Source organism: Bos mutus, chromosome 21, assembly GCF_027580195.1.
Source record: "Bos mutus isolate GX-2022 chromosome 21, NWIPB_WYAK_1.1, whole genome shotgun sequence".
In the NCBI taxonomy this organism is placed as follows: Eukaryota; Metazoa; Chordata; class Mammalia; order Artiodactyla; family Bovidae; genus Bos; species Bos mutus.
This window is the reverse complement of record NC_091637.1, coordinates 60,023,203-60,084,150: the sequence shown is the minus strand read 5'-3', so window position 1 is coordinate 60,084,150 and position 60,948 is coordinate 60,023,203. Positions and strand designations below refer to the sequence as shown.

Here is a 60,948-nt window from a genome sequence, read left to right as displayed (position 1 = left end):
TCGTCAAATGGAAATCAAATGGAAGACACCTAATAGATACATATCACACGCGCAAAGGAATTGCTGTCATCCTTATGATTTGTGAGAGCCCATGGACTGTAGCCCGCCAGACTCCTCTGTCCATGGAATTCTCCAGACAAGAACACTGGAGTGGATGACCATTCCCTTCTTCAGGGGATCTTCCCGACGCAGGGATTGAACCCGTGTCTCCTGCATTGCAGGCAGATTCTTTACCATCTGAACCACCTGGGGAATTTCATGAACAGAGGACCCTGGCGGGCAACAGTCTATGAGGTTGCAAAGACTCAGACATGACTGAGCGACTAATACTTTCACTTTTTCACTTTTACTTATGATTCTAGGACCTCATGGGGCCTCATGGGCACCTGATGGGAACTTATTGAGTCACCAATGTGGGATGGGAGAAAATATTCAAGCACTCAAAATTTCTTAAATTTCTACTTGGGTATGTTTAAGAGTGTACATTTTAATACCTGTTAATAAGTGTACATATTGGGTAAAAATCATCAAAATTTTTTTACTTATACGGATATGCAATTACAATGGTTTGGACACCACTAATTTATAGCACAGAGCCTTTAAGTAGGTTGAGTGGAAATAAATGGAACCCATGCACCCAAGACTTCTAACTGCCTATGGCAGTGTCTGTGACAAGATTCAGAGTTTTGGGAGTTGTAACAAATGAAAGAACTACACAAAAATGCCTCATCCCTTTATTATTTTGGACAGAAAAGGCACATTTACACTATTCACCCATTTCTCCTCATTTGTGAAATAATCCCTCTTTATAATGTGATAGCCCTTTGGGTCTTTCACAGGACAGATGTTCTTTATCACAGTATCAACACAACCCACAGGGCAGCTCCCCTCCCATAGACAAATTACTCCTCTGCCCACGGGTGGACCCTAAATGGCCATTAGGAGCCCAGGACTCTGCTGGCAGGAGACCCTCAGACCATACACACCCACTGATGAATGAGTTCCTCACACCCCAAAGCCCAGCCTAGCTTCCTTTTGTGAAACTCCACTCTCATTATTCATATGGTTTGTGAGTAAAAGTTGCTCAGTCATGACTGACTCTTTGCGACCCCATGGACTGAACAGTCCATGGAATTCTCCAGGCCAGAATACTGGAGTGGGTAGCCTTTCCCTTCTCCAGGGGATCTTCCCAACCCAGGGATTGAACCCAGGTCTCCCGTATTGTGGGCAGATGCTTTATCACCTGAGCCACAAGGGAAGCCCAAGAATACTGGAGTGGGTAGCCTATCCCTTCTCCAGGAATGGAATCGGAGTCTCCTGCATTGCAGGCAGATTCTTTACCAACATATGCCCACACATGATTTCACTTCATTCTAATATGAAATGGTTTGTATTTCTTATTTCACCTGTTTTCTTTCTCCAGCTATGAGTGCATATGTTTATTTGGGCAGAGGGGCTTGCATGGCAGAAAACAAAGTCTGGGATAGGGAGTAAATCTTTTCTTTTAAAGTCCAGAGCTGGACTGGTCAGGATTTATGGGCTCTTTGCCATCCCAATCCTGCTGGCCCTGGGGAAGATAAGAGCCCGGTAACGAATCACCCATCTACTGATCCGGTGAGTGCTTCCAGGGCGCTGCCTACATTACCAGAAGCTCCTGAGCACCCATCCCTGTCTTGACTCTCAGAGCTTGATGTCAGCATCTGTTCTCCCAGAGGGCCAGCCTCAGGAGGCAGACTATAAAACGTGTAGAAAAAGAAGAAAGGAATTCCCCCTGGAGGACCTGGGGCTTGGGGCCAGGCGCCTGTCCATTAAGGGCCAAGGATGCTGGTCCATTTTCCTCCAGCCAGACACCTGGTACCCGCCCTCCGCCCCGCCCATCGCTGCCCACCACGCCCTTCGCCACGTGGTCCCGCCCGCAGGAGGCAGGGCCGCGGCTCCTCTGCAGTTGCTTCTTCAGGTAAATGATCCGGTGGAGGTGGGATAGGGAGGGTGTTCTCACGCCTCCATGGAAGGGGTGACCTTTTCTGAAAATGCTTGTGCGTGTGTGTGTGTATGTGTGTGTGTGCACGCGTGCACGCGTGCAAATTGATGGGAAGGGCAGGTGGTGGAAGGGAGCTTAACATACAGAGCACTTAGTTATGTGTCAGACACTAATGCGTATTTTCCACAACCGTTAGGTTCAATACCGAGTCTCTTCTACAGACCTTTTGCTGAGCTTGTCTTTCTCCTTAGAATAAATTTATTCCCATTCTGCGGGCATAATAATGCCTCATATTTACATAGCACCTTTCATTTGTCAAAGTACTTCTGTGCCTGTTACCTCCTTTAATCCCCACAACAGCCTCCTGTTACCGGGAGGAAACCGAGGCGGGGACGCGGCCACGTGCAGCCAGTTATCCTCTGAGCTGGGGCGCCCGACTCCTCCGCCCTGCCCTGTCCACAGTGCCTAGCTTGACCGCGTTTAGAATAGCCTTGAGGTGATTGCTGAATCATCGCGAGTCTGCAAGTTCCTTCAGGACAGATTATTTTCTTTTTTCTTGTCCACGCTGCGTGTACAGCAAATGCTGGGTAAGTACTTATTGGGTTCGTCTTTGGCACAGACCACTTGTCTTTCTGCAAGGGGAACGAGAGTCCTGGTCTCTGGGCTCTCACTGTGGATGGCTCAGAGTTTAACTATCATTGACCTGAGGAATCATCCTCCAAAGTCCCAGCTGAGCGGATTCAAGAAACCCAAGACTACACGTCAGCCAGTGCGTGAGGCCCTCTCAGCGGCTGCCTCAAAGCTGGGCGGCATTTCTGGAGATCTGAGCTGTCCTGCTCCGGCAGAGTGACACGCCACGTGGGAGGGGAGTTCGGCCACTCCTGTCCCTGTCCCAAGGCTCCTCTGCTCCTCGGGAAGCAACAGACTGGCCCAGGGGTGGCAGCCAGTAAGAAGGATAATACTGTCGTATTTCTGGGGCCCTTGGCTGTGCACCTTCCAACCTCGCAGCCCTGTTCACCGCAGCTCGGGCAGGGCAGGAATTTACTGGAGACACCGACTCACTGCCCAAGGTCACAACTGGGATGCCTTCCTTCCTCCTGGGGGCGCGTCCCGAGAGCCGCCGTCCATCCGTCATCACACGCATCGGTAGCCCCAGGTGCCATCTGCTCGCTGGCTGCTCCCCACCCGCTACTGCAGTTTGTGAATGTTGCGCTCCACAGAGATGGAGGTCCGCAGCGTGCCCATGGAGTTCTCCGTTTGGCTGGGCTCCGCCGACCCGCAGCCCCCTGGCCGGCACAGCCGCGCGTACACCTCCTGCGACTTCTTGCGGAAGCGCTTGCCCACGATCACGTACACCAGCGGGTTGAGGCAGCTGTTGCTGTAAGCCACAAAGGACGCGATCTGTGTGAAGATGTCGATCACGTACTCGTCCCAGCAGCCCGAGAGGACGTGGAGGCGCAGCAGCGTGTCCAGGAAGGTGCTGATCTGGAAGGGCAGCCAGCAGACCACGAACAGCAGCAGGACGGCCAGGACCAGCAGCGTGGCCTTCCTCTCCGTCTGGATCTCCTTGAACTTCTGCATCTCATTGTTACGCAGCACCTGCATGATCTGCACGGTGCAGAAGGTGATGACGCTCAGGGGCAGCAGGAAGCCCACAGAGTTCAGGAGGATGTTGGTGAAGACCTCCCAGCTGTGGGATGGGTATTTGATGATGCAGGCGGTGACGTTGTGGCCCTCGGCGTTGTACTCCTGCATGGTGCGGAAGGCCAGCATGGGCGAGCTCAGAAGCAGCGCGCAACCCCAGATCACCAGGCTGTAGATCTTGGCCCAGCGCACCCCGCGCATCCGGCCCATGGACATGGTCTTCACCAGGGCCAGGTAGCGGTCGATGCTCACCAGCATGAGGAAGTAGATGCTGCTGTAGAGGTTCATGTAGAGCATGGTGTTCACCACGCGGCAGAGGGCTTCCCCGAAGAGCCAGTCGAAGTTGTTGGCAATGGTGATGGCCCAGAAGGGCAGCCCGCAGGCCAGGATCAGGTCTGCCACGGCCAGGTTGCCCAGGTAGATCTCCGCCACCGTGCAGCTGCTCTTGTGCAGGCAGAAGACACTGAGGACAAAGGTGTTCTCCAGGGCGGCGAGCAGGAAGAGGATCCAGAGGAAGGGGGGCTGGATGGTGTTGAGCCAGTTCCACAAGTCGGACTGGAAGCAGCTGCTGCCGTCGGGCAGGGTCCCGTTGAGAGCAGGTTCAAGGACCTGGGAGGTGAGGTTGAACATTTCGGCGCTGCAAGAAAGTGGAAAAGAGGCAGTTACACCTCGGGGTGACGGGAGGAAGGAGTAGCAACTGCTGCAGAGGGCGAGGGCGTGCGTCCAGTCAGGGGTGGAACTCAGGCCCTTGCTGTGCCGTGTTCATAGACAGTCTGGGTGCACCTGAGTCCCCAGGGGTCTTGGAAAGCTGCCTGTGCTCCTTGCACTTAAACTGAGAGCTTGTGTTCTTGGCCTCCAGGCTCCGCTGGGAGGTTTCCTTGGCCAGCATCCGTCACCCATATGAACAAGCGTGAGTCTTAGATGCTGGTCCTCCTGGAAGCTTCCATGGTGGGAGGACCCACAGCACATTCCTTCCTTATCACAGGGACTCCTCCTAAGGGCGCTGGTCTCTTTCAGCTTCTTGTGGCCTGGCTGTGAGTGAGCCATTAATTAGAAGAGAAAAGTGGTATCATGCCAGACAGGGGGATTCCAGCCTGGCTCCGAGACCACAGCCCATCTGCCCACGCCCTGTCTCTTCCTGGCAGAGGGTAGCTGTCGAGCTTCTCTACCTTCCATCAGCATAGCATTGATGATGAACTGAGGTTGCCTGACGGAAAGGGAGCGTGGGGGCTTTGGCGTCAGAGAGTCCTCTGGGTTCAGTCCTGACTCATTCATTAGCTGTATGACCTTGAGTAAGTTAACTAACCTCTCTGTACCATAATGGTCTACTTCGTAAACTAGGAATAACAAAATCTTCTTGGCATTGTGCATTGTGGTGAGGATCCGAGATAAAGTACAGAAAGTCCCAAGCACTGCACTCTGTTCAATAAACAAGAATAATTACCTTTGTGTGTGTGTGTGTGTGTGTGAACTTATTAAAATAAACAGTGTCAAACTCGAGTACCACTCTTGGTTCTTTGTCTTTTTTTAAGATTTTTTTTGATGTGGACTATTTTTAAAGTCTTTATTGAATTTGTTACAACATTGCTTCGGGTTTAGGTTTTGGTTTTTGGCCCCGAGGCATGTGGGATGTTAGCTCCCCAACCAGGGATTGAACCCGTACCCTCTGCTTTGGGAGACAAAATCTTAACCGCTGGACCACCAGGGAAGTCTCAGTTCTTATTCTCACATTGCTGATTTTATCATTAACCCGCTGGCTTCTCTTTCATTCTGGGGTGAGACTCGGACCAGAGGGCAGTTCACTTTCTGCAAGTGTTTCTCTAAGGCTAGTTCCTTTCTGCCTTCAGCAAAGAGGCATGGGGCTTGGACAGACATGGGCTCCAATCCTAGCTGTGTGGTCTTGGGTAAATTACGTCTGAGCTTCCGCTTTGTTTTCTTTGGAGTAGAGTATTACTCTCTCGTTGATTTGCCTTGCGTGACTATTGCAAGGTTCAAATCAAAGAGTAGGTGTAAAGACATACCGAAAAGCTAAAAGCATAATGCAGAGGGCAGGACTAACTGAACGTGTTCCAAGTGCTCTTTTGGGTGGATGTGGGAAAAGTGGAGGTGGAGGGACTCTTCCTGGGCAGTTTGATTGTTGGGTAGGCTTGGAGGAGAGGAGCTGAGCAATAGATTATGGAAAAGAATCTGCTGATCGATTCTGGGATTTCCCAGGAAAAGCCCCTATACATCCTGGAGCAGCTGACTGGCTTGGAGGGGCCAGACTGGGGACCTGTGATGAACTCACTCATCGACGCAATTTATCCTTACATGTTTCTTGAGCATCTCCTCTGTGTTGAGCTCCATTTTGACAGAGGGACCCAGAAAGGGACACCACACATCCCTGCCCTGCTGGAGCTCCTGACACCTCAGACCCAGTGTGGGAACGAGGCACGTGAGGCCTCGGGGTGGCAGGAGGGTCAAGGGACCCAGGTGGGAGGAGGCAGGGGAGGTCGGAGGTGACTCTGGAGCTGGGGTTCAGAGGATGAAGAGCGTGCCAACGGGGGCCGAGAGGGAGGGAGGGCAGATCAGGCAGAAGGAGTAGCCTGAGCAGAGCCCAGAGTGGGGAAGCCACTGGCAGGTTCTGGCGGGTGGACGAGATGTTGGCAAGTGGCAAGGGATGAGGCTGAAGTAGAGAAAAAAAGGACAGTCTTCACTGGCTGCTTAGAAAGTGAGGCTTTGTCCCTCAGTGCTTCAAGGAGCAAGTGATGGAACTGGAAATACTCTTCTCATGGAGGGTGGTTTTAATATGTCCACAAATTGTTTGATAAACCTCCTTGCAAAGGGTGGAGTCTAATTCCTCTTCCAGTGAATGTGGCCAGACTGAGTGACTCGTTTTCCACCCAGGGTGGCAGTGCCAGCGTGTGACTTCCAAGACTAAGGCGTGAGCGGGTTTGCAGCTTCCTTCTGGGCCTCTTGGGTTTCTTGCTCAGGAAGAGGCTGGCTGCCACGTTGTGAGGATGCTCAAGCAGCCACATGGAGAGGCTCCATGAAGAGGCCCCGACTTGCCGCCCAGGACGTGGATCCTGTGGCCCCAGTGAAGCCTCTGGCTGATTCTGGTCCCCTAGCCTGTGCGTCTTCCAAGTGAGGCCCCAGACATCACGGAACAGAGACAAGCCCTAAAGTCCGGACCCGTGGACACTGGCAGTCTTCTCTGTGGAGCCTCTGAAGGTAAGACCTGCCCTGCGTGCTCCCCTTGGTCCAGCCTTTGGCCCCATTTCTGCAGGAACAGAAGCCCTGTTTCCCCAGAGCCTCAGACTTGGAGTGCTGTCTCTTGTGGTCTGGCTCTCTAGAGATCAGAGTGTCCCAACTGATGTTACTTGTTAATTTTCCAGCAAGGTAGTTTTCCCAACAGGATGGCATCTGGCTTCGAGAAGCCACAGGGTCGTTAGAAGGTGGTCTGGGGAGGGCTTCATTGGGAGTGATTGGGCCCATGTTCCATGGCCTCTACTGAGACGACCATTGGTGATCTCCATAGCAGGCCACACCTGCCATAGGACTGAGAGCTCCAGCTGGGCCCCACTGCCCACTCTCCCTGACACTGCCCCCTCAGGACTGACCCTCCCTTTCCTCTGCTTCCACTCAAGACCCATTCCCCCAACATTCTCTCCTTAGAGTGTCCAGACCTTCCTCAGATGTCGGCCATGTGTTGGAGACATCCTGTCTCCATGGAGACCTGGCTCAGCCTCTGTCTGATTTCTTGCATTGCCTTCAGAGTTTCCATCTCCTTTTTCACATCCCCCCTCAACCCCATGTGGTTCACATGAAACCCCCCGTACGGTGTGTCCCTCCTCCTGCAACACCCAGCCCAAAAGCAGAACAGTCCTCTCCCTTCTGCCCCTGACAGGCCCTGGGGGATTTGAACACCAGCCCTTGAGGACTTTTGACTCAGGATTTAACGTTGCCTGTTGTTTCCAGTGGGCTTCCATTATCGTCCCAGAGAGGAGGGGCATGTTTTCCTAGGTGTTCCCCAGAGTGCCCGCACCCCTGTCCCAGAAATAGTAAATCAAGAAGCCCCTCTGACTCACCCGAAGGAGGCAGTGGTAGGCACAGTGTCCTCATGGATGGATGGGAACATTGGTCTCCTCCAGGCCGAGAACATTGGGACTCAGAGGGGGAGGTGAGTGAGGGCCTCCCTGGAGGAGAAATGATGGAGACGGTTAGATGGTGGGACTGCATTCTCCCCTAGGGAGAGAAACGGGGGCCTTCACTTAAATATTTATTAAGTACCCATCACACACCCGGTGCTGGGACACGATGTGGGGACAGGCACAGTGTCCGTCCTCCAGGGGCTCATGGTCTCACGGAGAAGCCAGACATGACCCTCAGCGCTGGAGACTTGGTGGGGCAGGGTAGAGCTGAGCTCCCCTCCCCGTGGGGTTCCCTGTCCAGGCGAGGGCCATCAGCCTGCTTGCCAAGGTCACCATTTCCATCGAGACAGTGACAGCCACCCAGGTAACCAGGGCCTCCCAGCTCTGTCACCCTGGGGGAGTGATGTCCCCCACCCCCTCCGCCCACATCCGCGCCCCCCCCCCATGCCCTCTGGTACGGGTCTGCTTGGTTAGGCGTCCCAGATCTGGCAGAGTCAGCCCATCGGGATCCTAATTATTTGTTACTGTCTGTCAACATTGCTCCCCTGTTCAAAACAAAGTGGGGGGCTTTTCTGTCTCCCGTGTCCAGAGAACAGGCAGTTTGAGGACCAGGGGGAAGTCTGGGACAACTCTAATTTCCCTGCATCTGCTTCGGATGCGCCGTGTGTGGGAGCATCATCGTTCCTGCTTCTCCCTGGCCCTGCCCCAGGATGCGGGGACCACACCAGGAGGGGCTGCAGTCCGGCTTCTGTGGGGATTGGCCCCAGGGCAGCAGCAGGAGGCTGCGGGAGGGAGGGGAAGGAGGAGGGGATCTGGCTCCTAGCTTCCTCCCTTGAGGACCTCCAGGGACTGCCTGGGCCCAGCCCCGGTGCACAGCTCCCATTGGGGCCTTTCCAACTCCAGTGATTCTGACAACTGCCGTCTCTTCTCGTGGTTCAGGCCTCGGGTTGGGAGGAAAGGGTCGTCTGCAGAGGTTACCCCCACATGCTGTCTACACTCTGAAAGTAGACCCTCTTTAAACTCCTCTGCATATTAGGCAGCTTGATTGTTGCCTCTCAATCTCCTACTGGACCCGAACTGATACGTCTGGGGATTACAGACTCAGATGTCAGGGATGCATCTGAGGGCCTGGGGGGTGGGGAGCTGGCTGTGGTGGGCACCTGGGTACACAGCGGGTGGCAATGGTCGGTGTGCGACCCTCTGGGTGCTATTTGAGGGAGTCCCTTAGCCCTCCCTGGACCTCAGTTTTCTCATTGACACAGCTGGGGGTGGGAGGGATGGACCCATGCTCCCCCCAGACTTTGATCCTCGTGTCTGCGTGGGGGTGACAGGGTGTGACTCTACAGTAGGGATTTTCCCTTGTTTTTCAAACAGATGTTTTAGAAAAAAACATCCAACATCCTGATTCACTTGTTCTCTATCGCCCTCGGAATTTGATCCAAGAAGACTTAACTTTAAAAGTATTTCCTTCTGTCAAATCACATAAACACTGGCTCTTGGTTCTGCTGAGAGTCATTTCCACTTTTTTTTTGGCTGCACCACCCGCAGCCTGTGGGGTCTTAGTTCCCTGATCAGGAATTGAACCTGCAAGCCCCTGAATTGGAAACGCGTGAGTCTTAACCACTGGACCACCAGGGAAATTCTTCATTTCTGCTTCAGTGCCAGACAGAGTCTATTTTGGTTCCCCAAGAATCCACGTCCGAAGGCCTGTGAGGCTGTGGCCGCCCCAGGACACACACCATCACTTTCACCAGGGCCAGGGTTTGCCTTATGGAACCCTTACTGAGTAATCAACTGTGCCCAGTGTTTCGTGGGTGTGTATTGAAGCCGGGAGATAGTTCCCAAAGCGAGGGTTGTGGATTGGATGGTAGATAACCCCCAATCATTGACCCACTCCTCTCAGTGTGGTTAGTAACCACATTGACTCCAGGTGAACCCTGGAGAAAAGTGTCAGGTTGGGGCTGTGTGTATTCAGCATCCCTCTGGTGGTTTGTAACTCCCCTTTCAACAAAACCAGCAGGCCTGGGCTGGACACCCAAATCTAACCAGACTTTAACAGGCTTACTTATAGTCCATTGTATTTATTTCAACAGGGCATTTTTGGTGACAAATGATACTCATTTTCCATTTAAGTTGGTGATACACAGTTAACAGTTCAGAAGTGAGTCGCTATTAAAGAAATAGTTGTGGGATTTCCCTGATGGTCGGGTGGTAAAGACTCCCTGCTCCCAACGCAGGGGGCACGGGTTTGATTCCTGGTTGGGGAACTAAGATCCCACATGCTGCAGAGTGTGGCCAGAAAAGAAAAGAAAAAGTGAAATCTGAAAAAGAAAAGTAGTTGTACAGGTGATGGAGATGATGTCAGAGCTTGTGTGTAGAATGACAGAAAGAGGGAAACACAGCCCCAGGCTTCCAGCCGAAAACCCAGGTCACAAACAAGAGGCCCAGCCCGGTGGTCAGGCTCAGGCTTACCCGCTCCGGAGGCAGACCTGGAATTTGGTCCCCCTCCATCGGGTTGCTCTTTAACCTCATGGTGCCTCTCTTTTCTCAACTGTCAGATGCTGGCTGTGAGGAGCAGACAAGGCTATCCGTGTCAACCGCACAAAGCACGTGGTAAATGTGTTCAGAACGGGAACCACCCAGGGAGGCACCCGGGTTGGGGGGGCCGTCTACTGCAAGAGCACCCTCATGGCACAGCCCCAGCGATGCTTTACAGACACAGTTCCACAGCTGCACGGAGAGATGAGCAGGTCGCTGGGACATCACCAGCCCACCTAATCCAGGGGAGCCCGTGAGACCACACAGTTCTCTTCTCTGTCCAAGGGGTGGGCTTGTCAACTTTTGCCTTTTGCATCCGGTCTCGCTGCGACAGCCTTGTGTGGGCATGTGCAACTGGCCTATAACACCTGCCTGGCTCATCTCCCCACCCTCCGCCGCGCCTGTACCGCCGTGTTTCGCACATCTCAGTCTCTTGGAAAACCTTTGCTCCATAAATAAGTAAAATCTCTCAGACCACTCAGGTTGGAGTCGAGGCCAGAGCTAGAAAGAAGCAAGGTCTCCCAAATCCAGCTCAGAGCCCTTTCCCGGACACCTCCCTGGAATAAATGGTTTCTTCTAAAATCTGTTTCACGTAATCACTCAGGAAGGATGTTGTTTATAGACAGTTACCGAGGTAAACTGCAGACCACTGTCAGTACCGGGGCAGGGAAGGCTGTGGGGCCGCACGCACAGTAACGGCCTTGATACCAGGGAGAAGTGGCCTGAGCCCAGTTTCCAAGGGGCTTTTTCTCCTTTTCCCTGAGAAACGGCCAGAGCTGTCTGTGGGGGGATGGACGGGGTTCTGGGAATTCAACGTCTGTTCCAGGAACAACTAGAGAGCTGAATCAGATCCATTCAGTCCGACGTGCATGTGGACCCTTCTGGCATTTGGACGCTTTATGGGCCTGGAATGTTTTGGAAACACATGTGGAGGTGGGGTGGGGTGGCGGGAAGTGGGGGAGCCGGGTGAAGCAGAGCTCCCCACCACACTGACCCTGCTTTCTGCAGCGATGACAGGGCATGCCTCCCGGACTCTTGTCTTCACAGAGTCTGGGGCTCCTGCTGGTCTTATCTGTTTCCACTTGCTTAGAATTAGCTTATTCTGTTTCTTTCCCAGACATTGAGCTTTGTTGTTTTAATGGATGAATGAGCAATTCTAGCTGATAGCCTAACACCAATCTTTCCCCTTAAAAAAATAAACCTCTCCCCTTTTAAAAAAAAGGTAATATGACCACAGTAGAGCATTTAAAAATGCTAAAATCTCCCAGAATTCTATACCCAAACAACTCTTTTCATACACCTTCAACCAGCCTTTCGTCTCCTGTGGTTTTACATAGACCATCAGACCAAGAAAAATTTTCCATGCTGTTCTATAGCATCATAAGGATGCCTTTAAGAGAATGCACTGTGTTGGTTTATTGTTATTTATTAAACCATTCCTCGATTTCTATCCCTTTGTATTAATGTATTTCCATGGGACTCCAGTCATGATGATCCACATCTGCTTCCCAAGGCTCTTTCTTACCTTCCCACCCCCTCTGCGTTTTCCAGGGCTGCCCCCGATGCCTGAATCCCCTTCTCCACTTTCTACCTTTTGAAGTTGAGACCTGCTCAGTTACCAACCCTTCCATGGAGCCTCCCAAAGTGCCCTGTGATGATTAGTTTTATGTGTCGACGTGTCTAGGCTACAGCCCCCCCCATTATTCAATCTAATATGGATCCAGATGTTGCTGTAAAGGCATTTTGAAGGTGTTATTGAAATCCCTTATCAGATGTTAAGTAAAGGAAATCATCCTGAGTATCTAGGTGGGCCTGGCTTAATCAGTTGACAGGTCCTAAGAGCAGAAGCAGGGTTTCCCAGAAGAAGTTCCACTTATGGACAGGCCATGCCTGAGAGTTCAGGTCGCCTCTCCTGATCACCTTACTGATGGATTCTGGGCTTGCCTGGTCAGCCTTACAATCATGTAAGCCAATTCCTTGCAATAAATTTGTTAGTACCTGTCTCCCATTGTCAAGCTTCCCTGGTGGCTCAGATAAAGAATTTACCTGCTAATGTAGGAGGCCTGGGTTCAATCCCTGGGTCAGGAAGATCCCCGGGAGAAGGGAATGGCTACCCACTCCCGTATTCTTGCCTGGAGAATCCCCATAGACAGAGGAGCCTGGGGGTTAACTAGTCCATGGGGTCGCAGAGTCAGACGCGACCAAGCACATGCCTCAAGCCCCGCACTCCAGTCTCTTTTTCGCTGGCTCTTTTTCTCAGTTGAACACCTTCGAGCAGCGGCGTTCTCTTCCCTCCTCTCCCCCTCGTCCTTCTCCACCACGTTGTTTAGTGCAGGTCTGTCAGAAATGCTTGTGTTGTGTCTTCCTTCCTCTGACTCCTACTAGGTGCTCAATAAATGACTGTTCACTGACAGATAGAAGGCAGGGTGATCCTTACTTTTCTCTTCCTCCCCAGCAGACACATCTTCAGAGTAGAGGCAAAGGGAAGTGGAAGAACCTACTGTGTGCTCTGCCTGCTACATCCTAAAGACCACACTGTGTGGTTGATGTATATTCCCATATACCCATATACCATACATGGTATATACCATACATGGTATATGGGTATATACCCATATATGGTATATTCCCATATATGGTATGTATATGGGAATATAAATATATGGTATATTCCCATATACCAGACAGGAAGGCAGAGACTTAGCTAAATAACCTGAGATGGTTCAGGATCACACAGCTAGCCACAGGCAGAGCCAGGATTCAAATCCAGGTCTACCTGAGTCCAAATGCCAAGGCATTTTTCTTGCCTGGGAAGGCCTCATGCCCTCCTTAAAGTTCCTGATGCAAGGCACCCCCTGTGAATAGTTGAGGGGTCATATGGGCTTTCAGGCCTGGCTGCCCCTGGTTTGAAGGGGGCACTGTGACTTCATTCTTCAAGGGAAGAAGGTCTGTACAGGTGGCTGTAGGTGGACAATTCAAACCAGGGCTCTGCTGGCCGCGTGAGCATGGCTAGGAGATCAGCACAGGCTGGAAACTGGTAGCCCATGGGCCCTGGGTCTTGGGACCTGTTGGTGATGATGCCAAGCAGGCCCCTGTGGGCCTCCCAGGCCCTGCTCAGCATCAGTGATGTGGGTTTTGGGGGGACAGGAAACCTCAATGTCTCAATCTCATCAGTCACTTGTGGTTTAGACCTTGAGAGGAGCTGCAGAGGGCAAACCTCAGTGTGTGTGTGTGTGTGTGTGTGTGCGGGAGAGCATGGGCTGGGTGCCGGGGGATGTCCCCAGTGGGTTGGAAAGTCAGGGGCCTGGACTTTCACTACTGAGATCCAATCACCTCAGAATCCCAACTCCAACACTTACTAGCTGTGGATAACCAACCCCCTCAGGACCTCAGCGTCTCCATCTGTCAAATGGAGAGCTAACAGCACCCACCCTGCAGGGTTGCTGTCAGGAGAGACAGGGTCATGAACATAAAGTGCTTAGGACAACGGTTAACACACTTTAAAGGAGCTGTATGTGTCAGGGTTTCCTTCCTCTCTGCTCTATGTTAGGTTTCTGCAAACAATTTTTTTGGAGAAAGGAGTTCTACTTAAAAAGAAAATGTTCAACTTACCACCAGGTCCTCATGACACAGGGGAAAACAGGCTCAGAGAGGTGAGATGTCAAAAGTCACATAGCGAGTAAACGCCGGTGTTCAGGCAGAGCCACGGCCCGGCCCGTCTCCTGCTGGGGTGACCTGTCAGGGGTCTGTCCAGGCCAGAGGTGACCAGGCACTGGGATGTGCTCACAGGTCTGGGGCCAGTGGGAACAGAGCCCGAGGGGCCATCTTATTGGAAAGCTGGGTTCCTGTACCCGGCATGTTCTTCCTTCTTCCCTCTGCTCCAGGATAATTCCAGAATCCCGGGTTAGCCTGACAGGATTCTGGAATACTAGGGTGGGAAGGGCTCCTGGACACTCTTTCATCAGACCCCTTCGTGTTACAGAAGTGGACACAGAGGGCGGAGACAGCAGACGTTCTCCCAGGACACACAGCCGCTTAGCGCCAGAGCACAACACTGAACCCCGGTCCTGGAATCATGGTACCTAAGCCCCCTGTTTGTTTTGCTTTTTCTAAGTCATCCCACAACTGCCCTCATCCAGTGCAGAAGACAGGGCTGTGTGCTAAGGCCTGACTGTGTACATGTTCAAAAACCCAAGCCTCACACTCCCAGCCCCTGCAAAGGTGTGCTGGGGACACGCACCGAAACTATAAGAGCAGCTGCCTTTGCGTCATTAGAAAGATGTTCTTCTGGAAGAAGATATTTGCAAAACGATTCAACCCACAAGGGCTGAATTTCCAAAATGTACAAACAGCTCACACAACTCAACAACCAAAAAACCCCAACAACCCAATCAAAAAATGGACAGAGGACCTTAAATATACATCTCTCCAAAGAGGACATACAGATGGCCGACAAGCATGTGAAAAGATGCTCACTGTCACTAATCATTAGAGGAATACAAATCAAAGCTACATTGAGGTATCACCTCACACCCGTTGGAATGACTATTATAAAAATGTGGGTGTGGAGGAAAGAGAACCTTTCTCCACTGTTGGTGGGAATGTAAGTTGGTGTAGCCACTATGGATGACAGTATGGAGGTTCCTCAAAACATGAAGAATAGAGCTACCATATGATCCTACAACAGAGAAGGCAATGGCACCCCACTCCAGTACTCTTGCCTGGAAAATCCCATGGACGGAGGAGCCTGGTAGGCTGCAGTCCATGGGGTCGCGGAGAGTTGGACATGACTGAGTGACTTCCTTTTCACTTTTCACTTTCATGCGTTGGAGAAGGAAATGGCAACCCACTCCAGTGTTCTTGCCTGGAGAATCCCAGTGACGGGGGAGCCTCGTGGGCTGCCATATGGGGTCGCACAGAGTCGGACACGACTGAAGTGACTTAGCAGCAGCAGCAGCAGCATGATCCTGCAAGGGCTTCCCAGGTGGTGCTAGTGATAAGGAACCCGTCTGCCAGTGCAGGAGATGTAACAGATGTGGGTTTGACCCCTGGGTCAGGAAGATTTCCTGGAGCAGGGCGTGGCAACCCATTCCAGTATTCTTGCCTGGAGAATCTCATGGACAGAGGAGCCTGGAGGGCTGCAGTTCATAGGGTCGCAAAGAGTTGGACATGACTGAAGTGACTTAGCAAGCATATATGAATATATATGTATATATGTGTGTGTATATATATGTGTGTGTGTATATATATATACACACACATACACACACACACACCCCATATGTATCATTTTGCTATATACCAGAAACTAACACAATATTGTAAATCAACTATACTTCAATAAAAAGATTTTTTAAAAAGAAAGATGTCTGTTTTTCACTTTCCTGTATGTTCTGGGGTTTTTCATCACGAGCATGTAAATAATTTATAAAGGGAGGAAATAGAAATCTTTGCAAAAGAATAAAAGCCAAAACTATGTAAGGTCCAGAGGGAGTGTGTTTTCCAGAAAAGCCTTTGTTCAGGAACTGCTCAGACTTGGTGATCTGGAGATCCTCATTTTCCAGTAGACGCCCCAGCTCCCTGAAGGTCCTGGTGGCCCCAGGGGTGGCCCTGGCCTTGCTGGGGCAGGAGGAGGGGACAGCTGGCCTGGGGCTTCAGCCACATGCAAGTTTGTGTGTCGTGACCAGTCTTCCCATCCAGCCCGGTTTATAAAACACGTGGGAGGAAAATACTGTGGAGTCTGGGCCAACCGCAGAGAAAAAACAACCTTTCGTGGCACGAAGAGGTTTGGGTCCTGCCCAAGAATGAGTGGTGGACGCCAAACGTGAGCCAGGTGGTGTTTCATCCCTTTCTGCACAGGGTCTCTGCCAGATGCCCTTGGCTGTGAAGGGACCCACACCCATTTACCTCCTGGGAGTGGCCTTTCTGCCCATTTATTCATTCATTCAACAAACTTTTATTCCTCATGTTTGCTGCGCTCAGTGTGCGATACAGTGGGAAAGGCACAGGCTTTCTGGGCAGGCAAAAAGAATGTGGACATCAAGCCACATCCCAGTGCCCTTCTTCAAGGACCACTGAATGTCACCTCCTCTGAGAGGCCTTCCTTGACCTCTCAGCTATCAGGGCTCCCTCCCTTGTCTGAGACTCTATAGCAAAGAGGTAGAAGGGTCCAGGGCTTTGGGCATCGAGCCTGGGTTCTTGTCCTGCCTCCATCACTGGGTACCAGGGGTGACCTTGACAACTCTGGGACTTCATTTTCTCATTGGGAGAATGAGAGCTTGTACTACATGGTTCTGGAGACATCTGTAGAATCACGTCCCTAGAGGGGAAATGAGCTGCTGTGGGGGAGCAGTGAGCTCCCCGTTCTGAGAAGCATGCAAGCAGAGGCAATAGGGTCAGTGCACTGCTTTTTCAGGGTCCATCTCCTTACTCACTGGCATCCAAAAACTCTTATAGAGATGGGCAGAATGAGTCAGTCTTAGCAAGTTGCCCTTCGCTGGGCATGGTGAAGCAGAAGTATCTTCCTGCCAGGCTCCCTGAAGCCTCCAAGCTTCCCAGGTTCAGGGTACCTGCCCCACCCCATCAGGCCTGCCCAAGTCAAAGCCACAGTCAGGTCAACTACAGGGGTATTGCCTTATGCCAGTCAGAATGGCCGTCATTCATTAAGGAGTCTGCAAGTAACAAATGCTGAGGAAGGTGTGGAGAAAAGTGAACCCTCCTACACTGTTGGTGGAAATGTAAGTTGGTGTAGCCACTATGAAGAACAGTATGGAGTTTCCTCAGAAAACTAAAAAATAAAATTATCATGTGATCCAGCAATCCCACTCCAGGGCACATATCTGGAAAAAACTATAATTCAAAAAATCGATGCACCCCATGTTCATGAAGTAGCATTATGCACAATAACCAAGACATGGAAGCAACCTAAATGTCCATCAACAGACGAATGGATAAAGAAGATGTGGTGCATATACACAATGGAATATTACTCAGTCATGAAAAAGAATGAAATGATGCCATTTGCAGTCCATGGATGGACCTGGAGATTATCATACTAAGTGAATGAACTAAGAAAGAGAAAGACAAAATACCAGATGATATCACTTATATGTAGAACCTGAAACATGACTCAAACGAATTTATCTTTGAAACAGACTCACAGTCATAGAATAGACTTGTGGTTGCCAAGGGGGAATGGAGCTGGGGAATGGATGGAGTGAGAGTTTGGGATTAACAGATGCAAACCGGTACATATAGAATGGATAAATAACAAGGTCCTACTGTATAGCATAGGGAACTGTATTCAAAATCCTGTGATAAAAACACAGTGGAGACAAAACAACTTCTGAATGCCGGCAGAGGACATCAGGCACCCAGAAAAACAACCCAAGTCTTCGAAAGGAGGTAGGAAAAGATATAAAAGACAAAAAAAGAGACAAAAGAGGGAGGGATGGAGTTCCGTCCCGGGAAGGGAGTCTTAAAAAGAGAGAAGTTTCCAAACACCAGGAAACCTTCTCACTGCCAAATCTGTGCCGAGCTTTGGAAGCACAGAGAGCAACATAACAGGGAGAAAAAATAAATAAACAATTAAAACCCGCAGATTGCGAGCCCTACGGTAACTCCCCCAGCGGAGAAGCAGCGCAGATGCCTGCACACGCCATTAGCAAGCGGGGGCTGGGCACGGAGGCGCGGCATGGGCTGCATTGCTTAGAGTAAGGACCTGGCCTGAATACCCTGAGCGCTATCTGAGTGAAATAATTTGGGCTAGCAAACCAGACTGTGGAATATCTACCACGCGAAAAGCCAGCACTAACCTAAGACACCGCCAGGCCCGCGCACGGAACAAAGGACTGAACAGAGATAGCCGGCTGCAGACCTTCCCCCTCCGGTGACAGGCAGCCAGAGCCGGAAGGGGGCAACTGCAGCCCCAGAGAGACATTATCTATAAAACTGTAAGCAGGCTTCTTTGCTAACTAAAACATCTTGGGGGTCTGGACGGTCAACATCTGCCTGAGAAGGTGCACCGGTTGTACACCTAGATAACGGAGCGGTGGGGAGGCAATAAGTCGCAGCAATTGCGCTCGCCAAACACCTCATCACCTGAGCTGCTGGGACCTGGGAAGGGCACAAAACGCAGGCCCAATCAAGTCTGCGCCTCTGAGGACTACCCGAGTGCCTGAACCTGAGTGGCTTGGACCTGGGAGGTGCAGGCAGCCCAGGGCCAGCCACGGATGGTTCCCGGCAGAGCAACCTAGAGCCTGAGCAGTGTGGGCAGGGAGGCTACACGCGCCGTGAGCGGGGGCAGACCCAGTGTGGCTGAGGCACTGCGAGCACACGCCAGTGTTACTTGTTTGCAGCATCCCTCCCTCCCTCCCTGAACAAGTGAGCCAAAAAAAAAAAAAGTGTCCTCCACCATCCCCTTTGTGTCAGGGCAGAAAGCAGACACTGAAGAGACCAACAAACAGAAGAAGCTATAACAGAGGGAACCGCCTTGGAAGCTACAGACAATAGATTAAAACCCTGTGGTTACTACCAACTACATAGAAAGCGGCCTATGGATCTTGAGAAATATAAGTCGGACCAAGGAACTAGCCAAAAATGAACTGAATACACAATACTCACAACAAAACCAGAGAAAGTCCTAGATATATTTTTACTACTTTTACGATCATTCTTTCTTTCTTTCTTCTTTTTTTTTTTTAATTAAAAAAAAATTTTAAGTCCTCTGTTATTCCTTTAATTTTCACTTTTATAACCTATTACTTTGCAAAAAAAAAAAAACAACCCTATTTTTTTTTCAGCAAACTTCGTATATGTATTTTTTATAATTTTTTGACCTTTTTTTCCTTCTTTTCTTTAACATTGTATTTTTGAAATTCCAAACTCTACTCTAGATTTTTAATTTTAGCTTTTTGGTATTTGTTATCAATTTTGTACCTATAGTTTTTTTTATAATTTCTGTGACTTTTTTTTTCTTCTCTGTTTCTTGCTCTTCTTCTTTTATATAACATTGTATATCTGAAATTCCAAACTCTACTCTAGATTTTTAATTTATGCTTTTTGGTATTTGATATCAATTTTGTACCTGTATTTTCTTTAAAATTTTTGTGACTTTGTTTTTTTTTTTTCTCTTTTCTTTTTCTTCTTCTTTTTTTAACATTGTATTTTTGAAATTCCAAACTCTACTCTAGATTTTTAACTTTTGCTTTTTAGTATTAGTTATCAATTTTGTACCTATATTTTCTTTATAATTTTCATGACCTTGTTTGTTTTTGTTTGTTCATTTTTTCTCTCTTTCTTTTCCTTCTTTTCTTTAACATCGTATTTTTGAAATTCCAAACTCTACTCTAGATTTTTAATTTTTGCTTTTATGTATTTGTTACCAATTTTGTACCTTTAAGAACCCAATCTTCAGTACCCATTTTTCACTAGGGAGCGAGATTACTGGCTTGACTGCTCTCTCTCTCTTTGGACTCTCCTTTTTCTCCACCAGGTCGCCAGTGTCTCCTCCCTAACCCCTCTCTACTCTACCCAACTCTGTGAATTTCTGTGTGTTCCAGACGGTGGAGAACACTTAGGGAACTGATTACTGGCTGGATCTGTCTCCCTCCTTTTCATTCCCCCCTTTTATCCTTCTGGCCACCTCTGTCTCCTTCCTCCTCCTTCTCTTCTCTGTATAACTCCGTGAACATCTCTGAGCGGTCCAGTTGTGGAGTGCACATAAGGAAGTGATTACTGGCTAGCCCATTCTCTCCACTATTGATTCCACCTCATCTCATTCGGGTCACCTCTAACTCCCTCCTCCCTCTTCTCTTCTCCATGTAACACTGTGAACCTCTCTGGGTGACCGTCACGGTAGAGAAACTTTTCATCTTTAACGTAGATGTTTTATCAATGGTGCTGTATAGAAGAAGAAGTTTTGAAACTACTGTAAAAATAAGACCAATAACTGGAAGCAGGAGGCTTAAGTTCAAACCCTGACTCCAGGGAACTCCTGACTCCAAGGAACATTAATTGACAGGAGCTCATCAAACGCCTCCATACCTACACTGAAACCAAGCACCACACAAGGGCCAACAAGTTCCAGGGCAAGACATACCAAGCAAATTCTCCAGCAACAAAGGAACACAGCCCTGAGCTCCAAGATACAGGCTGCCGAAAGTCACCCCCAAACCATAGACATCTCATAACTCATTACTGGACACTTCATTGCACTCCAGAGAGAAGAAATACAGCTCCACCCACCAGAACACCGACACAAGCTTTCCTAACCAGGAAACCTTGACAAGCCACCTGTACAAACCCACACACAGCGAGGAAACGCCACAATAAACAGAACTCCACAAACTGCCAGAATACAGAAAGGACACCCCAAAATCAGCAATTTAAACAAGATGAAGAGACAGAGGAATACCCAGCAGATAAAGGAACAGGATAAATGCCCACCAAAACAAACAAAAGAGGAAGAGATAGGGAATCTACCTGATAAAGAATTCCGAATAATGATAGTGAAATTGATCCAAAATCTTGAAATCAAAATGGAATCACAGATAAATAGCCTGGAGACAGGATTGAGAAGATGCAAGAAAGGTTTAACAAGGACCTAGAAGAAATAAAAAAGAGTCAATATATAATGAATAATGCAATAAATGAAATGAAAAACACTCTGGAGGCAACAAATAGTAGAATAACAGAGGCAGAAGATAGGATTAGTGAATTAGAAGATAGAATGGTAGAAATAAATGAATCAGAGAGGAAAAAAGAAAAATGAATTAAAAGAAATGAGGACAATCTCAGAGACCTCCAGGACAATATTAAACACTACAACATTCGAATCATAGGGGTCCCAGAAGAAGAAGACAAAAAGAAAGACCATGAGAAAATACTTGAGGAGATAATAGTTGAAAACTTCCCTAAAATGGGGAAGGAAATAATCACCCAAGTCCAAGAAACCCAGAGAGTCCCAAACAGGATAAACCCAAGGCAAAACACCCCAAGACACATATTAATCAAATTAACAAAGATCAAACACAAAGAACAAATATTAAAAGCAGCAAGGGAAAAACAACAAATAACACACAAGGGAATTCCCATAAGGATAACAGCTGATCTTTCAATAGAAACTCTTCAAGCCAGGAGGGAATGGCAAGACATACTTAAAATGAGATTATTGTACCCAGCAAGGATCTCATTCAAGTATGAAGGAGAAATCAAAAGCTTTTCAGACAAGCAAAAGCTGAGAGAATTCTACACCACCAAACCAGCTCTCCAACAAATACTAAAGGATATTCTCTGGACAGGAAACACAAAAACGGTGTATAAATTCGAACCCAAAACAATAAAGTAAATGGCAATGGGATCATACTTATCAGTAATTACCTTAAACGTAAATGGGTTGAATACCCCAACCAAAAGACAAAGACTGGCTAAATGGATACAAAAACAAGACCCCTACATATGTTGTCTACAAGAGACCCACCTCAAAACAGGGGACACATACAGACTGAAAGTGAAGGGCTGGAAAAAGATTTTCCATGCAAATAGGGACCAAAAGAAAGCAGGAGTAGCAATACTCATATCAGACAAAATAGATTTTAAAACAAAGGCTGTGAAAAGAGACAAAGATGGTCACTACATAATGATCAAAGGATCAATCCAAGAAGAAGATATAACAATTATAAATATATATGCACCCAACACGGGAGCACCGCAATATGTAAGACAAATGCTAACAAGTATGAAAGGAGAAATTAACAATAACACAATAATAGTGGGAGACTTTAATACCCCACTCACACCTATGGATAGATCAACTAAACAGAAAATTAACAAGGAAACACAAACTTTAAATGATACAATAGACCAGTTAGACCTAATTGATATCTATAGGACATTTCATCCCAAAACAATGAATTTCACCTTTTTCTCAAGCGTACATGGAACCTTCTCCAGGATAGATCACATCCTGGACCATAAATCTAGCCTTGGTAAATTCAAAAAAATAGAAATCATTCCAAGCATCTTTTCTGACCATAATGCAGTAAGATTAGATCTCAATTACAGGAGAAAAACTATTAAAAATTCCAACATATGGAGGCTGAACAACACGCTGCTGAATAACCAACAAATCCCAGAAGAAATCAAAAAAGAAATCAAAATTTGCATAGAAACAAATGAAAATGAAAACACAACAACCCAAAACCTGTGGGACACTGTAAAAGCAGTCCTAAGGGGAAAGTTCATAGCAATACAGGCATACCTCAAGAAAAAAGTCAAATAAATAACCTAACTCTACACCTAAAGCAACTAGAAAAGGAAGAAATGAAGAACCCCAGGATTAGTAGAAGGAAAGAAATCTTAAAAATTAGAGCAGAAATAAATGCAAAAGAAACAAAAGAGACCATAGCAAAAATCAACAAAGCCAAAAGCTGGTTCTTTGAAAGGATAAATAAAATTGACAAACCATTAGCCAGACTCATCAAGAAACAAAGGGAGAAAAATCAAATCAATAAAATTAGAAATGAAAATGGAGAGATCAACAGACAAAACAGAAATACAAAGGATCATAAGAGACTACTATCAACAATTATATGCCAATAAAATGGACAACATGGAAGAAATGGACAAATTCTTAGAAAAGTACAACTTTCCAAAACTGGACCAGGAAGAAATAGAAAATCTTAACAGACCCATCACAAGCATGGAAATTGAAACTGTAATCAAAAATCTTCCAGCAAACAAAAGCCCAGGTCCAGACGGCTTCACAGCTGAATTCTACCAAAAATTTAGAGAAGAGCTAACACCTATTCTGCTCAAACTCTTCCAGAAAATTGCAGAGGAAGGTAAACTTCCAAACTCATTCTATGAGGCCACCATCACCCTAATACCAAAACCTGACAAAGATCCCACAAAAAAAAAAACTACAGGCCAATATCACTGATGAACATAGATGCAAAAATCCTTAACAAAATTCTAACAATCAGAATCCAACAACACATTAAAAAGATCATACACCATGACCAAGTGGGCTTTATCCCAGGGATGCAAGGATTCTTCAATATCCACAAATCAATCAATGTAATATACCACATTAACAAATTGAAAAATAAAAACCATATGATTATCTCAATAGATGCAGAGAAAGCCTTTGACAAAATTCAACATCCATTTATGATAAAAAAACCCAGAAAAAGCAGGAATAGAAGGAACATACCTCAACATAATAAAAGCTATATATGACAAACCCACAGCAAACATTATCCTCAATGGTGAAAAATTGAAAGCATTTCCTCTAAAGTCAGGAACAAGACAAGGGTGCCCACTTTCACCATTACTATTCAACATAGTTTTGGAAGTTTTGGCCACAGCAATCAGAGCAGAAAAAGAAATAAAAGGAATCCAAATTGGAAAAGAAGAAGTAAAACTCTAACTATTTGCAGATGACATGATCCTCTACATAGAAAACCCTAAGGACTCCACCAGAAAATTACTAGAACTAATCAATGACTATAGTAAAGTTGCAGGATATAAAATCAACACACAGAAATCCCTTGCATTCCTATACACTAATAATGAGAAAACAGAAAGAGAAATTAAGGAAACAATTCCATTCACCATTGCAATGGAAAGAATAAAATACTTAGGAATATATCTACCTAAAGGAACTAAAGACCTATATATAGAAAACTATAAAACACTGGTGAAAAAAATCAAAGAGGACACTAATAGATGGAGAAATATACCATGTTCATGGATCAGAAGAATCAATATAGTGAAAATGAGTATATTACCCAAAGCAATTTATAGATTCAATGCAATCCCTATCAAGCTACCAACGGTATTCTTCACAGAGCTAGAACAAATAATTTCACAATTTGTATGGAAATACAAAAAAACCTCGAATAGCCAAAGCTATCTTGAGAAAGAAGAATGGAACTGGAGGAATCAACCTACCTGACTTCAGGCTCTACTACAAAGCCACAGTTATCAAGACAGTATGGTACTGGCACAAAGACAGAAATATAGATCAATGGAACAAAATAGAAAGCCCAGAGACAAATCCACGCACATATGGACACCTTATCTTTGACAAAGGAGGCAAGAATATACAATGGATTAAAGACAATCTCTTTAACAAGTGGTGCTGGGAAATCTGGTCAACCACTTGTAAAAGAATGAAACTAGAGCACTTTCTAACACCATACACAAAAATAAACTCAAAATGGATTAAAGATCTCAATGTAAGACCAGAAACTATAAAACTCCTAGAGGAGAACATAGGCAAAACACTCTCTGACATACATCACAGCAGGATCCTCTATGACCCACCTCCCAGAATATTGGAAATAAAAGCAAAAATAAACAAATGGGGCCTAATTAACCTTAAAAGCTTCTGCACATCAAAGGAAACTATTAGCAAGGTGAAAAGGCAGCCTTTAGAATGGGAGAAAATAATAGCAAATGAAGCAACTGACAAACAACTAATCTCAAAAATATACAAGCAACTCCTACAGCTCAACTCCAGAAAAATAAATGACCCAATCAAAAAATGGGCCAAAGAACTAAATAGACATTTCTCCAAAGAAGACATACAGATGGCTAACAAACACATGAAAAGATGCTCAACATCACTCATTATCAGAGAAATGCAAATCAAAACCACTATGAGGTACCATTTCACACCAGTCAAAATGGCTGCGATCCAAAAGTCTACAAGCAATAAATGCTGGAGAGGGTGTGGAGAAAAGGGAACCCTCTTACACTGCTGGTGGGAATGCAAACTAGTACAGCCACTATGGAGAACAGTGTGGAGATTCCTTAAAAAATTGGAAATAGAACTGCCTTATGATCCAGCAATCCCACTGCTGGGCATACACACTGAGGAAACCAGAAGGGAAAGAGACACGTGTACCCCAGTGTTCATTGCAGCACTGTTTATAACACCCAGGACATGGAAGTAACCTAGATGTCCATCAGCAGATGAATGGATAAGAAAGCTGTGGTACATATATACAATGGAGTATTACTCAGCCATTAAAAAGAATACATTTGAATCAGTTCTAATGAGGTGGATGAAACTGGAGCCTATTATACAGAGTGAAGTAAGCCAGAAAGAAAAACACCAATACAGTATACTAACGCATATATATGGAATTTAGAAAGATGCTAACAATAACCCTGTATACGAGACAGCAAAAGAGACACTGATGTATAGATCAGTCTTATGGACTCTGTGGGAGAGGGAGAGGGTGGGAAGATTTGGGAGAATGGCATTGAAACATGTATAATGTCATGTATGAAACGAGTTGCCAGTCCAGGTTTGATGCACGATACTGGATGCTTGGGGCTGGTGCACTGGGACGACCCAGAGGGATGGTATGGGGAGGGAGGAGGGAGGAGGGTTCAGGATGGGGAACACATGTATACCTGTGGCGGATTCATTTCGATATTTGGCAAAACTAATGCAATTTTGTAAAGTTTAAAAATAAAATTAAATTAAAAAAATAAAAATTTCCAAGATAAAAAATAAATAAATAAAATATATACATGTGTTTGAATAATGCTTTCAAAGTGTCTTTTTTGTGAAGTCAAACTGAAATCCTACACACTCAGCAAAATAAAGTTTGGGGTTTTTTTTTCTGTATTTTAGAAATACAGAAATTCAAAATCAGAGCTATTAAGAGCAACTCTGTATCAGATCATGCCTTCCAGAAGAGATGCCAAGATGGAATTAGACATGAAAGAGAGATAACAGGGGAAGAGGCAGGAAAAGGCAGGAGAAAAGACTTCAGATCCTGATGCTGATCTGACTCCTGTGGAAGGAGAAAGAGGATTAAGAAGGGTAGTTTTGAAAGAGCCTATTCCTGCTGCTAGGATGGTGGGGAGTCATGAGGCCAAGTCTCCTGTTGGAGGAGTTCCTGTCTCACCATAATGGGCCTGCCATAGTAAATTACCATTACCACGTTCAGTTACCAGCTGAGAGCTACCTGGGAAAAGTATGGACTTGGCATGAGGATGGTGGGGAATCCACCACCATCAGTAGGTGGGACCTGCAGTCAATTGTGCTTTCCCCAGACAGAAATCTTAGCTGTGGATTTTCATGGGCACCACACATGGTTTGGGCAATAAAGCTCATAAAAATTGAAAATATTTCCTTTCTATTAGGAGATCTGTTTATTTCTAAGAAAAACTTATTAATAAATTGTATTTTTATAGCAAAAAAAAACCACAATGGAAAATAATATGAAAAAGAATGTATATATATGTATAACTAAATCACTTTGCTGTACAGCAGAAAGCAGCACAACATTGTAAATCAATTATACTTCAAACAAAAAAGCCTTCCCCAGCCATGTGACTGCTACCCTCTGCCCGATTCCACAGCAGGAGGCTGATCCCCTTGGAATCCAGGGAGTCAACCTTCAGAATTCCAGAGCTCCGGGTTCTGTTCGTGTTATACCTTCTTTAGAAAAGAGCGAAAGGGTGATCTGCAAAGGAATGGGCCTGGCATCCCCCAAGAATGGAGAAGCAGAGAGGACGGGAAATGTCAGGCCCCTGTCCCTTGCTTAGGTACTCACATCATGCCTGGCATGGGAGCCGGGCAGACCTGGGACGTGTCTTGGTTTTTGTCTGGCTGGATGACCTGGGACAGGCAATATAGCCTTTTGGTAAAATGGGCCTGTCGTCGTAAACAACAATGCTCAGTCTTGTCTGATTCTTTTGCAACCCCATGGACTAGCCCACCCCCACCAGGCTCCTCTGTCCATGGGATTTCCCAGGTGAGAATACTGGAGTGGGTTTCATGGGCAGGCAGATTCTTTACCACTGACTCGTAAGGGAAGCCCCAGTAGGTATAACTTCTCCTGAAAAGGGTTTGTGAAGACTGGCCACAATGTGAAAAGTGCCTACAACCTTAATTTTGTTGGCCCACATTTTCAAGTACCTTACAGAGAAACCCCTGTACGTAGGGCCCGGGGCTGGTGATCAGGAAGTATTGTAGAAGGATGAATAATGATGATGACAATGATGTTGGCAGCAATGCATGTACCATCTGCTGTATGCCAGCTCTGTTCTGAACACTTGACAAATATCAACCAGCTCAGTCTTTGCAACAGCTCTAGACAGACATTGCTAAACTGAGCCTCAGCAGAATTCAGCCTCAGGGCCTGGCCTGAGACGCAGTGCAGAAGTGCCTCCCTCAGTCCTGTAAGGAGGGTGGGGCTCACAGCCTTGTCCTCATCTGAATAAACAATGAAACAGGCTCGGATTCCAGAGAGGGGCTTGTGCAAGTTTAGGTAAATGGCCTTGGCCAAGTTTATCAGCTAGTAAGTGGACAGGGATGGGGTAGGATTTGAACTCAGGGATTTAGATGCAAAAGTACTTTGTAAACTTCCAAGTGCCCCAGATGTGTCAGGACCATGGAATTTTCAAGCTAGAAAAATTTTGCCATTTAGAGATTTTTTGGGGATCCAACTCTACATTAACAGTGGCTTCCCAGATTGCTCAGTGGTAAAGAATCCACTTGCAATGCAGGAGACACAAGAGACACAGGTTTGATCCCTGGGTGGGGAAGATCCCCTGGAGAAGGAAATGGCAACCCACACCAGTATTCTGGTCTGGAGAATCCCATGGACTACACAGTCCTACACAGACTGTGTAGTCCGTGGGATCACAAGGAGTCAGACACGACTGAGCGGCTTTCACTTCACTACGTACACACACACACACACACACACACACACACACACTGCAATTTTCTTTCTCTTTACACATGTCTTGATTGTCACATTGTCAGTCACTCAAGCACAGAACAGAGTTTTTGCTTCTCTGAATTTGAAGTTCTACTTGCATAACTGCTTTTGAATGTTTGCTGAATTGTATTGCTATTAGCAGTAGTGAGCTTCCTGTCACTGGAAGAATTCAAGTAAAGTCTGGGCAGTGTTTTTGGTGTATTTGGACCAAGCTTCCTTAAATTCTGTGAATTTAGCCCTAGAGACTACATGTGGTCGTCCCACCTAACCCCATGGCTTCCCTGCCCCTCAGCCTTTCCGGTTTGAGACATATGTATTATTATTTTTTAGCTTTTTAGTTTGTATTGGAGTATAGCTGATTAACAACATGGTGATAGTTTCAGGAAAGGAACTCAGTCCTCTACGCATGTATCCGTTCTCCCCCACACTCCCCTCCCATCCAGGCTGCTACATGACATCCAGCAGAGTTCCATGTGCTATACAGTAGATCCTTGTTGGGTGTCCATTTTAAATACAGCAGTGTGTACAGAGACACATATCTTAAATTGTAAGATATGAAGGTACTGGAATTGCCCACTGTCAGAAGATTCACAGACTTGATCTCCCTTAATTCTCCAAGAACACTATAGTAGTGTTACTCTGGGTGTGACACCATCCAACTTCAGCGTGAAAACGAACTTCAGAGAGGTCGGTGTTGCTGTTTAGTCTCTAAGTCATGTCCGACTTTTGTGATCCAGCCAGGCTCCTCTGTTCATGGAGTTTTCTAGGCAAGAATCCTGGAGTGGGTTGCCATTTCCTTCTCCAGGAGATCTTCCCAACCCAGCAATCGAACCCGAGTTTCTTGCATTGGCAGGTGGATTCTTTCCCACTGAGCCACCTGGGCAGAGAGGTTACTAATTCCCCAAAAGCCACCCAGCTGAGAAGCAAGGTTTGGCCTTAGACCACCCAACCTCTGCACTTTCTCTACCCTCACTAGGCAGCCTTCTCCTAGCGGGGGGCAGGGGAGAAGTAGCAGGGTGCTGAGGGGACTGGTATCTCCCTTCTCTAACCCTGCAGAGGAACTGAAGTTTGCAGCTCATGGCACTAGGGGGCTGTGTCCTGGTCCAGGGCCCCGACACTCCCACAGACACTGCTTGCGGTTGCAGGCCACCAGGGCTCATCATTCCTAGTGCTAAAGCAGCTGGGAATTTCCAACTCTGAATTGGGATGGAGGAGCATTTCTGACATGCGTGAGTTCACCTAGTCCCAGTGTATGTCACAGTTCGGGAAGCAGAAGGAAGAGCCTGTGAGATGCTCCGCCTGGCCCATGGGAGGCCTGGGCCAGGGGGAGGCCACGCCCAAGCTGCTCACCCTCCAGCACACTCCACTCAAAGCCTGGCCAGGAGGGAGACACAGGACCACAGTTCCGTGCCTCTTCTCACTGCTCGGTCCCTGGACCTCTAGGAGCCTTGGTTTCCTTATTGCTGACATGGGATTGATGATTCGTAGGCACTCAATTGGGCTTTCCTGGTGGCTCAGTGGTCCTGCAACGTAGGAACCCCAGGTTCAATACCAGGGTCAGGAAGAGTCCCTGGAGGAGGGCATGGCAACCCACTCCAGTATTCTTGCCTGAAGAGTCCCATGGACAGAGGAGCCTAGCAGGCTATAGCTCATGGGGTCCCAAAGAGTTGGATACAACTGAAGTGATTTGGCACCCACACGGGCACTCAATTAGGGATTACTCTTATAAAAGTGAGACACCACGCTGTCCACCGTCTCCAGCTCCTGGCTGCCTGGCCCTGATTCCTCAGGAATCCTTGGAGTTAAGACAACAATAAAACAATCTGGTTTGCAGATGTTTAGAGGGCTCGTCACACACTGAAGGAGGGAGGCCGGCAGATGAGAGCTTCTGTGTCTTCTCTAGATACAGAGGGTTGACAGGCTCTCAAACCTGCCTCCGAAAATTGGATTTGGGGATATTTCAGTGAAGCAAATCAAGAACCTAAAAAAATACCCTTTACTTTTTGCTTGTTATTTCCGAAAACAATCAAAAGGACAGGAGAAGCCTCCCACCCTTGGATTAGGGAAATAAGAAACAAGCAAAAAATTTTCAGACTAGGAGACTGATTAAACAGGTGAATAGTGATGCTCCAAAGAGTTCACTAAGAGAGAGAGAACACTGTGGAGAGAATGTCAGGTGGGGAAAAACCTGGGCACTAAATCATATGTATAACACAGCAGGAAAAAATCTGGAAGGCAGAATACCAAATTATTACTACTAATAACCGGGTCTCCCAGGTGGCTCAGTGGTAAAGAATTCGCCTGCCAATGCAGAAGCCGCATGAGACTCGGGTTTGATCCCTAAGCAGAAAGGTCCCCTGGAGGAGAAAACGACAACCCACGCCAGTATTCCTGCTGGGATAATCCCGTGGACAGAGGAGCCTGGCGGGCCACAATCGTGGGGTTGCAAAGAGTCAGACACTACAGTATGCACACATGCCCTACTAATAATTAGTCATTATTGCAAATGAGCAATGGAATCCTGGGTTTCCTTTGTATTTCCTTCATTCTTTGTAGTATCCTTCACATTTTCTGTGAAGAATGTTGATTAATCTTGGAAGAAAACTATTTAAATAAGCCAAGTTTTCTCTTCTATTTGTTTTTTCAGAATAGAGAATGAGTAATGGGTTAGCTTGGATAAGAGATAATTAGCCAGCTCAAGTTCAAAGAAAAGACTCTGCTTACACGAAAACTGGTAAATCAATGTGCAATCAGGTTTTCATTTAGAATGAAATGGTTCGTGTATTTATGAGCTGTGTCTTCAATGATTTCCCGTCTTACCCAACCACCAGTCCTGAGCATGAGACAGCCTGGGACTCAGGACCCTTTGCTGCAGTGCTGCAATGCTTGCATCAGAACAGACTACATCTCCACTAGCTACAAAATACAAAGAAAGTAAAAGGGACTAAAAATAGTTGCGTGCATGTGCAGTTGGTGCAAATTTCAGACAAGAAGATACAAAAAGAGCAAAAAACCCAACTGCCAGTTCTGAAAAGTCCAGGACAAAAACAGGGTGTCAGGAGCAATGCCCCCCCAAAGGAATGGGCAAAACACCTAAGCCATCCCTCGTTGGGGGCCAGAGTGAGGCACTCCGCCCATGGCAAAGGTCATGAGGAAGGAGGCTCGACATACGCAAAGGCGGGATTGAGCCTCAGGAGTCCCCCTGGAAATCCTCGAGCATCTACCCCCATAACCAGAGCCTGCCTACTTTACTATTTTGTGCTCTTACCTACACCTCTGACTTTACGGGGGGCTGTCCCCCACCACCTCTTTCGGAGAAGGAGTTAACTTAGAACTCCAGTTAATAAAAACTCCTGGGCGTGACAAGAGTGTTTTAACCTACAAACTCCTCTGAAGGTTCTCTAGCCTGCCTGACAGGCTTGTCCGCCACATGTGATTGCTCACAGCCTCCCAACTGTGAAAGGCATGAGATGCTTTAAACCTTCTAAAAACAGGTTCCTTAGAAAAGTTAGAAAACCATTAGTATAAGTATAGTGGGCTGATTAGAAATTGTATTGGTGAAGGGTTTTTCATTTGTTGAGCCAATGTTTGTTGCTAAGTCTCCACATCCCCTGCCCTTACACACATTAATGAATATATAGAAGAAATAAGTATTAACCTTTGATATAAATCACGTTAGACCTTAGGCTAAGTAAATTCTTTCCTTAACTAAAACCCACTATACCCTCACCCTATAGGAATGTAACTTTATTTGCGTGGCGTCTGTTTTGAGAATAATCACCCCTGGAGAAATAAGTGTCCTGGTTGACTGACTGCTGTCACAAGGAGAGGGTCATAAATTGTCAGCAGGCCCCCTGGCCAGAAGATGATGTAATACCCCTAAGACCTCTGTATACATTTGTATGAAGCACCTGACTTTGATAAAAGTCAGGACTGCTGACCCCACGTGACTTTTGCATAACATCTCAGTGTATAAAAGTAGACCACGGAAAATAAAGAATTGGGATCAGTTCCTCAAAAGACTGGTCTCCCCATGTCTCTCTCTCTCTCAAATTCTGGCTGAGTCTCCATCTGGAGCATGGAACCCGCCATGCTTACTAATTTTGCCTGGGTTTCTAAGATCCGATCGGGGAAGCCTCAGTGTCTCCTCTCCTTTGGGAGAACGGAAGGATGCCTGCGGCCTACGTAAGTGGTGCAAACTTCTTGTCTTGAAGTTTTATTGGTCTCCTGCATAAACCAAGCTACTCAGCCTCTTTTCTCCACTGAATTTTCCTACTGAGCTATCCTCATTCTATTACTCTTTATATCTCTAATTAATATCTAATTGAAGCTATTGTATCCTGATCCTCGCCAACGCCGTCCCTGCTCTGAACTCCCTGGATCAGCCGGGGCTGGACCCCGGCAATCCCTGGACACACTCCCACCCTTATCCTGTATAAGGAACCAGCTCACCCCACCTCGGGGACCAAGCAAGGGAAATGTCTCTGTTCTAGCTCTCCCCTGCTGCATTAGGGACCCCTATAAAGCCTCGCCTGAATTTCTTGTCCAGCCTCTCAGTTCAGTTCAGTTTAGTCACTCAGTCGTGTCTGACTCTTTGCGACCCCATGAATCGCAGCACGCCAGGCCTCCCTGTCCATCACCAACTCCCGGAGTTCACTCAAACTCATGTCCATTGAGACGGTGATGCCATCCAGCCATCTCATCCTCTGTCGCCCCCTTCTCCTCCTGCCCCAATCCCTCCCAGCATCAGAGTCTTTTCCAATGAGTCAACTCTTTGCATGAGGTGGCCAAAGTATTGGAGTTTCAGCTTTAGCATCATTCCTTCCAAAGAACACCCAGGGCTAATCTCCTTCAGAATGGACTGGTTGGATCTCCTTGCAGTCCAAGGGACTCTCAAGAGTCTTCTCCAACACCACAGTTCAAAAGCATCAATTCTTCTGTGTTCAGCTTTCTTCACAGTCCAACTCTCACATCCTGGAAAAACCATAGCCTTGACTAGACGGACCTTTGTTGGCAAAGTAATATCTCTGCTTTTCAATATGCTATCTAGGCTGGTCATAGCTTTCCTTCCAAGGAGTAAGCGCCTTTTAATTTCACTGCTGCAGTCACCATCTGCAGTGATTTTGGAGCCCCAAAAAACAAAGTCTGACACTGTTTCCACTGTTTCCCCATCCATTTCCCATAAAGTGGTGGGACCAGATGCCATGATCTTAGTTTTCTGAATGTTGAGCTTTAAGCCAACTTTTCACTCTCCTGTTTCACTTTCATCAAGGGACTCTTTAGTTCCTCTTCACCTTCTGCCATAAGGGTGGTGTCATCTGAATATCTGAGGTTATTGATATTTCTCCTGGCAATCTTGATTCCAGCTTGTGCTTCTTCCAACCCAGCGTTTCTCATGATGTACCCTGCATATAAGTTAAATAAGCAGAGTGAAAATATACAGTCTTGATGTACTCCTTTTCCTACTTGGAACCAGTTGTTGTTCTATGTCCAGTTCTAACTGTTGCTTCCTGACCTGCATATAGATTTCTCAAGAGGCAGGTCAGGTGATCTGGTATTCCCATCTCTTTCAGAATTTTCCACAGTTTATTGTGATCCACACAGGCAAAGGCTTTGGCATAATCAATAAAGCAGAAATAGATGTTTTTCTGGAACTCTTGTTTTTCCATGATCCAGCGGATGTTGGCAATTTGATCTCTGGTTCCTTTGCCTTTTCTTAAAACCAGCTTGAACCACTCACCTAGAGCCAGACATCCTGGAATGTGAAGTCAAGTGGGCCTTAGAAAGCATCACTATGAACAAAGCTAGTGGAGATGATGGAATTCCAGTTGAGCTATTTCAAATCCTGAAAGATGATGCTGTGAAAGTGCTGCACTCAATATGCCAGTAATTTTGGAAAACTCAGCAGTGGCCACAGGAATGGAAAATGTCAGTTTTCATTCCAATCCCAAAGAAAGGCATTGCCAAAGAATGCTCAAACTACTGCACAATTGCACTCATCTCACATGCTAGGAAAGTAATGCTCAAAATTCCCCAAGCCAGACTTCAGCAATACGTGACTGTGTCCAGCCTCTAGTCAATTCCTATTGATTGGGGAGTGCCAGGAACCCTGGTCGGTATTAAGCAGGTAGAATCATGGGCTTCTAAGAACCCAGGAAAGAGCACCTGGATGGGGAGTGACTGAGGGAAACTCTGGGGGAGGTGAGATTTTCTTGCTCCACCAAAAGCCACTTACTGTCACAGGACTCATGCTTATTCTTTGCATTTGGGGTCCAAGGAACCAAAAACATCCTTCCCCAGCCTCTGTTCCTCCTTCTGATTCATGTCTCTGTCACCCAGGTTTCATCTTTGGGTGGCTTTCTCACGACGGCGGCAAGGATGGCATGTTCCCTGAGCCCTTTCTCATTCAGCATGGCTCTCTGCTGCCTTCCCTGGAGGAAGACCATTCACTCTCACAGCCTGTTTCTCTCCTGAGTCTGGAGATGCTCCTCTGTTGGGTTGGATGTGTTTGCTGCTGTGGGAAACCCTTCCTTTGCATGCTGCCTGCCACTTTCCCTCTCTCCCCACCTCTGGATTATCTGGTCACCCGTCCTTACCACGTGCCCCCACCACCCCCCCAACACCCGCCCAGAGCATCCGCAGGCCAGCTCCGGCCTTCGTGCAGCAAACAAAAGAGGCTGGGAGGTAGCATCCATTTGGGGGCATCCAGATCTCAGCTCTGACAATTACCAAGAAGTGTGACTGAGCCAGCAGCCCCCTCTCTGGGCCTGGGTCCCCCCATTTTTACGACTGGAGTCATTATGCCTGCAAGTGGTGGTGAGGACCCAGTGGGATCAGTCCTGGATCTCATTAACGCTCGGCTCCCTTCCCCACCTTGGAGTAACCGCTGCCCCTGAGGCCCCCCAGACCCAGGAGTGTTTCGTGTGGTGACTCTCCTAGGGGCCCACGTCCACCCTCTCAGTCCCAGCCACCACAATCCACACACTCTCAAAAGAAATTCCCCAGGCCACTTGCAAGGAAAGTCCCCACAACTGTAATTTATTTTTGTGGTAAACACACATGTCCACAGCTAGGGACATGTAAGTGGTCCAATTAGGGCACTCAGCACCCAGCTGGGGTTTGGAGATGACATCCTAGAGTGGGAAGCTCCCAGGCCAGGGCCCAGGTTTCCCCCAGAGTGTCCAGCCCCTGCCCCTCTTTCCCCGTCTTCTCTCCCTGCCTCTCCCCCATCCCCAACCAGTGGTAGGGCTGGTCTCGTGGCTGGCCGGAATGCACCTCCTGATTCCCGCCCTGACATCTTGGCCCGCCCGGGGAAGCACGGTGTCCTGGAGGGGGAACCAGACCAGGCCCCGAGCACAAGGCAGGTGCACTCAGGCCAGCAAGCCCCTGAGCATCTCTGTCCCCTCAGAGAATGTTTCCTCCACTCCTGCATGGGGGCAGCTCTGTCAGGGGTATGGCGGCCATGGTGCCTGTGTTGGGGGGCGCTCCCCTGATCTAGGCTCCAGCCTCATCCAGCCCACCACCTGTCCTTCCCCATTTAGACGTGGCCTTCACTTTACAGATCCGGAGCCTCCTGGGAGAAAACTTGACCTCTGTCCACAGTGACAGTGTACAGCCTGCAGCAACTAGGAGGGCGCTTCAGGCCCCCTTGCATGCTGCAGCCTGCCGCTCTGCTAGGCTGGAGATAGACAGATGGCTGAGGCGAGGCCTTGCCTTTGAGGGGCTCATGGACTGCATGAGAGACAGACATACAGACGGCTCCAACAGAGCATGACTGGTGCTGTCACTAAGGGGTCAAAGGCCATTGCTGGGGCACCGAGGAGAGACCTAGCCCTCTGGGAAGGGTGTAGAAGACTTCCTGGAAGGAAGGACCCCTTCGTCTTAAAGGCTGACTAGGAATAAGGCAGGTGAAGAAGCTCAAAGAAGATGTGGAAAAGCATTGTAGGCATGGAAACAGCATGAACGAAAGCTCAGAGGACTGGAGAAGTGATGTGCATAGGATCCTCGGTAGCTCAGATTTTCTTCGGTTTCACACCAGCTTTGTCCCCTCTCAGCTGGGAAGGGTCAAGCCCTCCAATACGGTTTCAGCTCCACAGTTGGGTGTTCCTGCTTTAAGCCTGGGAAGTGCCCCATCTCTAAGTCTCTTGGCAGCTTTATCACAGGCCCTTTGCATAGCTCAACCCTTGGAGGCTGGTGTAGGGAGAGGCCTGCCTTTGCTTTCCCTTACATGGGGTTTTCTTTTCAGAGAGCCTGTGGGGAGTGGATGTGGCGGAGGGAGCACAGGCCCTCGTAAATCTGCTCTGAGAGTTCTTTCACCACATTATAAATAGCTCAGTTCTACCCTGGTGGCCTTCACTAGGCCTGTACTTCCCAAGGTGCAAAGCAGAGCCTTAAATTCAAATGCCCACCCGTTAAGGTGGGGTACTGGAGATACCAGATGCTTGTGCTGGGTGAGCAGTGGGCACCTGGAGGGTCAAGGTCTTACCTAAAGAGCTGAGTGTGGCCATGTGAGAGGATCCAAGTTCAGCCTTGCCAGAGACACCTGCATTTCTAGAGAAGCTGGCAATCTAAGCTTTTTTATGTGACATATCCTAGTTTTGGACTTCCCTTGTGGCTCAGTTGGTAAAGAATTTGCCTGCAATGTAGGAGACCTGGGTTTTATCCCTGGGTTGGGAAGATCCCCTGGAGAAGGGAAAGGCTATGCATTCCAGTATTCTGGCTTGGAGAATTCCACGGACTGTAGAGTCCATGGAGTCGCAAAGAGTCGGACACAACTGAGCGAATTTCACATTCATATATCCCAATTTTAAAATATTGACCCTTTTAAAAAGGACCAGTGGCTAAATACTTAGCACATCTGTGAGGCTGTTGGTCTGTGGGATCTGATGAGACTTACACATAAAATGTTGAAGCAGGCCCTGGGCCATGGCACTGGGCAAGGCCTTTAGCTCTGCTGTCCCGCCTTCTGGGACGTGGAACACCCACCCTCCCACCCGAAACTCCCTCCCCTCCCCACCAGAGAGCAGGAGGCCAGGATGGAAAGAAACCCCTCATGGGGCTGATAGAAACCTCTAGCCAAGCAGAACCTCCTTCCCACGGCCCGAGACGGCCAGGGTGCTGAGCCCCAGATCTGCTGCAGGCCACTCTTGACCATCAATGAAGTGACCGCTCATCACTCCCTCAACTTAGAATTCTCCACATAGCACAAATCACTTCCTGTATTTCCTTCTCCTCACTTATTTTCAAAGAGCCAGGTTTTGGTTTTCCCTTAGATGAGATACTGATATTAACGTTTTCCCCTTTCTAATTGATCATCTTGTTTTGTCATCGTTAGTTTTTCTCCTACTTCTTTTTCTTTCTTCTACTTTTTTTGGGCCTATCTAACTTCATTACTTTGCCAACAAAGGTCCGTCTAGTCAAGGCTATGGTTTTTTCAGTGGTCATGTATGGATGTGAGAGTTGGACTGTGAAGAAAGCTGAACACCGAAGAATTGATGCTTTTGAACTGTGGTGTTGGAGAAGACTCTTGAGAGTCCCTTGGACTGCAAGGAGATCCAACCAGTCCATCCTAAAGGAGATCAGTCCTGGGTGTTCATTGGAAGAAATGATGCTAAAGCTGAAACTCCAGTACTTTGGCCACATCATGCAAAGAGTTGACTCATTGGAAAAGACTCTGATGCTGGGAGGGATTGGGGGCAGGAGGAGAAGGGGACGACAGAGGATGAGATGGCTGGATGGCATCACCAATTCAATGGACGTGAGTTTGAGTGAACTCCGGGAGTTGGTGATGGACAGGGAGGCCTGGCGTGCTGCGATTCATGGGGTCGCAAAGAGTCAGACACGACTGAGTGACTGAACTGAACTGAACTACTTGAACTGAACATTTTATTCATTGACTTGTGATCTTTTTACTGTTTATGTATAAAAATAATATGATAATCTTTATAATAATTATTATTTTAACACGAATTTTCCTGAGTATGGCTTTGGCTGCATCCCATGAATTTGATTTGGAGAAGGCAATGGCACCCCACTCCAGTCCTCTTGCCTGGAAAATCCCATGGATGGAGGAGCCTGGTAGGCTGCAGTCCACGAGGCCGCTAAAGAGTCGGACACGACTGAGCGACTTCACTTTTACTTTTCACTTTCATGCATTGGAGAAGGAAATGTCAACCCACCCCAGTATTCTTGCCTGGAGAATCCCGGGGACGGGGGAGCCTGGTAGGAGGCCGTCTATGGGGTTGCACAGAGTCGGACACGACTGCAGTGACTTAGCAGCAGCAGCAGCAGCATAAACTTGGTTAACCATGTTCTTATAACTGGTGATTTCTCAAAGATCTATGACTTCACTTTTGATGCTCTCTGATAGAAGAGTTCTGAGAAAGAGTGTTTTGTAAAATTTACAGTGATTCGTTGTGCTTCATTTCTGTATTTGATATTAATTTCCACAATATTGTCAAGTAATGCAGCCTGTAAGAGAGCTATATTAAACTTTTCTTTAGGGCCTAGAACATAGTCAATTTCTATCAATACTCCTTAGAATGTGTTAACTCTGTTGAGTACAAAGTAACATAATTATCATTAACTTATCATAATTTATAATAATATATTACAAATATAATATAAAATTATATATATATACACTCATCAGTTCTTCTAATGATTATCTTTAAATTTTTAACAAATATATTAAATCTTGTGTTCATCTGTTAGCATTAATAGTAGAAGGGTAACTCTTCTTCCAGCTAAGATAAAATATTTAGTGTAAATCAACCACGGTGGTGGTTGTGGTTTAGCCACTCAGTTGTATCCAACTCTTTGCAACCTCATAAACTGTAGCATGTCAGGCTCCTCTGTCTATGGGATTTCCCAGGTAAGAATACTGGAGTGGGTTGCCATTTCCTTCTCCAAAATCAACAACACTTCAATTTTAAAAATCTTTAGCACACTTTTCTTTCTCCCTTCTTTTTCTTTTCCCATTTTCAGATGTAGTTGAAATCATAAGAAATTTTTTGTTCCAGATTATTTCCTAATTTTTATATATATTTTAATCATGTAGCTGCCGAAACAGTTACAAAGCTTCACAATCATATTACCACCAGTTTGTTAGCCATACCTGAGAACTGAACTCATTTAACTGATCAACTACTTTTCCCCTGTAACACATCTTTCCTTTTCTTGGATTATTTGATGGGATTAATTTCATCAAATTTGGCTGGAAGGCACTATCTCAGAAGCTCTGAAAGACCCCAGAAAGCCTCCCTCTGCAGTCAGGGTGTCTCCCCTGCTGTGCAGGTACTCCCAGTGGGTGCCGTGCTCTGGGCCGTGTCAGGCTTTGCCCAGGAGGGGCTTCCAGCTGGGTGGGGGAGGCAGGACACAGCATGGTGTTTCCTGAGCCCCGAATCCCAGTGCAGGGGAGCTGGGCTGGGAGCTGTCTGGGGCCCCGGGTTCTCAGGGACAGTGTGTCTGTTGGTTCCTGAGATGAGATGGGAGGGACAGCGATGGAACCCCAGTTAGAGGGTTGGGGACCCCGAATCTCAGCCATGGGGATTAAGAGGACGGGTCTGGGGTTGGTGGCTTTGGGGCCTGGGGCAGGGGCAGGGACAGGGCCCAAGTTCCCCTCGAGTTTGCTTCCCCAGAAAGCCCTTTGCTAAGGCAGTGTGGTCCACAGCTGGTCTTTCCCGGTCAGGCCACACCCACCCTGGAGTGTGGTCGCCTGGGGACCCGAAGGACAGAAGAGGAGATGCGATGTTACAGGTACACATCAGCACAGCAACAGTCACTGAGGCTCCGGGGCTGCCCGATGCCCGGCACGCCACAGTTTATAACGCCCCATGGGTGACCAGCACAGGTGCTGCTGGTTTCGTGAGGCTCAGAGAAGCAAAGTGGCCTCACTGAGGTGGCTCAGCCAGCTAGCAAGTTTGGATCAGGGTCTGGAAGCCAAATCTCTGTGACCACCCCCCTCCCACCCTGGTGTTCAACTGGCCACAGAGATCAGAGGGGGCCCAGTGGTGCTGGGGTGTGTGGAGTAGAAACCCGAATTTTAAGCTCTCAAGGGAAGACTGACAGGGATCCAGCTGTCGCCACCCACAGATGCACTGCCTAGGAATATGGAGTTTAGGTGTGCATTGCGGGGTGCCTGTTTCCTGGGAAACCTCAAGCTGCAATGACTCCACTGCAGGGCAGACAACACCCTGGTGGTCCTAAAGGCTGTCCCTCTGCTAGGTGGGCACCTGCAGTGAGCCTGTCCCCCAACCCCACTTGCACTGCATCAACACCCTCTGAGCTAACCCCCCTTGGTCTTCAGAAGCAAGAGTGACTATCCCCATTGTACAGATGAGAAAACTGAGGCTCAGAGAACTTCTCCAGCAGGAAGCAGTCAGAATTTGAACCCAGAGACCATGCTTGTTCCACCCTGCTTTGTGCAGTGATGATTTTTTTTTTTTTTCTAGAAGGGGTTTATGTTTTTCTAGCCTCCAGAACCCTAGAGATCCCAGAGTCAAAGGAACACCTTACTCCTTGGGTTTGTTCTGAAAAGTGTGTTTTGATTAAGGAGCTGTAGATGTTTCGCTCAGGGAGGACCCATAGGATGAGACTTATACAGTCCAACTCCAAAAGATAGAAAGTGGGCCAGTGGTCAGTGGAAGAGGGATTTAGCTTCAGTCTAAGTAAGGAAGGACTTTTTAACACTGTAATCCTCCCAAGATGAAGCAGGCAGACTTAAAAAGTAGTGAGCTTCCTGTTCCCAGAAGCATGTGCACTAAGACGGTTACTCGGAGTTCAGGGGACTCCTGGGCTGGGCGGGCATCAGAAGTGATGTCCTGAGTCCTAGTGTCAAGTCTTAAGAAGTTCTGTTCATTAGACTCATGGCCCGGGAAACCCTAAGTGCCTTCTGAATCTTCAAAACACTGTATGTGTTTAAAAAATTTTAAATAGACTTTATTTTTAGAGCAGTTTTAAGTTCACAGAAAAACTGAGCAGAAAGTACAGAGTTTCCAAATATTGTACCTCCCACTCCACATGTGCACAAATCAACATCCTGCACCCGAAGTGCTGTGTCCTCACAATCCTTGAACCTACACTGATACGTGGTATCACCCAGTCTATGGGTTACATTAGGGTTCTCTCTTGCTGTTGTACATTCTATAGATTTGGACAAATGTATCATGACATGTATCCACCATCATAGTGTGCTGTGTGGCATAGAGGGCATCAATGCCTCAGCCAGGTACGGAACCCATGCGTCCTGCAACGGAGGCGTGGAGTTTTAACCGCTGAATCGCCAGGGAAGACCCAAACCACCATAATTTCATGCAGAGTAGTTTCGCTGCCATAAAAATCCTCTGTGCTCTGTGTGTTCATCCCTCCCTGTCCCCAGTTCTGGCAAACACTCATCTTTTCACTGTCTTCATAGTTTTCCCTTTTCCAGGATGTTATGTAATAGGAGCTTTTTCAGATTGGCTTCTTTAACTTAGTAACATGCTGTATACTTGTAGTGCTTGCTAAGTGATCAGTATTCACTTATTCATTTATCCATCCATCCGTTCACTCATGTATCCGCTATTTAGTCATTCAGCAAATACTGACTGGCGTCTGCTTTATGCTAGGCATGGTTTAAAAGCAGGTGAGGCGGCTGTGCATGGGACAGACACGCTCCCTGCTTTTATTTTGAAAACCAGAATCCCCTGCTGGGTCTGCAGCCCCCCTCCCGTGCCCCGGGTGCACCCTCTCTGATCCTGAGGTGGCACAGGTCAAAAGGACAGCCCTTAGTCTTACCCTTGGACCCCCTCTGAACTTTTTATCCAGGCAGAATCACTGTGTTAGCAGAGGCCACGTGGCACAGCTGTTTCCCCTGCTTGATGCCATGGGACAGCATCTCCCCATTTCTGCCTAATCCCAAGTCCTTATATCTCACCATCAGTCAATCATTGGAACCTCCTCCTCCTTATAAGTGATAGACTTGAGTCACCAAGAGGTTGAGGACTTCCCAGACCCTAAGTGAAGGGCTTTGCTGGGTTACATCCTGACTCAGAGGCTCAGTTTCCTCATCTATTCCATGAGGATCCCAGAGCCCATGATTGCAGGGGTTTTGTGAGTTCAGGGCAGAGCAGGGATGAGACCCTGTGGTCCTGCCTCCGTGCCTCCTGCTGTGGGGCCAGCACAGAGCCTGCGTTTGCAATGTTTTCAAAACCACTTCTGGCTCCAACCCCTGTTTGGCTCCTGTTCTGAGCAGGAGAAAAACAATAAACGCGTCCTTCAAGCTTTTGGGTCTCCTGTTGTGGAATATCCCCACTACTGCCGGGGTTCAGAAGGACACAGAACACAGAAGGACTCCAGCAACCTGTGGGGTTGCTCCCTCTACCCGCAGCCAGCCAAGCCCTTCTCTTGCTGAGAGGAGGAATATGGGGCGGGGTTGGTCCTCCCCACGGCTCATACCTGGGCTGGAGCTCCCACTTCCTGAGGTTGGCAGGAGACGCAGGGAGCCTAACTCAGGAAGGCACATTCTAATCTGCCCCGGGCAGAGCAACGCCCACCTCCCACCCTGACCCAGGCTGGTAAAACTACCTGCCCTTGGCAGTTCAGATAACGGCTATGGTTTATTGAGCACCTACTGCCTACGTGACACTTCACTTCATCAGCCTATTTCTCTCTTGGCCACCACCCTGCCAGGTCAGCTTTCTGGCCCAGGAAACTAGAAAAAAAAAGGACGCAAACATGTTACCCACGGGATGAGAGCAGAACTTGGTGCCAACTAGGTCTGGATGCAGAGCTGATGCTCTGAACCAAGGTACTGTTTTAGCCCTCCATCCTAGCCACCCAGGACCAGACAGGAGGGATGAGAAGCTTATCTGAATCATCATCACAGCCACCTCAAATGCAAATCAGCTGAAGTTTACAACCCCTTCCATCTGTGCTCTGAATAACTCCAGACACCCTGGGAAATAGGTGAGCAGGGTACGTTACAGACGAGAAACTGAGGCTCAGAGAGGTTAAGTAACTTGTCCAGGGTCACACAGGGCCAACGAGCGGCAGGGCCATGAGTGCAAAGCCAGATTCTGGGGTCTAAACGCCACACCGTTCCCACCGCACCTCGCTCGCTTCTCCCTGCTCTAGTGCAAGAATCCACCCGGAGCCTATAAAATCAGATCGCTAACTTGCTCACACGAACACACGCCTGCCTGCCTGTCTCCTCAGTTCCGAAAGAAGACACACCGAGAACAAAACGAGAAAATTTCTCTTGCTGGGAACCTTTCTTGTTACTTGTAGGGAAGGAAAGGAACTTTCCCAAGCTCCCCAGCAGCTGAACAAAATTTCTCTCCCAGCCTGGGGATCAGCCCCCGGGTGTGTCACCCATCTGCCCACCTCCCTCTGTGCTGGGTCTGCCCGTCCAGCCCCCACCCAGCACCCACCTTGTCTGGAGCATAATCGAGGGCACCTCCATGGCTCCCTGGTCCAGCGAGGCTGCCCCAGGTCCCCAGTCCTCCCAGGAGCCTCCGGAGCAGAGCTGAAGTGGCAGCGGGAACAGCTCATCTTTCAAGGGCTGGGTCGTGATGTCATCACCCTTCCAGGCACTTCCTCCCTCCACCTCCAGGCTAGCCCAGCACTCCGGCTTCTGCCCAGCGCCTTGCCTAGCCAGGCTGGCTACAGTTTCTAGAACCCAGACCTGTAGAGGCCAGGCAGGGTGGCTGCAGCTGCCCAGGGCTCCTCCTGGCTTCTGAGCCGGGGGAGCTGGGCGAGCCGCGTGGAAGACCTCCAAGTTAGTCCGCGGAGTGTTCTATTGTGTAGACAGGCTGCCCTTGAGAGGCTCCGGTTGGCAAACGTTCTGGGCTGCGAGTCAGCCCCGGGTTTTCAGCCCCGTTTCCCCAGCGAAAAGCCCCGGGCAAGTGACTTAACCTCTCTGAACTCTGAAATGGAGCTGATGGTGACACCACTCAGAGGGGGTGTGGTGAGGATTAGGAACAGTCCTGACATGTATATGACTTTTACTGTGGTAGGCGCTTTGTAAAGACATAAATGCATTCACTCAGCTAATCCTCCCTGGAACCCAGGCAGTGTGGCTTCAAAGTCTGTTCTTAACCACTTTCCCATTCCTTTTCTCAATTAAATGAAACTATGGGTGTGAAAATCGGATACCTAGCAGGTGACCCCTAAAATACTAGCTTTCTTCTTTCTGATGTTGAGGTAGGTAGCTGACAGACTCCACAAGCGAACACATTTTTCTAAATAGCATGTTTATAGCAACAAATCATGATCTGTTTTCCCTAGGTGGTTGTTTTGTGTCTGAGTTTAGGTATAAACAGTGGGCATTTACACAGAAGGTAGAAGCAGAGTTTGACCAGGGAGGCAAGGGAGTTCTGATTTTTTTTTTAATGCCATGTATGGAATGCAGGTGGAGAAGGCAATGGCAACCTACTCCAGTGTTCTTGCCTGGAGAATCCCAGGGATGGGGAAGCCTGGTGGGCTGCCATCTATGGGGTCGCACAGAGTCAGACACGACTGAAGCAACTTAGCAGCAGCAGCATGGAATGCAGGAGACGTTGGTTCGATCCTTGAGTCGGGAAGATCTCCTAGAGAAGGAAATGGCTACCCATCTTAGTACTCTTGCCTGGAGAATCCCATGGACAGAGGAAACTGGTGGCTACTGTCCATGGGGTCACAAAGAGTCAGATACAACTAAGCAGCTAACACACACACATACACACACACACCCCACATGCTTCCAAAGGAATGACGGCAGTAGAAACTCAGAAACATCTTCAGAGATAGAACACCTTTAGCTGTCCTGTTTCCCAGTGACACTTAAGGGTTTTTGTGCTCCTGAGACTCAGCCATTTTTGGGGGGCTGTCTGGCTATGGTGTCCTCCCACTTTAACACTGATTGACTTTCTTGGCTTCATCCTGGAGACTTACTGACAATCCACAGCACTTAACACTCCTGAAGCCTAGAAGCTGGAAAGTGCATGAGCCTTCAGATGTTTTTTGGCTTCACCCTGGAGACTTACTGACAATCCACAGCACTTAACACTCCCGAAGCTTAGAAGCTGGAAAGTACATGGGCCTTCAAATGTTTTTGAAAAAAAGTCTTAAAGGCTTTCTTTTAAAACAGAGAAGATAACACGGGCCTGGGGGGACTGGGGGATAAACGGAGGGTCAGAACTCCACTTTCTGTCTCCCCTTTGCTTGAAACTTCTGTCTACCAACTCTTCAAACCAGCAGTGGAATCCGACTTGATCATAAGATAGCCACCTGATGTGAAGAGTGACGCATTGGGAAAGACCCTGATGCTGGGAAAGATTGAAGGCAGGAGGAGAAGGGACTGACCGAGGACGAGATGGCTGGATGGCATTACCGACTCAAGGGACATGAGGTTGAGCAAACTCCAGGAGTTGGTGAAGGACCAGGGAGCCTGGCGTGCTGCAGTCCATGGGGTCGCAAAAAGTAGGACATGACTAAGCAACTGAACAACAACAGTCATCAGAGAGATGGGGAAACGAATTTCTGGAAAGGTTTAAGGGGAGATCTGGGGTTTAGACATAGCTTGGCTATAAACTGGTCACATAAGCTTGATTGTGGTCCCTTCCCCAACCTGGTGTCTCAGTGACTCCTCTGCACAGTGACTGGTTCTTCCCTGCTGGAACTCCTTAATCTGAGGCTTCTAACCTTCCAGGTGGGGGCAGGGCTCTGTGGACAGAGCTGCCCAGGGTCTACCCGCCCTCTAACATGGTATACGGAACAGTGCTGTGTGCTTTTTCTGGGAGAGAGGATCTATAGTTTTCATCAAATCATTGAAATGATCTTTGATGATCCAAAGCATCTTCAGACCCCTGGATGTCAGACAGAGACCTGGTGAAGTCCCTTCCAGCTCCCATATTCTAGGGTTCTACATCTACAGGATGAAAAATCCCCAAAGACCTGAATCCAGTGCCAATGCTTCTGTAAATACTGTTGACTGAGGCAGCTCCACCAGGCATCCGTCCGTCTGTAGAAATCTCCGTCCACCACAGTAACACAATGTGTTGGTAGGGGGAAGGGGATGCTATCTTGACTCGGTTTTGGAGTCCTGGCTGGGAGCTGGGCAGTTCTTCTTGAACAGCTAGGATCACACTCCTGTCGCTTGTTTTCTCGGGCTCTCATGCTTCAGGCCACTCTGTGCCCGCCCTAATCAGACTGGGGCCAAACACCTACAGACAACCCCATATCCCGGAACTTGCAAAATTATTCAGATTAGCCAATCCACAGGGAGCCTGAGAAAGCTGCTTAATGCATCCTGCTTGCCTTACGTACGCTCTCTTACAGCAGCAGCTGCTGTTTCCTCATCCCTGGTACGACCTCTGTGCGGCCCTGCCTGGAAGCCTTCTCTCCTTTGGAGCTGTAAGTAACAAAATATGCTGCTTTTCATCTATCTGAGTGTCACTGTATGGTCTCTCCCTAGCAAAAGAATTCTTAAATCTTGTAAAATAATCACCCCTTCTTCCATTCACCCACACTTGTATCTACCCATTCACCCGTCCTCCCATCCATCCACTTGTTATCAGACCTGCCATAGGCAGAAGTGAATGAATGGATACTCCCGTGCCTGGGAGGAGCCTGAAACCGAGCAGGACCCTGTGGGGCTCTTGGGCACAAAAGCCTTTCTGTGTCCCCTTCCCTGAGTTCCAAAGGGTAGGCTCAAGCATGCTAATCAGGGAATGAAGAGACCAGGGAAGAGCAATCAAGCAACAATAGTGCAGCCTTGGGGCAGGGTCCCGGTGCCCCCTCAAGGGATACACATGATGTATCTTTGAGCCTTTCCAGCAGAACAAAAATCCCCACCAAATGGAAGATGTTAACCCCTGATGAAGCCCTCTTCATTCCAGAGACGGTCACAGCTCATCCTTCATTACCAGATGGTCTCTGGATTGAAGAAATGCGGACCCTGCACACACCCTCATCCTTGTCAGCAGTCCAGCCCCTTGACTATAAAACACCTCACAAGCCCCCAGGGGTTGGGGACACATGGTTTTGAAGGTATTAGCCTGCTGTGACCCTCTTGGCCTGGCAAAGCAATAAAGCTTTTGCTTTTTTTCTTTAATTCACTCAAAAGTCTGTCTCTGAGAATTAATTCAGTATTGGGGTACAGAGGTGAAAAGTGGCGCCAAGCCTATCACTGAGGCCAGTCCCCTGCCCAGGGGCAGAGCTCGGGTGGGGAACCATTTGAAAATGAACTTCTCACGGACTCAGTCAGAACCCACACTCATTTATATCTGAATCAGGACTTCATTTTCGCTTTGAGAAAACTTGATGAAACCCTCCCTGTGAAATCTGGCACCCCTGACTTCTTACACGCCTGTGCACTCATCTGCTTGGCTCGGGTCACAGTGGGGTTCAGCCCTGCCTGGACTCTGGCTCCAGCCAGCAGCTGTTTTCAGGGTGAACAGAGTAGGGACCAAGTTCCTCCTGCGTGACCTGGACAAGTCTCTGCATTTAACCAGGGCCCCTCTGTGGCTTGGTAAGAACCCACCCCAGGCCTCTCCAGCTCATGTCCAAGCCTAAGCTTCAGCATCATGGAGTCACCTAAGGCTCCTGGGTGTGGCAGATGGCAGCTGAAACATACCTGCAGTGCTCTCTGTCTGGAGCGCCCTTCCTTGGGAAACGTCCACTCTTCTCTTAGGGGCTGCTTACAGGGCCTTTCCCTGATGTGCCTGGTGAGGACAGCGCCCCGCCTGCGCTCAGCAGCCTGACTGTCTTCCTTCACAGCTCTGCGGTTTTTGTCCGTGGTCCCTGGACATGAACCCCATAAGGCAGGGCCTCCTGTCTTATTTATCACTATTCGTTATCTAGAGCATAGCTGGCCCACTGTGAGCTCCTGCTGATGGAAGGAAGACACAGATCAGTTCTGGGGCAAAAGCCCCCAAATCTAACCTTTTCTATGGGGTGGAGAAAAGACCCCATAGAACAGAACAGCACAAAGCAGGCTATGACATGTACACACATGTTTGTTTATATGTGTCTGCCCCTCTAACTCAGTGTTGTGGAACAGTCTCTACAAAGGTCTATGTTTGAGGCTGAGGTCCTCAGTCCCATCCCCGGTAAGGCCCTTTTCCATCTGCTTTCAGAAGTGGGCTGTGCTTTTGCCTAGAATTCTACCGTCTTGACCAGAAGCAACCCCTGTTCTCGCAGCCACTCGGCACATCCCAGGCAGTGAATGCTTGTGCGCTAAGTCGCTTAAGTCATGTCTGACTCTTTGGGACCCATAGACTGAAGCCTGCCAGGCTCCTCTGTCCACAGGATTCTTCAGGCAAAAATACTGGAGTGGGTTGCCATGCCCTCCTCCAGTGGGTCTTCCTGACCCAAGGGTTGAACCCATGTCTCTTGCGGCTCCTGCATTGGCAGGTGTATTCTCTACCACTGAGTCACCGAGGAAGCCCCACACCCCAGGCAGACCAGTCCTGAAAAACTGGGTGAGCCCACATTCTGCTTTAGAGCAAAACATGCACAGAGCCTGTAACGTGGGCCGGTGGGCACTGATGCCCATGCCTAACGGACCCTGCAGAGTGTGTCCAGGCAGTGTGTAGCCACCCCCAGCCCCACATGTCCTGCCTCTGTCCCCTGATATCCAGGAGCCTCTACAATGCTACAGGAAGCAGAGGTACAGCCAGTGGTCACTTTTCAGCTCTGAACTGCCCACCATCCAGCAATAAGTTACTAGCTGTTTATTGTCCTCCTGGATAAAAGAAAACTAAAAATTTAGTTTATTAGCATGCATTTTACCATTCACCTTTATACTGCTCAGCTTGAAGTGCAAATATCAATCCTTTTAGCTCATATGTGAAATCACCGAAACGACGCCATTTGTATTCTATAATTTATATGCACATATGTATTTTTTTTTCTTTCCAGAACAGTGGAAACACAGCAGAAAACAAACTCGTCTGTTTTTACTTCACTTTTCAATATGGGAGTTTTCCGCACAACTTTCGTCCTACTGGACTTCCCCGCGCCCCTCCCCAGATTTAGGGAGTGAGTGAAATCCCTGTTATTTCTGATGCAAAGACCTTCAGGGCTGAGAACTGGGAGGAACGTGGGGAAGGAGGTAGAGGGAGCTCGTGCGCAGGGAAGCCAGTCTTTCTGTCTGTCTGTCTGTCTCCCTCCCTCCCTGCTGTCCTGGGAGGTGGACCAGGGTCTGGTCCTGCTGGGCCGGCAGGTTGTAACCCCCCGGGTTTGGTTTGGGGAGGGGGTCTTGGTTGCCAGTCAGCGTGGCAGTGCTGCTTCCTAACTCTGTCCTTGGCCCTGGGGCTGACGCTGCTCTTAGGTCTAGAGGAGATTGCTCACTTCCTGCCGTTGGGGCCACTGAGTTTGGGAAAGCCTTGGGTGAGGGGTCCAGGCTGGTTCCTAGCACCCCTGGCCCCTCTGCTCCTGGGACTAAGCGCTGAGCCATGGTCCCCAGACAGCTGGCTCTGCCTGCAGGGTCCTCGTGCCTCCCAAAGAACCCAGGAGTGCATTCCACCCCCGTCTTGGCAGCGCGCTGTCTGATTAACTGGCCTAGTGCCCACCGGGCTGGCATTGTGCCCACTGGGCTGGCACTGTGCTGAGACCCCACCTCTCCCCTTCCCACCCCACACCCCTGATCAAGAGACTGATGCTCAGAGAGAAGATTTATTCTGGAGCAGTGTCCTTGAATTTACCTATTATGGATATTTAATAGAAATGGAATCCTATGACTTATGGTCTTTTGGGCCTGACTTCTTACACTCTAGGCTTCCCTGGTGGCTCAGATGATAAAGAATCCACTTACAATGCGGGAGACCTGGGTTTGATTCCAGGGTCAGGAAGATCCCCTGGAGAAGGGAATGACAACCCTCTCCAGTATTCATGCCTGGAGAATTCCAGGGACAGAGGAGCCTGGCGGGCTACAGTCCATGGGGTCGCAAACAGTCGGACACGACTGAGCAACTAACACTTTCCCATGCTTTCTTACACTCTGTGTCGTGTTTTTGAGACTCAATCACCTGGCAGCACGTGTCAATCTTTCACTCTTGTTTGTGGCTCAACAATGTTTCATGGCATCTGGACCGCATCCATCTGCCCCTTCTCCCCTGGGTGGACTAGGGGATTGTTTCTTCCTTTTGTCTGTTGTGAATAAGGCTGCCATGAGCATTCACATAGAGCATTCGTTTGGGTTCCTGTGTTCAATCTTTAGGGTATGTACTCAGAAGAGGAGGTGCCAGGCGCCGTGGTGACTCTGTGCTTGGCTTTTGCAGGAAGAACCGGACAGTTTCGCAGCAGCTGCGTCTTGCTGGTCCTCACTCACAGGTTCACACACTTGGTCCACTGGTGCTTCTGGGGTGGGGAAGGACTGTGCCTCAGGGGGCATTCTAGAACCAAGCAGGACCCTACGGGGCTTCCTGGGCAGATACCGCCCCTGTGTCCTTTGCTGTAGCTCCTCTTCGAAGTAGCTGGATACCAGTGCTAAGTCACTTCAGTCGTGTCTGCTCTGTGCAACCCCATAGACGGCAGCCCACCAGGCTCCCCCGTCCCTGGGATTCTCCAGGCAAGAACACTGGAGGGGGTTGCCATGTCCATCTCCAATGCATGAAAGTGAAAAGTGAAAGGGAAGTTGCTCAGTCGTGTCCGACTCTTAGCGACCCCATGGACTGCAGCTTACCAGGTTCCTCCGTCCATGGGATTTTCCAAGAAAGAGTACTGGAGTGGGGTGCCATTGCCTTCTCCAAGCTGGATACCAGTACCTGATGCATATTTCCCAAGTTTTCCAGATGCTAAAACCACCACCAAATGGAAGAAATTAACTACTGGATGACCCCAAGCTCATCGCCCCCCAGATCTACTGGCACCTAAGGACTGATCAGGTTAACCCTCTGACACTGCCCTGTCACCTCACCATCAGCCAATCAGAGAATTGTGTGTGAGCTGATCGCAGACTCTGGGACACCTGTCCCTCACCTGGCCTTTAAAAATGCTTTGCCCTGGATAGCACAGGGAACTTGGCTCAGTATTCTGTAATAACCTAATACAGAAGATACTTTGAAAAAGAATAGCTGCATCTATATGTATAACCGAATCACTTTACTGTATACCTGAAACTAACACAACATTGTTAATCAACTAGACTCCAACATAAAATAAAAAAAAAAATTTTATAGTAGGCACAAAAAGCTGTACATTGTTGCTCTTAGAGAAACAGATTCTTTGCTGAAACTCGTCAGAGTGTATGGAGTTTGGAGGGGGCGCAGGAGTCACTTGTTCTCCTTACTCAGGCCTGCAATAAACCTTTCTCTGCTCCAGATTCTGACAGTTTGGTTTGTCTGGCCTCCCTGTGTGACAGGCACGTGAACTTGCATTCGGTAACAACTCAAGTTTCTCCCGACTCACGGGCTGACCCTTGATCAACATCGGCATCAGCATCCATTTCACTTCGTCTGTTTGGTTTGAGTATTGTCAGTTCACCGAGGGGTCTTCTTGTGTGCTACTCATCGGAGGCTTGTAACGAAGCAGAGAGGTTGAGTGGCCTGCCCAAGGTCCCCCAGCGAGAGGGGGGCTGAGTTGGAGCAGAATCCAGGCTCCACTGCACCGTGGCCTGCGGGTGGGAGCCTCCATCTCCCAGGGGACGGCCCCCGCGAGCCAGGCTTTCTGCTCCCCATCCGTCTCTGCTCAGGCCTTCAGATCCTGAATGCACCCCAACTCAGATGCTCTGGCCTCCCGGGGAGATAGAAACTGAAAACACAACGTTCTGGTCCACATTCCTCTGCCCGGGGGCCTCCAGCCCGGTGCCCTTCACTGTTGAGTAATTCCTGCTTGGTTCACCTTCAAGTCTGTTTTCCTAAGGCAACCCCTGGCAGCTCCCAGCCCCCACCCCTGCCCTGGCTGGAGAGCCCCAGCCGTCCTCAGGTAAAGCACAGTCAGCCAGGCTCCCAAGTACCCAGCACCTTGCTCCCGCCAGGCCCCTCCTGGCAGGTGACAGGAGGTGTCTCCAACCCACGCGGTCAGCTGCGAGGTGGGAACCATTGCCCTCTGTGCCCAGTGAGGAAGCAGGCTCCCAGAGGTCAAGGCCCTGAGCCACCACCAGCCCAGACCCATCCACCCTCACCCAGACCACTGCTGCTGGCCAACCTGTTTCCCACTTCCCCTCCTGCCTCTCCCACCCTTCCCTTTGCAGTTGCCAAAAGGGATCTTTTAATTTTTAATAGAAAACTTAAAAAAAATTGCACACAGTAAAGTTTCCTCTCTGTGGTGTCCGGTTCTGTGAGTTTTGACAAAGTCAGATTCTTGCATCCACCACCCTGGTGCCCCACAGAATGATTCAGTCACCTTGCACATCGCCTGCGGGCTCCTTTGCCATCAGCCCTCCCCTCCTCTGCTCTCTGGCAACTGCTGATTTTATTTATTTATTTTATTGGAAGGACTGATGCTAAAGCTGAAACTCTAATACTTTGGCCACCTGATGCAAAAAGCTGACTCACTTGGAAAGACCCTGATGTTGGGAAAGATTAAGGGCAGGAGGAGAAGGGGAAGACAGAGGATGAGATGGTTGGATGGCATCACTGACTCGATGCACATGAGTCTGAGTGAACTCCAGGAGTTGGTGATGGACAAGGAGGCCTGGTGTGCTGCAGTCCATGGGGTCGCAAAGAGTCGGACATGACTGAGCGACTGAACTGAACTGAACTGCTTTTATTGGAGTCTAACTGCTTTACAGTGTCTTGTTGGTTTCTGCCATACAACAGCGCGAATCCGTCATAACTGTATACACGTCCCCTCCGTCCTGAGCCTCCCTCCCACACTCCCACCCCATCCCACCCCTCTAGGTCATCACAGAACCCCGAGCTGAGCTCCCTGCGCTATCTATGTTACACATGGTAGTGTATAGGTGTCAACGTCACTCAGTTCATCTCAGCCTCCCCACATCCGCCCCTCCCCCGTGTCCATGTGCCTCTTCCCTACATTTGCAAACAGAGGGATTTTAAAGCAGGTGAAATCACTCTCTGATGGCCACTTCCATTGCATCTAGCATAAAACACAGCTCCAGACCTCTTGCTTACCAGCGCTTCCCAGCCACGGGACACCGGCCCAGCCCGCTCCTCCCTGGGAATGTTCTTCCCTCTTCTCCCAGGGCCAACTGCTCTCCTCTCCAAGCCACAGCCTCAGTGGTTCCTCCTCAGGGGGTTCTCTCTGCCCTCCTTCCTGTCTGAAACCTCGGGGCTCTTCTGCTGGACACCCACAAGGTGCAAAGGTGTGTGTGTGTGTGTGGTTGCGTGTCCTCTGCCGTGAACTCACAGCTCCATGAGGGCAGGGCCGTGTCTACACTACTCTCCAGTCTGCTGGCAGGCAGGTCCTAGGTGCTCAGAAAACACTCATTGAACTGATGAAGGAGGGCTGCTGATGGCAGAGAAGCCAGTTTCTGTCTGACTCTCAATCTGTATCTTTTCCACCATGCCTTGGGGTCTCCCCAGAATTCTCGCTCATCTCTCCATCTGTCCATCCATCTGTTTGTCCCCCAAACCCTCCCTGAGGCCAGCTTTGTCCCTTGTGCCAACCCAGGGCTCCCAGAGCCAGTGAGGCTGGTCTCTGCTTTCCCGTGGTCAAGATTAACAGCCTCCTATCCCTGCCCTGCCCTTAGGGGTCTCTCCCACCCGCTGCCTCCGGTGGCCTCCTCCTCACAGACCCGTGGGGGCGAGTGACACTAGAATTATCAACAGAAGGAGAAGGGACTTGTCCAAGGAGAGCAGGACCTGAAGGTATCTCAGGATATCCCAGCACCCCTGGAGCCACGCAGCGCCCTCTGAGAAAGGCAGAAGGTGGGCAGAGGATATGTCCTCAGGTGGGCAGGGTGGGCACCTGGAAGCTGGAGGGTCCATGAGAGAACATGGGAGCTGAGGGCCCCCTTCAGCGCCCAGTGGAGAAACAGGTCCAGACAGGATGCTTTAGTCATCTGGCCCATCCTTTAGGGTCCCGTGCTTCTCGGTGGGTCAGAAAAGCAGACGTTCTGGAGATATGGGGGAGGGGTGCTCTGGGCCCCTGGAGAGGGAACCCCCCACCACCCCCAACATCAGGGTGACATGACCGAGTTCGCCCTGCTGTTGTGGCTCCGTGAATAGGCACGGCCTTCCCAAACGTTCCCTTCCGTGAACCCCAAGGGCATGGAGTGGAGCAGGGTCAGGGTTTCCTGAGGGCAGAAATAGGCCAGGGCCCCTCAGCAGACACGGTTGGGGCAGCGGCCGGCCACCCTTCCGGGAAACGGTCCATGTTCTCCTCCCAGACCTGAGTGATTCAGAAAGTAAGCAGGTGACCTTTTCCTTTCCTGAGGGTTACATTTTTAACTCCGGAGTTTATTTGAGGGTGGTTTTCTTTTTTTGGCAACCTAATGGAAACCAGAGTGAATCATGTCCAATTTTTGAGGCTGACACAGTGCCTGGCACAGGGAAATGGGTGATAAACAGTTGCTGGTTGAATAAGCAGATGCCTTCTCTTCCCCCCGCTGTGCACACAGAGCCTGGGAGACCAACCACAGGAGACTGATCTTGGGTGCAAGTCTGTGCGCCCAAGGCCATGAGTAGGTGGCTCAAGTCTAGAGAGGGGGTCAGGGATGGGTTTAGAGGTCCAGCCAGGGACGGTGCCACAAAGCTCCCTTGGAATGGTGCCTGTGTGGACACCTCCTTGTCCCCCCCTCCATGGGCGCATTCCACGTTGCTGCCCTCCTATCCCCCATGAGCACAGACCACACTGCTGATGCCCCAGGCCTGGCACTGGACCCTAGGGCCTCCAGGAGCTGGTGTAGCTGCGGGCCCATCCTGGGAGGGGTTCCCAGATCCTCACCAGCTTCTGATTCAAAGGCCCATTTGGGACTCATGGCCCAGTGCCCACCTGCTCTCTGTTGTAGGAGAGGCTGTGAAAGCATTTGCCATCTCCAAAACTCACTGGGTGAGGAATCCCCTAAATCTAGCAAGGGTGTTCCGAGATCGGGGGAGACCAGCAAGAATAAACATGCTCACGACCCTACCGCCTCCCGCAGACATGTCATGCATAGGCCAATCCTTGTCACAGGTTATACCCCAGGGCCTTTGCCTGTGCTGCTGTCTGCGTTCAGCCTGACATCCACTGCACATCCCCCCATCTTTGTGCTTCATACATAATTTCTCTTGCTCTGTCTCCCCCACTCCTTCCAATATGAAGATATAAAAAAGGTGCTTCCATCGACCCTCAGTTTCCATGTTCCTCTGTCTCTGATGTGGAATGTTGTTCCTGGTAGACAACGGTGGCACCTTGATTGGATTTCATTAGATTTGTCATCCTGTGGGTGCTGTAACAAATTACCCCAGCCATGGGGGCTTGCTGTTGTTCAGCAGTCAAGTCACGTCCAGTTCTTTGTGACACCATGGACCACAGAATGTCAGGCAGCCCTGTCCTTTACTGTCTCCCAGAGTTTGCTCAATTTCATATCCATTGAATCAGTGATGCTATCCAGTCATCTCATCCTCTGTTGTCCCCTTCTCCTCCTGCCTTCAATCTTTCCCAGCATCAGGGTCTTTTCCAATGAGTCAGTTCTTCGCATCAGGTGGACAAAGTATTGGAGCTTCAGCGTCAGCATCAGTCCTTCCAATGAATACTCAGGACTGATCTCCTTTAGAATAGACTGGTTTGATCTCCTTGCAGTGCAAGGGACTCTCAAGAGTCTTCTCCAACACCACAGTTCAAAAGCATCAATTCTTCGGCGCTCAGCTTTCTTTATAGTCCAACTCTCACATCCATACATGACTACTGGGAAAACCATAGCTTTGACTAGACAGAACTTTGTTGGCAAAGTAATGTCTCTGCTTTTTAATATGCTGTTTAGGTTGGTCATAGCTTTTCTTCCAAGGAGTCTTTTAATTTCAATGATTTTGGAGCCCAAGAAAAGAAAGTCTCTCACTGTTTCCATTGTTTCCCCATCTATTTGCCATGAAGTGTTGGGACCAGTTGCCATGATCTTGGCTTTCTGAATGTTGAGTTTTAAGCCAAGTTTTTCACTCTCTTCTTTCATTTTCATCAAGAGGCTCTTTAGTTCTTCATCACTTTTTGCCATAAGGGTAGTGTCATCTGCATATCTGAGGTTATGATATTTCCCCCAACGATCTTGATTCCAGCTTGTGCTTCATCCAGCCTGGCATTTCACATCATGTACTTGGCATATAAGTTAAATAAGCAGGCTGACAAAACGTGCTCCACCGGAGAAGGGAATGGCAAACCACTTCAGTATTCTTGCCTTGAGAACCCCATGAACAGCATGAAAAGTGCAAACATAACTTCATTTATAATTAATTTTTTTGGAGTAAAATTGATTTACAATGTTGTATTCATTTTGGCTATTCAGCAAAGTGAATCAGTTATACGTATACACACATCCACTCTTTTTTAGGTTCTTTTCCCATATAGGTCATTACAGAGAATTGAGTAGAGCTCTGTGTGCTATGCAGTAGGTCCTTGTTGATTATCTATTTTATATATAGCAGTGTGTACATGTCAATCCCAATCTCCCAATTTATCCCTCCGCTCCACTTTCCCCCTTGGAAACCATAAGTTTGTTTTATATGTCTGTGGGCCTATTTCTGTTCTGTACGTAAGCTCATTTGTACCATTTTTAAGATTCTACATAAAATCGATATTGTGTGATGTTTACCTTTCTCCGTCTGACTTACTTCACTCAGTATGACAATCTCTGGGTCCATCCATGTCATTGCAAATGGCATGATTTCATTCTTTTATATGGCCAAGAAATATTCCATTGTAAATACACACACACACACACACACACACACACACACACCACATCTTGTTTATGAAGCATAACTTCTGCATGTGCTAGGAAGCCAAAAAATTTCATGTGACTTGCTTTAATTCCATCTTTGATTTATTGCTGTGATCTAGAATTGAGCCCCAGTATCTCAGTCTGCTTGTATTTCAAAATTCACCCATGTTCTTGTGTATTTCAGATGCTCACTACTTCTCATTGTTGTGTAACTGGATAGACCACAATTTGCTTATCCACTCATCTGCTGATGGACAAAGGTGTTTGTTTCTAGTTCTGGGCTACTACAAAAAAAGAATCAGACACGACTGAGTGAGCACAAATAAGCTGCTATGAACATTCATGTACAAAATCTTTGTATGGACATATATTTCCTTTTCTCTTGGGTAAATATCTGGGAGCAGAATGGCTGGATCACATGGTAAGTGTATGCTTAACCTTTTGAGAAACTGCCAAGCTGTTTTCCAAACTGCCTGTATCACTTTTGATTCCTTCCAGCAATATAGGGTGGTTCTGGGTTTACCAGCACTTAGGTCAATCTTTTTAGCTCTCAGTCAGTCAGTTCAGTCAGTCAGTCGTGTCCGACTCTTTTCGACCCCATGAATCGCAGCACGCCAGGCCTCCCTGTCCATCACCAACTCCCGGAGTTCACTCAGACTCACGTCCATCGAGTCAGTGATGCCATCCAGCCATCTCATCCTCTGTCGCCCCCTTTTCCTCCTGCCCCCAATCCCTCCCAGCATCAGAGTCTTTTCCAATGAGTCAACTCTTCACATGAGGTGGCCAAAGTACTGGAGTTTCAGCTTTAGCATCATTCCTTTCAAAGAACACCCAGGACTGATCTCCTTTAGAATGGACTGGTTGGATTTCCTTGCAGTCCAAGGGACTCTCAAGAGTCTTCTCCAACACCACAGTTCAAAAGCATCAATTCTTCGGCGCTCAGCCTTTTTCACAGTCCAACTCTCACATCCATACATGACCACAGGAAAAACCATAGCCTTGACTAGATGGACCTTTATTGGCAAAGTAATGTCTCTGCTTTTGAATATGCTGTCTAGGTTGGTCATAACTTTCCTTCCAAGGAGTAAGCGTCTTTCAATTTCATGGCTGCAGTCACCATCTTCAGTGATTTTTTAGCTCTAGCCATTCTCTAATAGATGTGTAGTGAATCTCACTGTTGTTTTAATTTGCATTTCACTGGTAGCTAATGATGTTGGCTATCTTTCCATTTCCTTACTTGACATCTAACTTTTTTTTTTTTTTTTGAAGTGTCTGTTTTGTTCACTTTTTAATTGTGTTGTTTCCTTATTGTTGGGTTTACAGAGCTCTTTGTATATTCTGGATTCAAGTCCTTTATCAGATAGATATATACTTTGCAAGATTTTTCTTCCAGTCTGTTATTATATTCTTAGTATATATATATAAGATCTCTGCTTATTCTTGTCGCTTTTATAACATGCTGTTCTTTTTAATGGATGTACTGTTTCATCCTTGTGAAGATATAAATTATCCTTAAACTTCTTTTCCTTTATCTTCTGCACTGTTTATCCTTGGCCTCTCTTCCTCTCTGCTTTTAGGTTAATGGGGTTTCTTTAAAGGGCCAATTCCCTTAGCTGTCAGTTTACATTGAAGAGTGAGCTGGCCAAAGTTCTGCATACTGGGGCTGGCCTCGGTGTGTGCCTCGTGGAGGAACAACGGAGCAGGAGGCTAAGCATGCTGCCGGGGAACCTCCAGGTATCGGTGCTGCAGGGCTTCCCCCGGAGCCACTCCGTCTCCCAGAGAAGAACCTTTGGATCCCCTGGTTTTCTAGGGACAGGACAGGGGCAGCTCTGGGGGTGCCAGAGCTCCATGTGCTGATGGTCACAGCATCCTATGATGTTCTGCTTCATGACTCACCTTTACCATTTTTAATTTGATTTTTGCAGAGGTTAGGCTCATGTCCTGGGGCTGGAGGTGGCATGGGACAGAAGAGTCTGATGCTGGTGTCAGCAGGGGATGAAGATGCTAGCCATTTTTCAGAGAAACCTGCATCCACTCTCCCCCTGTTTTAGTCCTAAAGGGTTTATTCCTGAATCCTTTCATGATACCTGATGCCTCAGATGTGGAGACCCCACGGGGCCTGGGGTGGAGTAGCCTGTCTTTGTGGAATCTCCCTTATGGGCTTCCCTTGAGGCTCAGTGGTGAAGAACCAGCCTGCAATGCAGGAGATGCAAGAGATGCAGGTTCGATCCCTGGGTTGGGAAGATCCCCTGGAGGATCTTTGATTTGGTTGCAATGGCAACCCAGTGTTTTTGCCTGGAGAATCCCATGGGCAGAGCCTGGCGTGCTGCAGTCCACACAGTCACAAAGGGTGGGACACACCTGAGTGACTGAACACAGCAGCCCTCTTCATGCCCTTAAGTGGAAACCACTCCCTTCTGCCCGATCCTGCTTCTGCTTTTAGTCAGCTAACCATGTCTTGACTCTCTCAGTTGCTAGTGCGGTTCACCTGTGTTCATGTTCTTATGGAGAATTACCGTGTGTGTGTGTGTGTGTGTGTGTGTTTAGCAATACCTTTATTAACATTTGAAAGGGTTTTGGGGAGAGGAAGGACTCATGGATACTGAATCTGCCCCTTTTATCCCAAATCAGCATTTTACCCTCTGACCATGACCTCCCTTCTTCCCATAGGACATAGATGACTTCGCCTTCACTAGTACATTGCCCTCTGCCCTCCCTGAACCCCTGTCCTTCTCTGCTGTCTGTCCCCTGCTCCCTGTACCAAGCTCAGTACATCCCTGAAGCCACTGACGACTCAGAATTGCCAACCAGCAGGGCCCTGAACAACTCCAAGAGCCGCATGTGGTTTCTCAGCTCCTGATCCTTTGCTTTTCCCTCAAATTCTGCACCTTCCTTTTCCTCCAAGTAAACGACACTCCTGTTCCTTCACAGAGAAAACCAAAGCTGCTGGATGAGAGGTCTGCCTATTCTCATCACCCCAGACTTGCCACCTTCCTCTCCAGCCTGGGTACTGTCTCCAGGGCCCCATCTACCCCTCCTCTACCCAGGCTCCATCCAGTAGCCCAAGGTCCCTCTGGGAACATACATCGGGGCTCTCTGAGAAAGAAGAGGAATGCTAAATCTAGGGGTCATCATTTCATGAGTAGGTAAGTCAAATTAGAGTGTAGAGTGAAGTAAGTTAGACAGAGAAAGAGAAATACTGCATGATATCACTATTTGCAGAATCTCATATGCAGAATTCAGAGAAAATTCTACAAAAAAAATGAGCTTATTTACAAAACAGAAACAGACTCACAGATTTAGAGAATGAACTTTCGGTTGCCGAGGGGAAGGATGTGGAGAAGGGGTCGGTAGGGAGTTTGGGATGGACATGTACACACTGCTCCATAGAAAATGGATAACCAGAGGACCTGCCATATGGCACATGGAACTCTTCTCAATGCCATGCGGCAGCCTGGATGGGAGGGGAGCTTGGGCAGGATGGATCCATGCGTACATATGGCTGAGTTGCTCTGCTCTGCACCTGGAACTGTCACATCAGTGTTAACTGGCTATACTCAAATATAAAATAAAAAGTAAAAAAAAGATTCAGAAAAGTCACTATGCTATACTATGTAGTGTGGTTTGCCACTTACATCTCAGTAAAACTGGAGGTGTTAATTGCGCTTCCCTGGTGGCTCAGATGGTAAAGAATCTGCCTGCATGGCAGGAGGCTCGGGTTCGATCCCTGGATCAGGAAGATCCCCTGGAGAAGGGACTGGCAACCCACTAAACTTACACAGTGCGATTTTCCACTTACATCTCAATAAAACTGGAAGAAAAGCCACATAGAGCTGAAGCCCAGCCCCAGAATTTCTAATTCAGTAATTACAAGTTGGGGCCAGGGAAGCAGCTCTTCTAATGCCCGGTGATACTGATGCTGCTTGGCTTCCACTTGAGAATCACTGATAGAGTCAACAACTCCAAGCTAAAGATGGTAATGCTGAAGTCTCAGAAACGTGTCATGTCCAGCAAAGTTGGCTAATGTCCACGATGGACCTAAAACCAAGCTGCCACCTCCTAAGTCAATATAACCTCCACCGCAGGCTGCCTTTGGTACACCCCCAGGGAGAAGATGCCTGACCT

The 60,948-nt window shown here is 48.3% G+C and overlaps 1 protein-coding gene across 1 annotated transcript; it reads right to left on the bottom strand.

Moving 5' to 3' along the window:
* Positions 1–518: 518 nt before the first annotated feature.
* BDKRB2 (bradykinin receptor B2) lies at positions 519–43,587 on the bottom strand. The gene is made up of 3 exons (XM_005903676.2): positions 43,454–43,587; positions 7,693–7,800; positions 519–4,262 (listed from the first exon to the last, which is right to left on the bottom strand). The coding sequence occupies exons 2-3, from the start codon at positions 7,764–7,766 to the stop codon at positions 3,170–3,172; spliced, it is 1,167 nt and encodes a 388-aa protein (XP_005903738.2). The 5' UTR covers positions 7,767–7,800; positions 43,454–43,587; the 3' UTR covers positions 519–3,169.
* Positions 43,588–60,948: the final 17,361 nt, after the last annotated feature.

Excerpts from the sequence above, each read along its gene's own strand:
- BDKRB2 (XM_005903676.2), bottom strand. The coding sequence starts at position 7,766 with ATGTTCTCGGCCTGGAGGAGACCAATGTTCCCATCCATCCATGAGGAC. Across the intron at positions 4,263-7,692 it reads CCTACCACTGCCTCCTTCGG|CGCCGAAATGTTCAACCTCA; the intron begins GTGAGTCAGAGG and ends ACTTTCTTGCAG.